This window comes from Arachis hypogaea, chromosome 10 (genome assembly GCF_003086295.3).
Source record: "Arachis hypogaea cultivar Tifrunner chromosome 10, arahy.Tifrunner.gnm2.J5K5, whole genome shotgun sequence".
In the NCBI taxonomy this organism is placed as follows: Eukaryota; Viridiplantae; Streptophyta; class Magnoliopsida; order Fabales; family Fabaceae; genus Arachis; species Arachis hypogaea.
In genome coordinates, this window is record NC_092045.1 from 16,745,948 (window position 1) to 16,812,829 (window position 66,882).

Below are 66,882 nucleotides of genomic sequence, written 5' to 3' on the forward strand. Positions count from 1 at the left end.
TCATTAATGTTAAGGATTGAGGGCTTGCTTAATGAGAAGTTGGTTGAATTTGAGGGAACCTTTAATGGTGGTTAAGGCCAATTTTAGGGGAGGTTATGTCAAATTTTTCCAAATTTACAGGTGAGAGTAATTAGCATAGACCTTAATAAGCTTTAAATATTCTATCTTTAAGGGTTTGTGATTTCCTTGAGGATTGTGATTTTGATTGAGATTCTTATTATAATGTAATGGTTGAGATTAAGAATTTTGGTAAGAATTAATAAATAAATATTTTTATTGACGTGAAAGATTGAAATACAAAGTCATAAATGATTAGATATGGTCGATCAATGTGAATAATAATTGTGATTAAATGAGTGAATTATTATATATGTACATAGACTATGCTTGAGAAAAGAATAGCCGAGAAATGGTGAATTTTTCTTGGATCGGTTGAGGTATTACGACCTTTGAAGTTTAAGATTTCTGTTATTCAGATTAATTTGAAAGAATGAGACTTTGGTTAAATTTAAAAATGTACTAAGGACCTAAAGTAGAATTTGAGTCTTAGGATCAACCTAAGTATTAATTGGGTTAGTTGAGAAAGTTTAGAAGTGAATGATATGTTTTATTATCTGATAACAGAGTATGATGTCTGATTGAGTTTTTAAAGGATATGTGAACCCGATTATGAATTTAAGAATAAATGAGTAAGAAATGTGATTCCTGGCATAGTGTAGACCTAATATATTATTATTGAAAGTAAAGGTCAAAGTATAATTTTAAAAAGAAAAGGTCCAATATATGATTAAAGAAAGTATGTTATTTGAATTGTAATATGATTGTTTAATTAGCAAGGATGTGAGTTTCATCTTGCTTGTGTGATGAGATATAACTATTCTAATTGAGAATTAATTAATGATATGATTACTTGCCTGACAAGGATGGTTGCATTGTCCCACTTGCTCAGTACGTTTTTATTATGTGGAAATGGTGGTTTTGTCCCACTCACCATGAGGATGGTAGCTATGTCCCGCTCACAGATTGTCAATAATGTTAAATGTCCTGTTGATAGAGGGAGTTATGATGAGTTATAACTTATGAAATTGGTTAAGATTGTGATTATGATTGAATATGATTATAATTGTGATATAACAATTGAATTGGTAAAGACGAAAGTTTTGTCCTGCTTGCGTGATTGTGATTGAGATGTGATTATTGATTGGTAAGAACGTAGATTTTGTCCCACTTGTGTGATTGTGATTGAGATGTGATTATTGATTGGCAATGACGTGGATTTTGTCCCACTTGTGTGACTGATGAGACACCTGCACCTGGCAAGAATGGTGGTTTTGTCCCACTTGCTCAGTGTTGTAGTGGACAAGTGAGGTTGAGGATTCCCTCTCTTTTTATATCGGGAAATTGGATAGAAGGTTGATGATTCTCTTCGATTCAATTTTTGATTGTGGTGTGAACGAGTTAGGTTGAGAATTCCATTTCTTGTTGCATCACAGTCTCTCTCTAATTGCAAGGTAGAAATGCACTCTCCTTGGTTTTATATGGCACGACCTCATAGAGAAAGGTGGTAGGGTACTCTTCCTCAATTTATTCTCCCTGGTGATACCTCCATTAAAAAGTTGTAGGGCGCACTCCCTCGATTATATTTCTCCTAGAGATGCACAACAGAGAGATGATGTCTGGGTTAGCTACCGGATGTGTCGGGCCTAGCAATTTAACCGACATATGAGCTCACGTCCAGTAAGACAGGCATGCATCATTGAAGGAGGAAAAATCGTCGGTAAAGAATTTCACAAAAATAATCACGTTGCAAGTATAGATCTAAACCAACAAATTATCCTCAATCAAATTTAATTTGTTTGTCACAATGCAAACCCAATAAAAATAAACCGAAGTATTTAAACCTTGGGTTGTCTCTCAAGGAATCGTAGGAAAGTGTATTTATTATTAGTTATGAGATTGTATCTTTTTGGGTTTTGTAATAAGAAACAAGAAAATAAAATGGCAAGAAAATAAACCAATAGCTAAGAAAACTCCTAGCAAGGAAAGAGAATTAGAAGTCCTATCCTAATTATCATTATCAATTGTGATGGTAATTGCCTTTTGCTTGCACTTAGTTAACCTCTAACAATGAAGGAATGTCAAGTGCGCAAAATCAACTTAGGTTCACAAGTCCTAATCAAAGACTAGATATAGTGAAGTCTAAGCCAATTAGCAAGACTCAATTACCGATCAACAAAAGACTTTTGATAACTCAAGAGTCTCTAAATAATCAATCCAAGTTAAGAACATAAAAGTCTAATTTAAAACCCTCCCAAGCGTTTATCAAACACTTGGAAGGCACAAAATAAAACATAGAAAACTAATAAGGAAAAAATAAATCTAAACAACCAAGTGCAAGGAATCAATAACAACAAATAAAGAAAGAAGCAATAAGCATAAAATACCTCAACTTGCATTAATAGGAACTTGAATCTAACATGAAGAGTACATAAACTAAATTGGGAAAATAAGAAATCAACAAGAGAAGATAAACTGAAATACTAGAACAATAGAATATAAAATAGAAACTAAATTAAAGCAAGATGAAATCTGAAATTGAAAAGAAATAAAACTAAAAACCTAAAATCTAAAACTACCTCTAAACCTAAACATAAAATTATGTGAATGAGAAGTGAATAATGATTGATTGATTCTGCTCCACTTCCAGCCTCTAATCTGTGTTTTTGGGCTTGAAACTGGGCCAAAAATAGCCCAGAAATCGCCATACGTGCAGTACGTGGCTCCGTCACGCGTACGCGTCGCCCATGCATACGCGTGTGCGTCGCCTAACTGTATGGCAGTTGATGAGCGGATAATTTATACGCTTTTTAGCATTGTTTTTAGTATGTTTTAGTTAGTTTTTATTATATTTTTATTAGTTTTAGTTAAAATTCACTTTTCTGGACTTTACTATGAATTTGTGTGTTTTTCTATGATTTTAGGTATTTTCTGGCTGAAATTGAGGGACCTGAGCAAAAATCTGATTCAGAGGCTGAAAAGGACTGCAGATGCTGTTGGATTCTGACCTCCCTGCACTCGAAGTGGATTTTCTGGAGCTACGGAAACCCAATTGGCGCGCTCTCAATTGCGTTGGAAAGTAGACATCCTGGGCTTTCCAGCAATATATAATAGTTTATACTTTTCCCGAGATTTGATAGCCCAAACCAGCAATACATAAGTATCTCTATCCTTATTTTATGTTTTATTCATAAATCATCCATAACCATTTGAATCTTCCTGACTGAGATTTACAAGGTGACCATAGCTTGCTTCATACTAACAATCTCCGTGGGATCGACCCTTACTCGCGTAAGGTTTATTACTTGGACGACCCAGTGCACTTGCTGGTTAGTTGTGCGAAGTTGTGATAAAGAGTTGAGATTGCAATTAAGCGTACCATGTTGATGGCGCCATTGATGATCACAATTTCGTGCACCAGCAGCTATGACAAATTGTATATCATTTTGAAGCCCCGGATGTTAGCTTTCCAACGCAACTGCAACCGCCTCATTCAAACCTCTGTAGCTCAAGTTATGGTCGATTTAGTATGAAGAGGTCAAGGTTGACAGCTTAGCAATTCCATCAATTTCTTGTATTCCTTCTACTTTTGCATGCTTCCTTTCCATCCTCTAAGCCATTCCTGTCCTATAAACCCTGAAATCACTAAACACACATATCAAGGCATCGAATGCTAATAATAGAGGATTAAAATTAGCAAATTTAAGGCCAAAGAAGCATGTTTTCAATCATAGCACAAAATTAGGAAGAAAAATGTAAACATGCGTATTCAATGAATAAGTGTGAGAATAATGAGTAAAATCTACTGAATTAAGCACAATATAAACCGTAAAATAGCGGTTTATCAATTATACTGCATTTGTTTGTATATTGCTTGAAATTGTTTGTCTGTTTTCTTTGCTTGTGTAATTGAAATGTATTGTGATTATTTGCTTGATTATTTTCTTGCTTGTTATTGAGATTGCTGGTTTGGAATTGTAATGAGTGATATTAGTCTTTAAAGAAAGAGATTGACTAGATGGTAAATCTGAAAAGAAATAGAAAGTGAGTACCCCATGATCAGATGTATGAAAAGTGAACAGTGAAGAAATTAAATTAGTTAATTATGAGAAAATAAACGTTTAATGTCTGAATCATATCTTTCTTGTTAGACAAGTCATTAATTTTCAAAATCAAATCTTTTTAAATTGTTTTTCAAATCATATCTTCTCAATTATATCTTTTTAAAACTATATCTTCTTAATCATATCTTTTAATCACATCTTTTTCAAAAGAGTTTTCAATCATATCTTTTTTATTTCTACTTTCAAAAATCTTTTTCAAAAATCACTTTATTTCTTTTCCAACTTTAATTTTGAAAATAATTCTTCAATTTTTCAAAATGTTTTAAAATCTTTTTAATTTATTTTCGAAAATTTCTTCCCCTCTTCTCACATCATTCTATTTATGGACTAACACTCCTCCTCAATGAACAATTCGAATTCTATCCCTCTTGATAAGTTCGAATTCTTCTACCTTTTCCTTCTATTTTTCTTTTCCTCTGACACTTCAAGGAATCTTTATACTGTGACATAGAGGATTCCACATTTTCTTGTTCTCTTCTCTTTCATATGAGCAGGAGTAAAGACAAAAGCATTCTTGTTGAGGCTGACCCTGAACCTGAAACGACCTTGAAGCGAAAGCTAAGAGAAGCTAAAGCACTACTCTCTGTAGAGGACCTAACAGAAATCTTCAAAGAAGAAGAACCCATGGCAGCCGAAAATAACAACAATGCAAGGAAAGTGCTGGGTGACTTTACTGCACCTACTCCCGACTTCTATGGGAGAACAATCTCTTTCCTTCCCATTGGAGCAAACAACTTTGAGCTTAAGCCTCAATTAGTTTCTCTAATGCAATAGAATTGCAAGTTCCATGAACTTCCATTGGAAGATCCTCATCAGTTTTTAGCTGAATTCTTGCAAATCTGTGACACTGTCAAGACTAATGGGGTTGACCCTGAGGTCTATAGACTTATGCTATTCCTTTTTGCTGTAAGAGACAGAGCTAGGATATGGTTGGACTCACAACCTAAAGAAAGCCTGAACTCTTGGGAAAAGCTAGTCAATGCCTTCTTGGCAAAGTTCTTTCCACCTCAAAAATTGAGTAAGCTTAGAATGAAAGTCCAAACCTTCAGACAGAACGAAGGTGAATCCCTCTATGAAGCTTGGAAAAGATACAAACAATTAATCAGAAAGTGTCCTTCTGGCATGCTTTCTGAATGGAGCGTCATAGGTATCTTCTATAATGGTCTGTCTGAACTGTCCAAGATGTCATTGGATAGCTCTGCTGGAGGATCTCTTCATCTGAAGAAGACGCCTACAGAAGCTCAAAAACTCATTGAAATGGTTGCAAATAACCAATTCATGTACACTTCGGAAAGGAATCCTGTGAACAATGGGACGAATCAGAAGAAAGGAGTTCTTGAGATTGATACTCTGAATGCCATATTGGCTCAGAACAAAATATTGACTCAGCAAGTCAATATGATCTCTCAAAGTCTGTCTGGAATGCAAGCTACACCAGGCAGTACTAAGGATGCTTCATCTGAAGTAGAAGCTTATGATCCTGAGAACCTTTCAATGGAAGAGGTGAATTACATGGGAGAACCCTATGGAAACACCTATAATCCTTCATGGAGAAATCATCCAAATCTCTCATGGAAAGATCAACAGAGACCCCAACAAGGTTTCAACAACAATAATGGTGGAAGAAACAGGTTTAGCAATGGCAAGCCTTTTCCATCATCTTCTCAGCAACAGATAGAGAATTCTAAGCAGAGCCACTCTGACTTAGCAACCATGGTCTCTGGTCTAATCAAAACCACTCAAAGTTTTATGACTGAAATATGGTCCTCCATTAGGAATTTGGAGGCACAAGTGGGTCAGCTGAGTAAGAAAGTTACTGAACTCCCTCCTAGTACTCTTCTAAGAAATACAGAAGAGAATCCAAAAGGAGAATGCAAGGCCATTAATATGACCCTCATGGCCGAACTTGGAGAGGAGGAAGAGACAGTGATCGCCACTGAGGAAGACCTCAATGGACGTCCACTGGCCTCCAATGAGTTCCCTAATGAGGAACCATGGGAATCTCAGGCTCATAATGAGACCATAGAGATTCCATTAGATTTACTTCTGCCATTCATGAGCTCTGATGAGTATTCTTCCTCTGAAGAGGATGAAGATGTCACTGAAGAGCAAGTTGCTAAATATCTTGGAGCAATCATGAAGCTAAATGACAAGTTATTTGGTAATGAGACTTGGGATGATGAACCCCCTTTGCTCACCAAAGAACTGGATGACTTGTCTAGGCAGAAATTACCTCAAAAGAGATAAGACCCTGGGAAGTTCTTAGTGCCTTGTACATTAGGCACCATGACCTTTGAGAAGGCTCTGTGTGACCTAGGGTCAAGTATAAACCTCATGCCTCTCTCCGTAATGTAGAAGCTAGGAATCTTTGAGGTACAAGCTGCAAGAATCTCACTAGAGATGGCAGACAATTCAAGAAAACAAGCTTATGGACTTGTAGAGGATGTTCTGGTAAAGGTTGAAGACCATTACATCCCTGCTGATTTCATAGTCCTAGAGACTGGGAAGTGCATGGATGAATCCATCATCCTTGGCAGACCCTTCCTAGCCACAGCAAAGACTGTGATTGATGTTGACAGAGGAAAATTGATCATTCAAGTGAATGAAGAATCCTTCGTGTTTAAGGCTCAAGGATATCCCTCTGTTACCATGGAGAGGAAGCATGAAGAGCTTCTCTCAAAACAGAGTCAAACAGAGCCCCCACAGTTAAACTCTAAGTTTGGTGTTGGGAGGCCACAACCAACTTCTAAGTTTGGTGTTGAACCCCCACATTCAAACTCTAAGTTTGGTGTTGGGAGGTTCCAACATTGCTCTGAGTATCTGTGAGGCTCCATGAGAGCCCATTGTCAAGCTACTAACATTAAAGAAGCGCTTGTTGGGAGGCAACCCAATGCTATATTTATCTATTTTCCTTTGTTATTTTATGTTTTCTGTAGAATGATGATCATGGAAAGTCACAAAATCAATTGAAAAAGCAAAAACAGAATGAAAAACAGAAAGAAAAACAGCACACCCTAGAGGAAAACCTTGCTGGCGTTTAAACGCCAATAAGGGCAGCAAATGGGCGTTTAACACCCAGTCTGGCACCATTCTGGGCGTTTAACGCCAGAAATGGGCACCAGACTAGCGTTAAACACCAGGAAGGGGCAAGAAGTTGGCGTTAAACGCCAGAAATGGGAACCAGCCCGGCGTTTAACGCCAGAATTGGCATAAAGAGCATTTTTGCTCGCCACTTGGTACAGGGATGAATTATCCTTGACACCTCAAGATTTGTGGACCCCACATGATCTCCACCTACCCCACCACTCTCTCTCTTCTCTTCACCCATTCACCAATCACCTCAACACCTCTTCTCCAAAAACCCCTCACCTATCAAATCCCACCATTCTCTTCACCACTCACATCCATCCTTCATAAAACTCCACCTACCTTACCATTCAAATTCAAACCACTTTCCCTCCCAAACCCACCCATACATGACCGAACCCTACCCTTCTCTCCACCCCTATATAAACCCATCTTCACTCCTTCATTTTCACACAACTTACACACTACTTCTCCCCCTTGGCCGAAAAACAAAGCCCCCCTTCATCTCCTCTATTTCTTCTTCTTCTACTCTCTCCTTTCTTCTTTTGCTCGAGGACGAGCAAACCTTCTAAGTTTGGTGTGGTAGAAGCATTGCTTTTTGTTTTTCCATAACCATTTATGGCACCTAAGGCCGGAGAAACCTCTAGAAAGAGGAAAGGGAAGGCAAAAGCTTCCACCTCCGAATCATGGGAGATGGAGAGATTCATCTCAAGGGTGCATCAAGACCACTTCTATGAAGTTGTGGCCAAGAAGAAGGTGATCCCCAAGGTCCCTTTCAAACTCAAAAAGGGTCAACTTTGATCAAAGGTTGGACCAAGTCCTCATAGACATTTGTGAAGAGGGCGCTCAATGGAAGAGAGATTCAAGAGGGAAGCCGGTTCAACTGAGAAGGCATGACCTCAAGCCCGTGGCTAGGGGATGGTTGGAGTTTATCCAACGCTCAATCATTCCCACTAGCAACCGGTCTAAAGTTACTATAGACCAGGCCATCATGATTCATAGCATCATGATTGGAGAGGAAGTAGAAGTTCATGAGGTTATAGCCCAAGAACTTTATAAGGTGGCGGACAAGTCCTCTACCTTGGCAAGGTTAGCCTTTCCTCATCTCATTTGTCACCTCTGTTATTCAGTTGGAATTGACATAGAGGGAGACATCCTCATTGATGAGGACAAGCCCATCACTAAGAAAAGGATGGAGCAAACAAGAGATCCCACTCATGAACATGAGCATGAGGAAACTCTTCATCATGAAATCCCTGAGATACCTCAAGGGATGCACTTTCTTCCACAAAACTATTGGGAGCAAATCAACACCTCCCTAGGAGAATTGAGTTCCAACATGGAAAAACTAAGGGTGGAGCACCAAGAACATTCCATCCTCCTCCATGAAATTAGAGAAGATCAAAGAATCATGAGAGAGGAGCAACAAAGGCAAGGAAGAGACATTGAGGAGCTCAAGCACTCCATAAGATCTTCAAGAGGAAGAACAAGCCGCCATCACTAAGGTGGACCCGTTCTTTAATCTCCTTGTTCTTTATTTTTCTGTTTTTTTTTTCGAATTTTTATGCTTATGTTTATTTATGCTTGTGTCTCATGATCATTAGTGTCTTAGTGTCTATGCCTTAAAGTTATGAATGTCCTATGAATCCATCACCTTTCTTAAATGAAAAATGTTTTTATTACAAAAGAACAAGAGGTACATGATTTCGAATTAATCCTTAAAACTAGCTTAATTATTTTGATGGGTGACAATACTTTTTGTTTTCTGAATGTATGCTTGAACAGTGCATATGTCTTTTGAATTTATTGATTCATGAATGTTAAAAATTGTTGGCTCTTGAAAGAATGATGAAATAGGAGACATGTTACTGAGGATCTGAAAAATCATAAAAATGATTCTTGAAGCAAGAAAAAGCAGTGAATTCAAAAAAAAAGAGAGAAAGAAAAAGAAAGAGAAAGTAGAAAAAGCCAATAGCCCTTTAAACCAAAAGGCAAGGGTAAAAATAAAAAGGATCCAAGGCTTTGAGTATCAGTGGATAGGAGGGCCTACAGGAATAAAATCCTAGCCTAAGCGGCTAAACCAAGCTGTCCCTAACCATGTGCTTGTGGCGTGAAGGTGTCAAGTGAAAACTTGAGACTGAGCGGTTAAAGTCGTGATCCAAAGCAAAAAGAGTGTGCTTAAGAACCCTGGACACCTCTAATTGGGGACTCTAGCAAAGCTGAGTCACAATCTGAAAAGGTTCACCCAGTTATGTGTCTATGGCATAGATGTATCCGGTAGTAATACTGGAAAATAGAGTGCTTTGGGCCACGGCCAAGACTCATAAAGTAGCTGTGTTCAAGAATCAACATACTTAACTAGGAGAATCAATAACACTATCTGAATTCTGAGTTCCTAAAGATGCCAATCATTCTGAACCTCAAAGGATAAAGTGAGATGCCTAAATTGTTCAGAGGCAAAAAGCTACTAGTCCCGCTCATCTAATTGGAGCTAAGTTTCATTGATAATTTGGAGTCTATAGTATATTCTCTTCTTTTTATCCTATTTTATTTTCAGTTGCTTGGGGACAAGCAACAATTTAAGTTTGGTGTTGTGATGAGCGGATAATTTATACGCTTTTTGGCATTGTTTTTAGTATGTTTTTAGTATGTTTTAGTTAGTTTTTATTATATTTTTATTAGTTTTTAGTTAAAATTCACTTTTCTGGACTTTACTATGAGTTTGTGTGTTTTTCTGTGATTTCAGGTATTTTCTGGCTAAAATTGAGGGACCTGAGCAAAAATCTGATTCAGAGGCTGAAAAGGACTGCAGATGCTGTTGGATTCTGACCTCCCTGCACTCGAAGTGAATTTTCTGGAGCTACAGAAGCCCAATTGGCGCGTTCTTAACTGCGTTGAAAAGTAGACATTTTGGGCTTTCCAGCAATATATAATAGTCCATACTTTGCCCGAGATTTGATGGCCCAAACCGGCATTTCAAATCAGCTCAAAACTGCCCGGTGTTAAACGCCGGAACTGGCACAAGAATGGGAGTTAAACGCCCAAACTGGCACAAAAGCTGGCGTTTAACTCCAAGAAAAGTCTCTACACATGAAAGCTTCAATGCTCAGCCCAAGCACACACCAAGTGGGCCCGGAAGTGGATTTTTATGTCATTTACTCATCTTTGTAAACTCTAAGCTACTAGTTCTCTATAAATAGGACATTTTGCTATTGTATTTTCATCTTTGGATCTTTGATCATCTTTAGATCTTTGAATCTTTTGATCATGTTTTGGGGGCTGGCCTCACGGCCATGCCTAGACCTTGTTCTTATGTATTTTCAACGGTGGAGTTTCTACATACCATAGATTAAGGTGTGGAGCTCTGCTGTACCTCGAGTATTAATGCAATTACTATTGTTCTTCTATTCAATTCAGCCTATTCTTGTTCTAAGATATTCATTTGCACTCAAGAACATGATGAATGTGATGATTATGTGACACTCATCATCATTCTCACTTATGAACGAGTGCCTGACAACCACTTCTGTTCTACAAGCGAACAAGGCTTGAATGTTTATCTCTTGGATCCCTTAATCGGAATCTTCGTGGTATAAGCTAGAATTGATGGCGGCATTCAAGAGAATCCGGAAGGTCTAAACCTTGTCTGTGGTATTCTGAGTAGGATTCAAGGATTGAATGACTGTGACGAGCTTCAAACTCCTGAAGGCTGGGCGTTAGTGACAGACGCAAAAGAATCACTGGATTCTATTCCAACCTGATTGAGAACTGAAAGATGATTAGCCGTGCTGTGACAGAGCGCGTTGAACATTTTCACTGAGAGGACGGGACTGTAGCCACTGACAACGGTGATGCCCAACATACAGCTTGCCATGGAAAGGAGTAAGAAAGATTGGACGAAGACAGTAGGAAAGCAGAGAGATAGAAGGGACAAAGCATCTCCATACGCTTATCTGAAATTCTCACCAATGAATTACATAAGTATCTCTATCCTTATTTTATGTTTTATTCATAAATCATCCATAACCATTTGAATCTGCCTGAATGAGATTTACAAGGTGACCATAGCTTGCTTCATACTAACAATCTCCGTGGGATCGAACCTTACTCGCGTAAGGTTTATTACTTGGACGACCCGGTGCACTTGCTGGTTAGTTGTGCGAAGTTGTGATAAAGAGTTGAGATTGCAATTGAGCGTACCATGTTGATGGCGCCATTGATGATCACAATTTCGTGCACCAGCAGCTATGACAAATTGTATATCATTTTGAAGCCCCAGATGTTAGCTTTCCAACGCAACTGCAACCGCCTCATTCGAACCTCTGTAGCTCAAGTTATGGTCAATTTAGTATGAAGAGGTCAAGGTTGACAGCTTAGCAATTCCATCAATTTCTTGTATTCTTTCTACTTTTGCATGCTTCCTTTCCATCCTCTAAGCCATTCCTGTCCTATAAACCCTGAAATCACTTAACACACATATCAAGGCATCAAATGCTAATAATAGAGGATTAAAATTAGCAAATTTAAGGCCAAAGAAGCATGTTTTCAATCATAGCACAAAATTAGGAAGAAAAATGTAAACATGCGAATTCAATGAATAAGTGTGAGAATAATGAGTAAAATCTACTGAATTAAGCACAAGATAAACCGTAAAATAGCGGTTTATCAATTATACTGCATTTGTTTGTATATTGCTTGAAATTGTTTGTCTGTTTTCTTTGCTTGTGTAATTGAAATGTATTGTGATTAGTTACTTGATTATTTTCTTGCTTGTGATTGAGATTGCTGGTTTGGAATTGTAATGAGTGATATTAGTCTTTAAAGAAAGAGATTGACTAGATGGTAAATCTGAAAAGAAATAGAAAGTGAGTACCCCATGATCAGATGTATGAAAAGTGAACAGTGAAGAAATTAAATTAGTTAATTATGAGAAAATAAACGTTTAAAAAGGAAAAGGGTATTGAGGAATGAGTTTTTAGAGAGAAGCAATTGAATTCTAAAAGTTAAGAAGACAAAAAAAATTGCAAGAGAAAGATTCATAAGACAAGCATTGATCAACTGCCGTAAGGCAATTTATGTTTTATATCTTTTTATGACACTTCTAAAAATCCTGTACTATTTTTCAAGAAACGGACGAGGAAACCTCAAGGAGTTAGCGGAGTATTGAGCGTGCTTTATTTGTTTTCTTAGATGCTTCCCTCACTTTTGTTATTGTTATAAATTTTTGTATAGAGGGATAGAAATTATTTGTTATATGTATACTAACATGTATATAAAAGTATACTTGATGTATTTTATTCTTGACAATGGACGTAGCTATTTGAGTTGTAGTAATTATTGAGTACCTTATGATAATTGGAATATGAAATGTATGTTGGTATGTATTAACTTAAAAAAAAATGTCTTTAGCTTTAAGTTCCATTCTTAATGGCTCTTATATATGTAAGTAATACAGGATATACATGTAATACTTTTGTCATTAACGATATCTGGACTTAAATATGATATTCTGATAGTAAGGGTATTATAACATGCATTTTAATATATGTTGATGATATGTTAGTTACTGAAAGTGATGGAAATGAAATTCAACAATTGTTAAATAAATTGCATTCTATTTTATTATTAAAAGATCTTGGTGATTTCAGTTATTTTCCAAGGATTGAAGCTGTTAGACATTCACATAATATCATTACCTTAAATCAAATTAAATACATACATCATTTTCTTTAAAGAGCTGGTACGCAAGTATCTAAACCCCAAAATACTTCTGTGGTATCAACTTCTAGTCTTATACTGTATTAGGGAATTTATTTCAGGATCCTACTTTATTTAGAAGAATTATAGGAGGTTTCAATATGCTACTATTACTAGATCAGGCATTGGTCTTATTCTATAAAAAAAATAAGTGAATTTATGGCCAAATTAAGTAATGAACATTGCTGTGAAGCAAAGAGAATCTTGAGATATCTAGATGACACCTTTGATCAAGCATTGCACCTTCATAAATCAGCTTATTAAAGATGTATTGTTTTTTCAAATTCAAATTGCACTTCGAACTTGGATGATCAAAGGTCTAGATTTGGTTATTGTATTTATTCTAGTTTTAATCTAATCTCCTGGAAGTGCACAAACAAAGCACAATAAGTAGAAACTCTATAGAAGTAGAATTTTGAGCTCTTTCAACTACATTTTTAGAACTAATCTGGCTCTAGAATTTGCTGCTCGAAGTGAAACAATCTTTTAGCATCTCACCAACAATTTTTTGTGATAATATGTTTGCTGTGTTGTTAGCTTATAATCCAATTCTTTATCAAAGAACCAAACATTTTGAATTGAATTTGTATTTTGTTAGGAAAAGAGTTATTCATAATCTAATATCGGTAACTCGTGACCCTCTAGTGAGCAAGTAGTTGATATTATGACAAAATCACTACTAACTATATTCTTTCACAAGTTCAAAAACAAACTCATATTGGACATTAAGCCACCATGAGTTTAATTTGTGGGAGAATATAGAGAATACTGTTGTCATTTGCAAGTATGATAGCAAAAGTTAGTTATAACTGACAAGTAGTTATATTTCCTTTAATAGTTGTTGTGCTTGTTTTATATATATTACTTACTTTACTCAATGTAACTTAATTCAATACTTTACAAATCAAGTTTGTTTTTTCTCTGAGTCAAGATTCTTTCTTTTTCAATTCATTCACAACCATAACACTCATATGTTAGTGTTAGTCAAAGAATTTGATAAGTTGAAGAGTTTACAAATCAAAGTGTGGTTGGTCAAATTTTAGAGGGTGTCAACTCAAAAAGAAGATGTCGATAGAAGGGTTTTCATTTGCCATAGTTTGTCGAAGAACGAAGTTGACGAACAATATGCTAAGATTGATGGTGCAATGCCCAAAGGCGGTTACTTGGTTTTGCATGTGGAGGGAATAGTTATTTTTCATACTCTTTAGAGGTGACATTTTCCAGTATAAAATTGGTCAGATCAACATATAAATTAACAAGGCTCAGAAGAAGCAAAGGGTTGGAATTCATCTTTAGAAAACACTTTCGCACATTCACATCCCAGCGACTTTCTGAGTCTGCTACGAGTTTTTTTTCTGTAGGATTTCTTCCATGTCTTTTTATTCATGTCTTTAAATTTCCTTCCTGTAGTTTACCTTTCCTTTGCAAAGTCATTTCCTTTCCTCTTTAAATTCTGAATTGTCATTTTTATTCTAAAGTCCTTCGATTTTGTTGAAGACAATTGTTTACTTTCCTTTATTTCAAGCACTTATTTTTCTGTAATTTCTTTCTTAATTAAAGAATCTTTATTTGAATTTATATTCTATTTTTTCCTTTTTTTACTTGTTCAAAAGTGAAGTTGTTGGTGCATATAACAATTGATGCTCGCAAAAGAGGAATAAATTTTGCTCCCAAATCATAGATATCGAACCAACTTAGATTTGTGAACACTACATGAAAAACGCTGAGTACCATCGGATTTAGCGTTGGACATTAGCATCGGCTTTACTGACAGATTTATAGACGGTTTTGATGTGAAATTCATTTGGTCAAATTGTTACCGGCAGATTCCCATTTCTGACGATAAATTCGCCGATAATATTCAGAGAGAAAAAAGGGAAAATAGGCACGAAATTTAGCATGGGATTTACCGTCGGAATAATCCGTCGGTAAACTCATTTTAGTGAAATGCTACGTTTTGGTGACCTGCAATGAATTACCATCAGATTTATCTGCCAGTAAATCCGACAGTAATGAGTCCTAAAATTCAAAGCACAAACCATCTTCCACTTTATTTCGAAATTTACTCTCTAACCTCTCTTCTGCTTTTCTCTCTCTAACCGCATCCTCTCCCCGCTGCTCTGTCAATCATGCCGCCTCTTGCCCCTCCTGTCGCCGCTTTTTCTCTCTCTCATTGAAACCAGCCCGTTCCTCCTATCCCCTCTGTCAGCCGCAACTCCATCTTTCTCTTTGTTCGTCTAACGCCATCTACCCCTCCTATCGCCGCCTCCTCTCCCCCTCATTGAAACCAGCCCATTCCTCCTCTAGCTTCTGTCAGCTGCAACTTCTCTATCTCTCTGTTCGTCTACTGCCGCCGCCATCCAGTACCGACGCGACTCCCACTTTCTTTCTTTTCTTTTTCCTCTGTTTGCCTCTCAGATTCCATGGTCCCTCTTTTTCCTAGTTTAAGTTAATTTAGGATTTACTTATATGTTAATTTAGAATTTAGGGTTTGATTATTATATGTTAATTTAGGATTTAGGGTTAAAGTTAATTTAGGATTTAGGATGAAGTTAATTAGGAATTAGGAATTAGTTATATGTTAATTTAGGATTTAGGAAGAAGTGCAAAATGCTTGAATTTTGCAGTAGAAAATTTACCAAGAAAATGTTACAAGCCTTAAGTTGATATAATATAGTTAGCTATATATGCAGTGTTTAATAGTAGCAATAATTAACTCTAAAGCTTGTAAAATTTGTAACTTGAGTCACCTTTTGCTTCTTATTTAATCTCAAGAACTAATTAATCTTGCTAACTAGATAGTTTTATTTTTCTTGAGGTTGGTTTATATAAACATGTTTTTATGTGTATAGTATAATGATATCTACTATTTACTTTTGAAGTACAGGCTTATTTCTTAAATGTTAACTAATTTGGAAATATTTATAATTTGACGTAATTTTTCAATTAGTTTTTTATTATTTAAAATTTTTCAATTGTTAATGATTTAAACTTTTTAATTGAAATCAATAAATTATTGTGTTTGACATAGTAATTATATATGTACAATATTATATATATAGTATGAATTCATGTATGAAAATAAGTTAATATATTCTGCTAGAAATATTGTGAATTTAATTGTGTTTTGACTGATGTTGTGGATTGAGGTTGTTGGATTTATAGAAATACTAAAGGTGGATATATGTCCGATTTTAGGAGAGGTTATGTCAAATTTTTTTTAAATAATCTAAATGTTGAATGATTTGTCTAGTGTATATGTTGATTAGCGTTAATAATATATTCTCTTTGCAAATATTCATTGCCCTCTACACTGACAATCCCATCGACCCATGTGACGTCACAGGGGTCCAGCGGACCAGTAGTTCATCATGGTCCCAAACCCGAACTATGTGCCTCCTTCAACTACGCCCCCTTCAGATCCAGCGACAGAGCCCACAGTGGGTGATTCCTCTAATGTGCCCAGCAAGATGCCTATTCACCACCGCTCATCATCTGGCTGAAGATTTAGTCTGATGGCATGCAAGCGTGAGTACATACTATTTTTATGTTTTTTATCTGCATTCTATATTAAATCTGTTAAGGTTTATGTGTTTCTATATGTTTGTTAATCTTAAATTTTTTTCATTGATAGGTTTGCACCAAACAACAATGCATGTACACAAGAGATATCCGAGGTGATTAAGTCTATGTACGAACATGAAGATTCCTACTGAGACCAGAAAGCGATGATTTCAAAAGTGGGCGGTAACAACCCAGTGTTGTTGAATTAACTGTATTTGAACTGTATTTTATTTCAAGTAACTAATGTTGTTGAATCACTTCATGCAATTGAATTTTTATGGGATACGAAACGTAATTCATGATTAAGAAGATTTACGATCACCGGACAGTAAAACAACTTCAGCAGATGATAAGCAACGTTCGTCAGGAGTGCAACCACCTAACGACCTGGATTCATCCATCTATCAAGAAGGAACTGGAGGCCCATTTTAGAAATGATGAGGGGTTCAAGTGTCGTTGTCTGACGAAACGTCAATAACAGGGCTTCACCAAGGTCGTTGAAGTATATGGGTGGGTCGGCAACCTTCATGAAGACGAAAAGTAAACTAGTAAGTAGTTTGGTAATGTTTGTTAATTGTTACTTGAATTAGTTGTTTGTTGATTTAATACGTGTAGTCTAAGTCATTGGATCCTGAGGTGACACTGGCAGAGACCCTTTATGTATACCCATACCCTGAAGGCCAACAAGGAGAGATTTGCTGACGAGTGGTTTGCGGCCCATTATGTGAGTTTCAATTAATTCTAAGTTTCAAATTTATTTGATTTAAAGTCAATTAACTATTATCCTAATCATAACGTGTGTGACAAAAGAGAATTACATGTAGAGATTGGAGGCCGCGACCAACCAATCTTAGCCGCCTAGTGGGAACGACGAAGCCAGATCGGAGACCTCAGTGGTAGATCCTGATAGGGTTTGGCCGAGACCGACTCTGAATCCCACAAGAATCACCGCTTCAAGTTGGGGTCGTTCTTCGACAGTGGCCACCGCTCCTCTGCTTTGGCGGCTTCCTCTACCTCTGCATCTGCCACCAGCCCTGTTGATCCCCAGGAAGTTGTCGACTTGAGGGGTGAAAGTGCAGAAGCTGACATAGGAGCTTCACCAACAAAAGGAGCAGTCTGAGCAGAGGTACAATGACCTTCTTGCACGCGTGGGAGGAGTCGTTGCCATCAACTCGGACTTGATGGAGAAGCTAAATCATTTGCATAAGCAGATGGAGGTGTACAACGAGCAGATGCGCGCTGGAGGTAGCGGCGTTGCTGGTACCAGCGGCAACACTGCTGGTGGGGCACCGACATCAGTACCTACTCCGCCGCCTCAGCAGGGGGAAGACGATGACGATTATTGGGAAATGTACAGTTTAGGAATTTAATTTTTTTTATGTCTACTTCATTGTATTCTACTTGTATAATATTTTATTATATTCAAACCATTTATTTTTAATAAAATAATTTGTTGATTTCTGATAATTTTGAATTTCTATACTAATTTTTTTAACAAGAGTTTTAATTTGACTACTAATTGTGGCTTAATTGTGCCCAAAAAAAAGCTACTGTAAAATTTACCAACGGACAAATCCGACGGTAAGTTAGCGCCAAAACACGTGATATGGCGCTAAAGTTACCGTCGAAATAATCTGACGGTAATTAGCAGATGAAATAATCTGTCAACTTTGGCGTCGTTTATACCGTCAACTTCAGAACGACGGTAAATCCAACGGTAAACTAATTACTGGTGGATTTATTTGATAAATCCGACGGTATTTAGTGCATTTTTTGTAGTGGAAAAGTCTGCATAACAATTGGTTACCAACAATATCATATACTTAATGCTAGGGGTGTTTGTGGTGCAGTTTGGATCGGTTTTGAGTTAAAAATTTATCTGATCCGAACACTAATTTTACGTGTGGTGTGATTTGGATTGGATTAATCCGATCCAATTCGATCTGATTTCAAGCGGTTTGGATTGGATTTGATATTTTATAAATTAAAAAAAAATAAATATACTTAACAAGTTTTAACATTAAATTTTAAATAACCAACAATGACATAACAAATCTTAACAAAATCTTAAAAAATCAACAATAACATAATAATAGAAATAAAATTGTAAGTTAGTTAAAATAAATAAATAAATCTCATTTTAAACATAAAATATTTATTAAATAATAATAATACATAAATAATATAAAAATATATAACAAACTAAACATATTATAAATAAAATCGTAAATATAATAATAAAATAATAATATTATAACACATTATGTTATTTAGATTGAATTAAATTGATTTTAAGTAGGTTCGAAATTCGATCTTATTTATACAATTTAAAAAAATAAAATCTAATTAAATTTAAATTAATACAATTTGAATTAATTTTTAATTTAAATTAAATTGGATGAATGATTTAATTTAAATATATTTAGATTTAAACACCCTACTTAATGCACATTGGATAGGCGGCTGATGATACACATTTTTCATAAAGTTGGACAGAATATAATATCTGAGTGCTTCCCTTTGTTTTTAAGGTTTGAAAGGAATAATAAACCAAACATGTGAAAGACCAAATCTACCTATATATAGCAAGACAAATATGCACGTAAGTAATAGCATTTAAAATAAGTAATGTGAGATTATGATAAGGCAACGAATCCAGATCATAAGTATGTAAGCAGCGGTCCCAAATTAAATATTGTGAAAGGGAATGATCGAATACAACACTTAAACAAAAACATATAATATATACCAAAAACCGACCAAACTAGATATGATCGGATATTGGAACGACAAATGCTTACTTTATTATCTTTAAGCAATATTCTTTCTATTACATTATTTGTTAATTAAAATAGTAACCGTAGTTGGGTTATTTTATAATTTATTATTCTTAAAATATTAAAATTCTACTCCCGTTAATTGAAGCATATTCCACTCCTTCATTCTTTATTTATCACTTCATCACCTAGATTTGGTCCTTCCAAGCACCGTCGCGTTCGTGACAAGAAGCGCTAACGTCATCGCCATGCCCTCCCACACAACCTCTTTTTTCAGTATAGTATAGCCAGTGCCTCTTTTTAGCGTGAATCACTGCTTACCCACATAATTAATGGTTAATTTGGTTATTAAATTTTTTTATTAAAAAAATACATCTTTATTTAATTACGTGATGGAACATATATTTATATGTAAAATATAATATAATAAAATAAATATATTCAAAGTATTTAAAAGTATAATTAAAATTATGAACATACAAATATAATAATAAAATTTGTATTCCAAACAAATAAACATATTTTTTTATCATACATATATTATTTAAAAAATAAATATATTATTAAAATTAATAACAGAAATTTAAAATAATAAAATTTAACTTTCTTACCGTATTTTTTATAATATTTTTATTTTTTAATTTTTAATTTATTAGTACTTTATTATTTAATTAAAAATTAAACAAATTATTTTTATGAAAAATTATTTTTTGTATTATATTAGAGAAGAGACCAATATAGCAGTTTAAAAAATAAATTGTATAAATATTTAAGAGATAAATATGAAATACATACCTAAAATAAATAAAATAGACAAAATGGGAGTACTGTTGAGAAATGGAGAATTATTTTTGTCTGTTTTATTTATTTTAGGCATGTATTTCATATTTATCTCTTAAATATCTATCTATATAATTTACTTTTTGTATTTAAAAATTTTAATATTATCTATTTTTTATTTAAAAATCATTTTTACATTATTTTTTAGACTGTTATATTGGTCTCTTCTTTAAGATAATACAAAAAATAATTTATCATGAAGATAATTTATTTAATCATTAATTAAATAATAAAGTACGAATAAATTAAAAATTAAAAGAATAAAAATATTATAAAAAATACTTGTAAGAAAGTTAGATTTTATCATTTTAAACTTGTGTTATTAATTTTAACAATTTATTATTTTTTAAAATAATTGATGTACAATAAAAAATATATTTTTTCTGATTTTAATTATACTTTTAAGTACTCTAAATAGAGCTATTATATTATATTTTACATATGAATATATGTTCTATCGTGTAATTAAATAAAGATTTATTTTAATAAAAAAATTTAATAACTAAACTAAACATTACTTAGGTATGTATTTTATATTTATCTCTTAAATATTTATACAATTTATTTTTTAAACTGTTATATTAGTCTCTTCTCTAATATAATATAAAAAATAATTTTTCATAAAAATAATTTGTTTAATTATTAATTAAATAATAAAGTACTAATAAATTAAAAATTAAAAAATAAAAATACTATAAAAAATACGGTAAAAAAGTTGAATTTTATCATTTTAAATTTCTGTTATTAATTTTAATAATATATTTATTTTTAAATAATATATATATGATAAAAAAAATATGTTTATTTTTTTGGAGTACAAATTTTATTATTATATTTATATGTTCATTATTTTAATTATACTTTTAAATACTTTGAATAGATTTATTTTATTATATTATATTTTACATATAAATATATGTTCCATCACGTAATTAAATAAAGATATGTTTTTTTAATAAAAAATTTAATAACCAAATTAACCATTAATTATGTGGGTAAGCAGTGATTCACGCCAAAAAGAGGCACTGGCTATACTATACTGGGAAGAGAGGTTGTGTGAGAGGGCGTGGCAATGACGTTAGCGCTTATTGTCACGAACGCGACAGTGCTTGGAATGACCAAATCTAGATGATGAAGTGATAAATAAAGAATGAAGGAGTGGAATGTGCTTCAATTAACGGGAGTGGAGCTTTGATATTTTAAGAATAATAAATTATAAAATAACCCAACTATGGTTAAGATAAGGACCAATTACAATGTGACACATAATGAAGGGTAACTTACATGTTATTTTAGAGGGGGTTGGGTAGCATTTACCTATATATTATCAATTATAATTGTTAAAAATTTAGTTACTTTTTGTTTTTTTTATTATTTTATTATATGTTCATTTGCATTTTGAATAATATAAAAAATTATATATTACTTTTAACGGTAAATAATAGTAATATTACCAAAGAATTTATAGTCAATTCATGTGATTTAAATATTTAAAATTATTTTTTGTTTTTTAGATTGGATAAAATAAATTTTCAGGTTTGGTACACATACACATTTTTTTAGCATATAAATTGGCTTAAATCTAATAAAAACAACTTTTCGTTTAGATTGCGTATAAACACGTACTTCTCAACTTTTGAATAGTACAAAAATCATTATGACAAATGGTTCTTCTTCCTCAATCAAAAACTAAAACATTCAAAATTCAAACAAAGATCAAAATCTCTAAAAAATCTTTCAAAATCGTCGTGAAAAGTTAAAGAAGTTTTGAAGCTGAATTCAAAAAGAATTATGAGAAAAAGAAATAAGAAGATGAAGAAGAAGAAGCAACAGAAGATGAGAAGGAGCATGAGGAAGAGTTTTAAAATATGCAGAACTTATCAATATAAAAACACCAAAAATTCTTACATAATGCACATAAATATCTTAGTTTTACACCGAAATTTGTTGTAAATACGCAAAAATATTTCCTTTAATGCTGTATTTTTTTTTGTTCTTTTTTTTCTTATTTATTTCTTTCTTTTAGTTGAATGAATGTAAATTCATCCTCTTCCAAATAATTTTGTAGCATTATGTGTTTCTTCTTCTTCTTTGTTTGATTTTTTTATTTTTATTCTTGTCAAATGAGTAAAATAAAAAATTTTTGAGAAGGTAAAACAAGAAGGAAAATATGAATAAGAAAAAAAGAAGAAGAAGATGGTGATGATGATGAAAAGAAGAAGAAGAAGCAACAGAAGATGAGGAGGAGGAAGAGAAAGAGTTTTGAATTATGCAGAACTTATCAGTACAAAAATACCAAAAATTCTTGAATATTACACTGAAATTGGCTATAAATATACAAAAATATTTCCTTTAAATATACATTTTTTTCTTTTTTTTCTTATTTCTTTCTTTTTTTTAGTTCAATAAATGTAAGTTCATCATCTTCCAAGTAATTTTGCAGCATTGTGTATTTTTTTTCTTTGTTTGATTTTTTATTTTTATTTTTGTTAAAAAAGTAAAATAAGAAGAAACTTGAGAAGATAAAATAAGAAGGAAAATATGAATAAGATAAAAAAGAAGAAAAATATGGTGATGATGATGAAAAAAAGAAGAAGAAGAAGCAAAAGATGAAGAGGAGGAAGATGAAGAGTTTTGAATTATGCAGAACTTATCAGTACACATACACAAAAAATTCTAGACAATACACATAAATATCTTAGTTTTATACCAAAATTTGCTGCAAATACTCAAAAATATTTCCTTCAATGCTGCATTTTTTCTTTCTTTTAGTTGAATGAATGTAGGTTCATCATCTTCCAAGTAATTTTGTAACATTATGCGTTTTTTCTTCTTCTTTGTTTGATTTTTTTGTTTTTATTCTTGTTAAGAGAGTAAAATAAGAAGAAACTTGAGAAGATAAAACAAGAAGAAAAAGATGAATAAGGAAAAAAAGATGATGATGATGAAAAAGAAGAAGAAGAAGAAGAAGCAGAAGATGAGAAGGAGGGAGAAGAAGAGTTTTGAATTATATAGAACTTATCAGTACACATACACTGAAAATTCTTAAACAATACACATAAATATCTTTGTTTTATACTGAAATTTATTGCAAATACACAAAAATATTTTCTTTAATGCAGAATTCCTACATTACATTCAATTTAAACCATCAACGATGAACAGCAATTTTTACAAACAAAAAAACATTATTCACCTAAAGAATTATAAACTACTAACAAAAATATTAATTAGAATCGAACCACACCTTAGCCACTTAATTTGATTTAAAACAATAATCCACTTCGCTCTAGTTCAATTGATAATCTGAATTTGAATCATTCATTATCTTCAACAATGAGATAACTGTTCAAAACTGATTTCAGAGCTTGATTTCAAAAACGTAGAGAATGAAAGAAATTACGAAAAATGAAAAAAGAGAACGCAGAGAACGAACAAAGAGAAACGCAGAGAACACAGAGATAGAAGAGAACATAGATCGAAAACGCTGAAAAAATTCAAAAATAGAAACGAAATCCTTTTGAAAAAGAAAGTTATATATTTGCGTGTTGATCAGAAAGTTAGTTAGATAGTGGCGCGTGAGGTTAGGTCATCACCACCATCTACGGCCACTGCCGAGACCACCACCGTCAACACCCCTTCACCGTCGCCGTCAACCCACTTCCAACCACTCCTTCTTCTCCTTCTTCCTCCCTGCTCCTCTCTCCTCACGCCATCAAATGACCCTCTCCCCAGCCATCATCGCGCCGCCGCTGTCCAACCTCCGGTGAGTTTCCCATCCTTCGACGACCACCGTTCCGCCATTCTGCATTTTAGATTTCTTTAAACTTTGTTTTTCTTTCTTCTTCAAATTTTACTTTGGTTATTTTATTATTCTAATTTTAGTTAGTTAATTTAGTTAGAGTTAATTATTTTATTTTAGTGAGTTTTAGGTGGTTAGGATATGTTAGTTTTAGGATTATTAATTTGTATTATATTGGTGAAAGTGTTAAAAATTGACTGAATTGATGGATAATGTTGCTGATTTTGTGTTGAATATACTGAGTTTGTGTGAGTTGATGTTAAAAGACTATTTATTTTGTTGAACAATTGCTGAAATTTGGTTGAAAATCATTGACTTGAAGAAGAGGCCATCAATTGTTACTTAGTTGTGTTGATTGTGCATCTTTGATGTATGTGCTTGCCAAGTATTCGTTTATATGCCTCTATGTCTATTGTCCATTTTAAATTGCATGTTGTAACTACTATGTGATTTAGGATGTTTGATTTTTGCTTAGTATAGTTAATTAAATCTGTTTGTGATATAGGATTGTAATGTATTGGATATTATTTGCTAATTGAGTTTTGTATATGTATGTTATGTGTACTGCCAAGTTGCTTAATTGAAGTGTTTTCCACACTTAGTGTCTAATTTAGATCTAATAATGCACATTATGGTAGATATGGTTGTATTCTAAGACAGTTACTTTCCAGATCATCAAATGTTGGATTTAATGTTGTGGTATTAGTTATAGGAATTACCTAGGTATTGTTATAATTTATTGTTGATTTGTTGTGCTGAATTTCTGTTAATTGGTATGCTATTTGCAAACATAACGACAGGTAAAGGTGTTGTGGATCAGGCTGCTGGTCGTGGTCGTAACCATGGTCGGGGTAGAGGGAGGATTTCTTCCAGTATCTTTGGAACTTCTGGATCCTCTCCCTCTATTCTGACCTCCCTGGTGACACCACAGGTTGTGGGTTTAGTGGACCAGCCGTTCATCATGCTTCCTAACTCCAATTACGTGCCTCCGTCTATGGCAACGACATCGCCTCCTACCACTCAACAGCCCACATCGACGGCGACACCGCCTCCAGCGATAGGATGCCGTGGCCCCGGTGTCCAGCCACGAAAGTAAGGCAGCTGACGTCCTTCCACCACCTCCCATCATATGCATGAGGATTTGGCTTGATGGTGACATTGGGTAAGTATCACTTTGAGTCTCATGTATTTCCTGTTTATGGTTATGACTAAAAGTTCCTGAAAATTGATTCCTATTTAGTGGATTTAGGTTTATTTGGTTGCCTGGTTATTGTTTCCCATTTACTAATTATTGTTATTGTTGAAAGTTCTTGAAAATTGATTCCTGTTCAGTGGATTTAGGTTTAATTGGTTGCCTAGTTATTGTTTTTCGTTTTACTGATTATGGTTATTGCTGAAAGTTCATGAAAATTGATTCGATTTCTATTTAGTGGATTTAGGTTTAGTTGGTTGCCTGATTCTGGAATTGCCATATTGTTTTGTTTGTGGGTTGTTGTTAGGTTTGTGCCAAACAACAACGCGTGTACTCAGGAGATGACCAATGTCATCAAGTTGACGTATGACCACCCCTAACCCAGCTACAAGAAGATCCCTCTTGAGACCAGACAGCGATGGTTTGAGAAATAGGCGATAATTACTTTTCTTTTTCAATTTCAAACCACTTTAGCTAGTTTATATCCTCTATCTTGCTTAACTAATTTTAAAGTTTCTTTGTTGTAGCTGCACTTTATGTGAGACGCTGATCACGATCTGACCATCCGGAAGATATTCGACCATAGAATGGGTCAGCGGCTCCAGCAGATGCTGGATGATGTTCGTCAGGGGCGGGACCACCTGACGGCCTGGCTCTGACCGGAAATAAAGAAGACTCTGTTAGTTCTTTGGGAGACCGATGAGGGATTTAGGCATCAACGTCTCACCAACAGAGCTAACAAGGCATCGGTCAGGTCATCCAAGTATACTGGCGGCTCAACAACCTTCATAAAGACCAAGGGCAGGCTGGTATGTATTGACTTTAATTTTGTTAATAACTTAGTTATATTCTTTTGCATATCATTACTAGGCATCCTAATTATTTTGTATTTCAATGCAACATGTGTAGTCAAAGTCGTTGGATCGCGAGGCGCCATTGGCGAAGACGTTCAACTATACCCTCATGCTGAAGGAGAACAAAGAGAGATTTGTTGATCGGCAGTCTCAAGACCATTATGTGAGTAAACATACATCTGATTATCTTCTTCTATAAGACTTTTAGAGATTAACTATATATTTGTCGTATTAATCACAATAACTTATGTTACACAGGAGTCTTACACATAGAGACTAGAGGTCACGATTCAGCAGTCTCAGCAAAGTGGGGAGGACACCACTGCTGATGGCTCTGCAGCTTCAGTTGTCGATCCCGATGCAATTTGGCGCGAGACCATCTCAGCGCCGTACAAGAATCACGTATACAGGCTGAGGTCGTTCTTCGCTAACAGCATCCACACCTTCACGTTGAGGCCGTCGTCAGGCTTTGCCACCAATTGAGCCGTCGAACCCGAGGAAGGCATGAATTTAAGGCTGCAGATGTAGGAGTTGAATGATTATCGGGAGAGGTATCAGGAGATCCTCACCCATGTGACATCTACGGATGAGCTCAGGCAGGAGTGGAGGGAGTCACTGGAGCAACTTCAGCGTTTGGAGGCTCAAATGGAGGTGTACCAGGCTCAGATGTGCGCCGCCGGCATCGATCCTACTGGTGGCACACAAACATCACCACCTTCTGCGCCTCCGACTTAGGGCCACGGGACCAACGACAACGACGACGACGAGGACTACCTGAATCTGCAGTTATTAATGTTTCGTTTTACTATTTGATTGTATTTATTTGATGTACTTGACTTTTAATTTATTTGAACATTGTATTATTTATTTTAAATAATAAGTTTTCATTATTTATGAATTGAACATTAATTGTGTGAAAAATAAATTTAAATTTAAAATTAAAATTGATTATTTATTTCACTTTTTTTAAAAAAAAATTGACATTACCGTCGGATTTACCGTAGAAATAGTTCGACGATAATAGTACGCGAAACAACATTTTTTGGCACCAACAATATTGTCAAAAAATCCGCCGGTGACCAATTGATTTTCCGAGATGGAAATCTGTCACAGAATCCGACGGTAATTACCGTTGGACAAAAACAATCCGACGGTAAATATTTACCGGTGAGGTTATACCATCTGATTCATTCCAACGGTAAATCTGATGGTACTCAACATTTTTCTTGTAGTATTTTATGCTTCTGGATTTGTTAAATTTATTGTTGATTGTTTGAAAATCTTATTCTGATTTGGCTTGAATTTGGAATATTGGTTGCTGCTAGATTTGTTGATTATCGTTCAAGGTTGCACAAATTCTGCGCAAGTTGCTTTATTTTCTTCATGAATTTTGTTCAGTTTTTTGATAATTTGAATTCAAGCATTGTAAATTAGTTTGAATATGATTCCAAATCGAGTTTGGTGAATAACCATGAAAATTTTGTATAGTGTTCAATAAAAGCACCATTTAATATGAATTTGTATAAAGAGATAGAGAATTAGGTAGAAATTCAGAGAGAATAAGATAGAAATCCCTAAGTATAGAGCCAAAGAGAAAAAAAATAAAGTTTTCTATTACATCATGCATATCTCACATTATTTGGAGGTGGACGTATTTATAGAATTATTGTGGTACGATTACTCTGATACTGTGGAGCTGTTACTTAGTGGGATAATTATGTGATAACTGCTCTAGTGAGTTTGTTTAGAGAGATTTGCGGAGAGATTCCTGTGCCATCTGGGTTGGCACGTAATTATTTGATTGTATAGGATAAGTTCGTTAGGAGAGCACGTACTCTCCACGTACTCCTACATATGTGTATTTAGTTTTAACCAGATTGATTCCGATTTATAATTTTAGTTTTACCTGAGCCGAATTATAGGCAATGGACGGATCAACAGTATTTTTAAATTCTTGGGAACTATGTCGAAAATCCTAAATCTTAGTTCACCATCCAAGCTCCTCCTTGCCAACCAGTTAGCGCTTCAATATTCTCTAATTAAGCTATGGGCTATAGGCCTAATACTAATTCTATCAAATATTTGGAATATGTTTTGCAAATTTAAAATGAATAACGTTCGAAACAAAGAATAATTTTAGTTTTAAAGTTTTTTTCAATCAAATTATTTAGGTGCAATTAATTCGAAAGTCTCATAATTTTACTAAATTTATAAATAATTTTCTATACTTTAAATTTTTATAATTAAGTTTCACATTATATAAAATATTTTTTTTTCAAAAATTTAAGTTAATAAGAGAAAAAAACATAAATGATTATATATATATTGGTTTGCTAAGGATCGAACTTTAGACTTTTTAAATATGGAACTCTAATACTATATTATGATATTATTTTTTCTAACAATTTAAGTTGATAAGAGAAAGTAATTACATCTGTAGCAAAAGCAAACAAAGTATTCCTTGGTATTTTTTTTTAGCCCAATAAACCTAATAAAAAGGAAAAGGAGGTGAATTAAGGTCTTTAACAAGGGGGTTCAGGTTCGAATATAAAAAAGAAGATATGAAACGTCTTTCTACTAATGGCTCATAGAATTTTCAGACAAAATCGAATATGGAAGAAAATGTAAGAACATCTTCTTACTAACGACTCTTAAAATTTTTTAGGTTGGGCACATAAATCAGGAGGATTAGTCAATCATCGAGTACGAGTAAGATTGGGCATATACATCTTGTGAAGAAAAAAAGAGAGTATAATTATGTTGTAAAATTTACTATCTAAATAACATATATAATATTACATTGAAATTAAAAGTAAAATGTTTTTTCATAGACATCAAGCGCATAAACGAAAATGTGTTCCACTACCTTATGATGTGATTGATGAATCTCCAAATTCTCTCAAATAATAAAACTCTTTACTCATACATTACACATACATTATTGTAATTATTAAAAATAATCTCATAATAAAAGAATATACCACATAAATATATATCATAGTCAAATTGATTTATCAAAGCAGATACCGAGTGTCCGGGAGCATATTCCAACCAAAAACATTAATTTACTTTTAAAAGGGGTGACAAAGACATCAAAATCTACGAAAAAAAATGGTTATTAGTTTAAATTTTTCAACCAAAGAAAAATCTCACACAAGTGTGGTAGGATCTCACAATACATAATTCAAATAAATTGTCATTGTCACCTTTACTTTCGTTGTTAGGGGTGGTGCCATTTCCACCACCAACCTAGCAAGTGCACACAATACACAAATCTTTGATGGTACCCTTTGAGGAGAGTTAAAGAGAGAGAAGAAAAGACTTTAATTTTTTTTTTTTGAGACGGAAAAAGACTTTAATTTGAATAATTTATTAAGAGATTAATTTTATTATTTTTATAAAATACAATTATTTTATTCTACGTTTAATTATAATTATTTATTTATTTTTTTTATTATAAAGGACCGTTAGGAGAATTTAATTATTAAAAAAGACCTTTAATATTAAAATTATTAAGAAAGACTAAATCTTTTTATAATATTTAAGAAAACGAATCAAATCTTTTTATAATATTTAAGAAAACGAATCAAATTTTTTTAAAAGGAGATAAATATGTCTTTAATTATTTTTTATTTTTTTATAATCTTTATATTGATAAATTTTATTTCTTTTAAAATTTTAGTAATTTTTATTAATTAATTATTTATTTATTTTATTTTTATGATCTTTACCTAACGAAAAAAAAAGACAAAAAGATCATAAAAGTAATAAATAAATAAATAAATAATAAAAATTACCAAAATTTTAGGAAAAATAAAAATTTTTAATATAAAAATTATAAAAACTAAATAAAAAAATAGTTAAGAATCAATATTTTAATAATTAAATCTTCTTAACAATCTTTTAGAGTAATTCTTTTTAAATTAATTAACTAATTAATCCGAAGTGAATATTCATAAATATCTATATAACATTGTTAATCAAATAGCATATATTAAAGATTATACAAAATAAATAAAAAATAGTTAAAAATATATTTATCTTCTTATAAAAAGATTTAGTTCTTCTTCTTAAATATTATAAAAAGATTTAGTCCTTCTTAATAATTTTGGTATTAAAGGTCCTTTTAATAATTAAGTCTTCTTAACGGTCCTTTAGAGTAATTTTTTCATTTTTTTTTAGACAGAAAAAGACTTTAATTTGAATAATTTATTAAGAGATTAATTTTACTATTTTTATAAAATACAATTATTTTATTCTACGTTTAATTATAATTATTTATTTATTTTTTTATTATACTTTTTCTCTCTTTCTTAATTAGACTAGTAACTTGATTTAAGAGACATGATTGTAATAACAAAAAACAATAAAGTTTTATTTCATTTGGTGAAATTTATTATATTAATTAAATGATGTCATTGAATCTTATCATATATCATGTTTATAGTAAAATTGTTTACGCATAATCTTTTTTAACCACCTTGGATTTGATCTTTTTTGGATTTTGTTCCACTCGCTTTTCTATATTTTAAAATCATGGTAAATAAAAATACTCACACAAACTACTTTTTATGTTTTAATTATTATAATTAAAAATAGATTACTATAGTTAACAATTTGAAGTGAAGTAGAAAAATTAAATATAGATAATAATGTAAAAGTTTTAAATGTATTCCAATTAAATTAAGAGAAATTCTTATATACACACTCCACATTAACCAATTGGTTACTATAAAATAGTTATAAGAGATAGAAAAGATATAATAAAAAATAGAATAAAATACTAAATTGGTCCTTTATATTTGGACATAATTTTATTTTGGTTCTTAAAGTTTAAAGTGTTCTATTTGAATCCAAAAAAATTTCATTTAATTTTAATGTAGTTCTATTGTGAGGTCAAAGTTAAATAATTAACAAAATGTCTTACATGACAGCAGTAAAAGAACAAAATCGATAATCTGGAGAGTAAGTACAAGTTTCAAAGGTACAAAATCAACCGTAAACGATGTATCAATACATTTATTTATCATTCTCTTGAGTTCTATAAAAAATATTTCATTTAAATTATAAGAAAAATAATAAATAAATATATTGATGCATCTACGGTTGATTTTGTGCCTCTGGAGCTTGTACTTGTTCTCCAAATTATCGATTTTATTCTTGTACTGCTATCATGTAGAACATTCTGTTAATTATTTAACTTTGACCTCACGATACAACTACATTGAAGTTAAATGAAATTTTTTTGGATTAAAATATGATATTTTAAACCTTAAGAACTAAAATAGAATTACGCATGTAGGACAAATTAATATTTTACCCTAAAAAATATATAAATAAGTGGTTATAATTATTATACATGTAATAAGGATTTTCTACTTTATAAATTATAACAGATGACATAATTTCTTTAAATTATATTTTGAATGAAATAGAATTAATATTGAATGCATGAGTTGAGTACATGATAGTGTACTGTGTACCCCACCTTTGGGAACCTTCCCTTTTGTTGTGCTTGTCACTAATTTTAAAGCAGTGTGGGGAACCCCAAAACTGCCCTTTACAACTACAACATGAGTTTATTACTTCCTGCTTTGCATTAACCTCATATATATCATTCTTGCCTTTCTCTCTCTCTTTCTCTCTTTCTCTCTCAGACACTCTCTCTTCTTCCCTTCAAACGGTAATGCTTCCTTTTTTTGCTTTGTGCTGTTTTTTTATTCTTCTTTAGCTTTATATGCTTCCTTCTTATGCTCGTTAAAATTTTGGAAGTTCAGGTGATCTTTCCTTTGGCATTTCTCAGTTGCTTATTATTCTGTGTCTCGAATGATCGATCAAGAGAAACTGAACAGGTTGATTTGCATTTCTTTTGTTTTTTGTTTCATTTCTGGTTTTAGATGAACATGTGATTAGTTTTTAGCTATGTGAGTTTGTAATTCCCTTTGTTCTTCACTGGATTATTTCAGTGGAATTTGCATCTGTTCTGAATCAATTTCATAAATGACTATGTGTTATGTCTTTATATTGGAATATTGATCATTGTATTTTGTATGATTTTTAAAAATGGCATTGTTTTTCTTTTTTTGGGTGATTTTTCTTATCACTATTAGGGAGAGAATTTGAATTGAGACTGGGGATGCTGCTGTATGCACCTCCTGAACATTGCTGATAGAGTACCTTATCTACATAATTTGTAGGCAAGAACCACGGATTCGGATGAATGCGTCTATTGCTGTAAACACACAAGGAATTTGGTGATAGTGTGAATTTTGAGGCAAATATACTTGATAAAGAAAGGTTCCTTGCTTATAAAGCTTGAAAGCACCACAAGACCGGGGTGCTTGTTTTGTGTTTGAGGAATTGTGTCTGAGAAATGGAGAAAAGGGGGAATGTTTTGATGCAAAAGTATGAATTTGGCAGGCTATTAGGCCAAGGAAACTTTGCAAAGGTTTACCATGCAAGGGACCTCAAAACCGGTGACAGTGTCGCCATTAAGGTGATCGACAAGGAGAAAATTCTGAAAGTTGGGATGATGGATCAAACCAAGCGAGAGATATCTATTATGAGACTGGTTAAGCACCCCAATGTGTTGCGGCTTTATGAGGTCTTAGCGACCAAAACCAAGATTTACTTCATCATAGAATATGCAAAAGGGGGTGAACTATTCAACAAGGTAGCTAGAGGTAAACTACATGAGGACATGGCAAGGAAGTACTTTCAACAACTGATCAGTGCTGTCGATTTTTGCCACAGAAGGGGTGTTTATCACAGGGATTTGAAGCCGGAAAACTTGCTCTTGGATGATAATGGTGTTCTTAAGGTAGCAGATTTCGGACTGAGTGCACTAGTTGAGTCTCATAGCCAAGCCAACATGCTGCAAACCGTTTGTGGAACGCCTGCGTACGTCGCTCCTGAGGTTATAAGTCGAAAGGGTTATGATGGAGCCAAAGCCGATGTATGGTCTTGTGGAGTGATCTTATATGTTCTCTTGGCTGGTCATTTGCCATTCTATGATTTGAATCTTATGGCACTGTACAGGAAAATTACCAAAGCAGAATACAAATCTCCCAACTGGTTTTCATTTGAAGCGCGCAGACTATTAGCAAGGATCCTTGACCCCAACCCAAAAACAAGGATATCCACTGCAAAAGTTATGGAAAGTTCTTGGTTCAGAAAGGGGCTCAATTTGAGATCAGATCAAAAGCGGAGAGAGGGTCGAGATTCAGCTTCAGCTGATTCAGATAAAGTTCTCGGCCTATGTGACAGTGGAAGTTCTTCTGCAGAGACAAATCAAGCATTGGTTAACTATAACTTAAATGCTTTCGATATAATTTCTCTTTCTGCCGGGCTTGACTTGTCTGGCCTTTTTGCAAGCATTGAGGAACAGGATGGTGTAATGAAATTTACATCCATGAACTCTGCCTCATCAATCATTTCCACGTTGGAGAATATCGCTCAAGTTCTGGGGTTGAAGATAGCTAAGAAGGATGGAGGTCTGTTTAGACTAGAGAGATCCAGGGAAGGTAGGAAAGGGGCACTTTCCATTGATGTCGAAATATTCGAGTTTGCCCCCTCTTTCCATTTGGTTGAAATCAAGAGATCATGTGGTGATACAATAGAATACCAGAAGATATTGAAGGAAGATATAAAACCAGCTTTGAAAGATATTGTCTCAGTTTGGCAAGGTGAGCAGCAACAGCAATAGCAACTATATGTGTTTGTATACTTAAACAAAAGATTCATATGATTTTATACTTTGAATTAATACTTAACTTACCTCTAGCTAAGTGACCGTTGTGACAAAGTTACTATTGTAATTGATTTGTTTATATTTATACCATATATACTATACATGGTCTTGTATGAGAATTAAGAATGTTTGATGAATTCTTAATGCCATTACACCATACCAAGTTATACCAACCTTATTATTACTTGGTTACAGATAAAGTCAATTGTTATACACTGATTGTATTCTATTGGTTGTTTATTAAATCAGTTGTATTTCTGCAAGAAATGTATGAGATGCCGGCTCTTCACTTCTATTAGCATTTTTCACATGGAAATTTAGAATTAGAGGCTCTAATGTTTTGCTGAGGATTGGATTCTTTAACAGTAAACACAGAAAACAAAGAAAAAGGCCATAAGAAGAAACGAACAAAGAAAATTCTTACTGAATCTAATTTGGATGTTTCTGTCATCAAGGTAGCTAATTTACTTGACACATAAAGCTGAGTGTGAAATCTCAGTGTCATCCTTGTCAGTGCTAACCTCTTACCTCTTAACTCAATTCAATGTATACAAACTGAATGTTGAATCAAACTTCTGTTCTTTAAGAAATGAACTAGATATTGGTCCTCCATATTCATTTAATTATCTAGTCTCCTTTAGTTTGCTCATGACCCCATTTTTTTCAACATCAAATTATTTAATGACCTTTTGCATTGATAGAGGGACCTCAGTTAAAATATATGAAAAATATAATTGGCACATGAAATTATGTTGCACAAATTAAAGCTGCCAAACAACTACTGCAAAACTACTAGCATTTCATTACTTGCATATCATTAAGTAGGGACGACTACATGTATGACTGTTATTTATAACGATGATATTTATACATTTTTCTCTGTAAATTCTAAACGAACTTGTGAATCTGAATTAACTCGAAAAATTACCTATTGGGGAGCCAATTAAATTCAAATTACAATCTGATATGAATTTGTGCCAAATACACAGATATTTTTGGTGTAAATATACAATTGGTTATTTAACATATGCCTTGCCATATTAACTACTTTTCTTACTTTCTCTTTTATACTCTAGTTTCCTTAGGGCATGTTCTATTGTGCTTTCACTTTTTGCTGTTTTCAAATTCAAAACAGAAACCGATCACAGCGTAATAGGTACCTTGCATCAGCATATGGTTTTTCATACTTGTAATCCAAGAGATGCATCCATAGAAGGATTCTCCTCCATTTCAACACAAAGTCCATCTTTGACCATTATAGACTCCTTCTTGTAAATGTACCTGCTTGAAGCCCAAAGAAACACCATCAAATTCACACTTGACAACACCAACAGGAATCCATAGTAGTAATCCAAGTGACAATCGTTCAAATTATCACCAATCCAACTCTTACTCTCACCCTTCCCTGTGATCTTATCAACCATAGTCACCAAAAAGCTGTTCAAGAAGTTCCCAACACCAATTCCACTAGTAAAAAAAGTTGTGCCCAGACTCTGCATGTTTTCAGGGGATTGATCATAGAAGAATTCCAATAATCCAACTGCATGAAACACATCAGCTATACCAATAAGAACATATTGTGGCAATAGCCAGAATATGCTCATAGGAACAACATCTTTAGGACCAATTGCATTGTTTTCCTTTATAACATGCATTCTCTTAACTTCCACTGCATAAGCTATTGCAATGGCTATGATGTGCATTGAGAACCCAATTCCAAGTCTCTGGAGCAATGTGATCCCTCTGGGGTTGCCAGTTCTCTGGCGCATGAAGGGGACGAAGAACCGGTCGTACATTGGCACTGAGAGAAGCATGGAGAGTGTGACAAAGCTTCCAAGAGATGCTGCTGGGATTCTGAAATCGGAGCCGAGTTTTCGGTCTAATGTGGTGCCTTGTTTCACAAAGAGGGTGTTGATTTGTGCCCAAATGGTGCTGGGAATCAGTGTTACCAGCCATATAGTGACCATTCCAAATATGAGTTTTGCTCCTTCAACTTGTGTTACTGTTAATGGTGCTCTTGGGGAACCACTAGTACTCTCTTGTCTAATTGCAGCCTTGTCCAAAAACCTTATTGCACACAGAATTGCACACAAATTAAAATGTTATGATCTGATCTTCATGCAAAAATGATTGATTGCAAAAGAAAACTATGCAGTGATTTATCAATGTATCATTTAGTAACCAATATTGCCATAGGCTAAATTATACTTCAAAAGAGTAAGAGGTAGTAGTATTACATATTACACCCACTGATTTGTCATCTGTCAATTTTATAAAATATAGAAATACTAAAATTGTATTTGAATTACGTCCTCAGTTTTAAAAAATAATATAGAAAATACAAAAATATTGTGTCTCTAACCTCGTTTTCACAACCTAATAAGTTTATATGCCTATTATCTCAGATATAGTTACCTAACTTAAATGACTTATACCTAAACTTTAATGAGGTTATTAAATACTTATATTATCGAGTTAATACTAATATTAGTCTATAAAAGATAATTCATTTTTTAAATTGATCTCCTAAAATTTTGTTAATCATATTAGTTCCTAAAAAATATAATCACAAATCAAATTGATGATATGACATATTAATTTACGTACCATAAAATAATTGTTCAATCAATTATAATCATGAACATGTAAACTAATTATTTTTGACACATAGCATTAATATATCATATTATCATGTCACATGACATTTAACATGATACTTTATCATGTATCTAACAAATAAAAAATTTAATTTGACTTACAGGTATAATTTTTAGAAAATAATATAACTAATAAAATATTTTAAAAATTAATTCAAAAAATATGTTATTTTTAAGGGGCGATTTTAAATATTAATTCTCATATTATCTAATATATTGGAAGAGGTAGGTAATTTTATCAGTTTTTAAATGAGTATAAAAAAATTATGTGTGTGTGAATAAGAAGTGTTGTCTACTAATAAGAAAAACTGGGATAACACAAATTTGTGATATTGTCCTTTGGAGTGTAGCATGGATTATACTCCACCCTATGTTGTGTTCACATGCATTACCACTACGTGTGTGTTTTATGCACCTGGAACAGAACTTGACTAATGGGTCGTGTATATGGCGTGTTAGCCATGCAATGTGGTTTTAAGGCATAGTTATTTAAGTGGTCACACACTGTAGTGTCAGTGTGGACACAAATCCAAGTTGCTTCCTCAGAGATTCTGACTACCCATTATTCTTCAAACAAGTATATGCACAAGTTACTATTCATATGGAAAGAGAAGTGATTGATCAATATACATGTTTTCTACTGAATATACGTCATTTATTATTTAGCTGTGAATAAACCATTCTCTTCGTTTTCAAATTTTAATACATTTAAAATTGAAAATATCTAAATACAACAATATTTTACTAATATTACATATTAGCTATTATTTATCTCTGTTTTATGAATTTTTTTAGTAGAATAATAAATTATTAAAAGAATTAATAATATATGGAATTGTAAACATACCAATATTTTAAATGATAGAAAATTAAAGCGAATATATCAGAGAATATAGTGATGACTCATTAATTCATCAATAAAAGGATGTAAGAAGAAAATGTAAAACAGTATTGTATTGTATGTATCTTATGCAAAATGGATTTGTCACCAAACATTACTTTCCCCTCAAATAATGTTTCCCTAGTTATCGACTGAAAAAATGTACTAAATAATAAAAACATCCTTTGACTGCATATGATGCACATGGCCCAGCAAAATCAAAATGGGGGGACACAGAATCTTAGACATTCACCATCTAATTTGTCAAAGATTTTCAATCAAGATCCAATTAATGTGCTTGGATAGATATCCCTTTCCAAGTTGGATGGTTCAGAGTTTTACTGTATACATGTTACCCCACCCATAAGATGTGTAAGGCCACTACCACCACTAATAGCATGAGGTATATATACAGTGCTATATCATCATCATCATGATACAACAGTAAAATCACCTTAAATAAATCCCCTTCCACTAAAATTAGCACTAATTTGTCAACTATGCTTAATTAACTTCTCAACTATCTTAGTTGTTTTTGTCCCTTGTCTAAGTATTAAGGCGTCAACATATTTTTCCCCAAAAATTATTAAAAAAAGAGATTTAAGATTTAAGATTTAAAATAAACAAATAATATTATTAAAAATTGGACGAAATATTGTCTCAATATTATGTATAGTATTCAGTATTATAGATTTAAAAATATTAAATAAATTTTTTCTCACTGTAAAATTAACTATTTATAATTTTAGTTTTTTTTTAAATAAAAAATAAAATAATGTAATTTTGGTTATGAAATTGGTCCTAATATCATCCCACATATATGTGTTAATTAACTATATGTGATATGACTTTTAAAGCCAGTTTTCATATATTTCCAAAACTTTTTAAACCAAAACCATAATCTTTTTGGCAAAATTTAAACCAATAAATTGCTAACTTTAAAAAGATTGAGATTCATACGTAGTTATTTTTGTATTAAATTGATAGATAAAAATTATTGAATGATAATTTAATTAATTATATTAAATTATTTAATTATTTTTTATATTAATTTTATGTGAAAATAACTGTATATTCATTTTCAAATAATACAACTACTGTAATGAAAAAGATGTGATAATATTTAATTTGATCCATTAACTTATACATAAATTTTAATTTAATCTTTTTAATTGTCTTTATTTAGTTGTTAAACTTTGCAAATGAGACTTATATTAGTTTTTAGGATAATTTTTAATACATAAACGTTAATAGAACGGTGACATAGACAGCCAAATGCCATGTTTATTTTTGTTTTGGCATTTAAATAATTCAAAAAATACATCATAAATAATATTTATTGAAATTTTTCTTCTAAAACAAATTATTTGATATTCTTTTTAAGCTATTTGAACACCAAAACAAAAATGGCGTCGTTTTACAAATTTCAAGACATTTGGTTGTCATGACAGCGCTTTATTAATACTTTTGTTTGCAAAGTTTGAGACTAAAAAAACTAATTAAAATTTTACAAACCAAATTGAGTTTAGGGTGTAAATTTAGAGATCAAATTGAGCATTATCTCAGCAGTAGGCATATAAAAGTTATTGTAGTGTTGTGCTAACCTCAAAGTTGGAGTGTGATGAATTTGACGTTTGCCAGTACTAAGATAATATTGAGAGTCATTTTCATAAAGTTGTGAAGGGTGAGTGGGTAATTGAAGGCTCCTGTTCTTAAAAGCAGCAACGGGAACACTCATGATTTCCGTGGCGGGACTGCGGGTCTTGCTAACCTTGTGGCGATACATGGGGGTGCCGGCGTAGAATACGAGGAGCGAAATGAGTAGACCTACCGTAGGAATACCGTAGCCCAATCCCCAGCCTAAGTTGTCTTGAATGTAAACAAGGCCTAGGGTGGCAATTAGGGCGCCAAGGAATGAGGTGAACATCCACCAATTGAAGAAGGAGTCTTTCAGTTCTTTCTCGTTGGGATTGAAGTCGTCGAATTGGTCGGCGCCGAAGGTGGAGATGTTGGGCTTGGTGCCGCCGGCGCCGATTGCCATTGTGTAGAGTGCTGTGTAGAAGAATGTAATTTGGGTTGAGGAGGCCTTGCTGCATATCCCATTGCTGCATGATGGCTTCAACCTCTTCAGGGACACACCTATGCTCAGCATACTCATTCCCTGTCATTTTTTACCCACAACTGCGTCACCTTTTTACTCATCATGCTTATTTTGCCATTCTTTTATATTTTTAAATTATTTGTTCAATCTAAAATTTCATTTTCATCGTAATTTTTTTTATAAGATTTTCATAATAATTTTAGTAACTATCATGCATGCGTATTTCCTAAACTATTTTTTCATCTAAAATTTAATTTCATCGTAATTTTTTTATAACATGGGCACTTGGACACATGATTACAGGCGCGCACGCACAGATAACATTTAAAAATATAAAAAATATCACTCTCCTTTTTTACAAAATTTTTAAATAACAACTCTTTCTCTCTATTTATAAATGTATACTTTTTCTTTCTTGTAATATTAAAGTAATATATATTTTAGTTTATTTGACTAAAATACTTGTTAATAATCATCATAATTATATATAAATTAGAGATATATTAAATATTTGATAGTTAATAATAGAGAAAGTATAAGAAGCTAATAGAAATTTTGTATAATGTGTACAATAGAGGTTTAGGAAGTATTAGAGATATAACCATTAGTGTTATATTTTTCTATCAGATTAAACTTTTTGAATGAGTGGTTTCATGACATGGTATTAGAACTCTAGATTCAAAAAGTATCCTTGGTGATTTCTAAAATCAGGTTAAGCTTGGACCAAAGATTTAGGCCATTGTACATATTGTACACTTAGACCATTAAATTAAATATATATAAAAATTAATGTGATAAAATATTAAAAATAAATAAATTAAAATAATATTTTATTATTATTATTATTATTATTATTATTATTATTATTATAAACTAAGTTATTATTACTAATTTATATATATAATTATAATTATCATTGAAATGTATTATGATCAAATAAACTAAATTATATATTATTTTAATTTTATAATATATATATATATATATATATATATATATATATATCCAAAAGAAAGAAAAATATTATTTAAACATGCTACAGAAGAAGATAGAGAAGGTAATTTTCTCTTCAAAATAAAATTAAGGTGGGAAAACTTTAAAAATAAGGAATATGAAGCCTCAAGCATGCAGCTTATTATAAGCTCAACCCACAAATCACATACGCCTACTCCCAACTTTGTCACAAATCTTATTATAAAATTTTATCTTTATTTAAAAGAAGAAAAAAGTTAAATCAAATTTTATATTTCTATCACATAAATATTTTTATATATATCACGTCATAAATCAGTTTTAAGTTACCACAAAACTTAGGTAAAACGAAGGTATCATTCTAACAACGATTTATATGTAATGGTCCATGCATGGCTACATGTATGTGTTAGAACTTCAAGCCATTTTTAGTTCTTAGTAATCCTCAGTGTTAGTTGTTAAAGAATTGTGTACCTTTAATTGAAAAACAAAAAGGACAAATAAAAGGACAAAAATGAGTAAGAAAATATCTATATATCCTTTTATTACTATCAATTGCATGATAGTAACAAAAATTAGTTTTTTCTTTTCTTATTAAAAATATTATTTTATCAGTTCTTTTATAAGCTGCCAAAAGGATTAGCATTTTCTTGAATTTCGATTATTTTATCTTTGAATATTCAAAAGAGATGTCGTACATATTATATAATTTAAGAATCTCCTTAATTAATTCTTGTATCCCACTTTTTAACCCCTTTCTTTTCCTTCATAAAACTATATCTTTAAAAAATAAAATAGCATTAAAAATGAAAATGGGGGAATCAATTTGTCAAGGTTGAGATGAGGCAATAATAACTTCATAATGCATGGTGGGGCTATATGTGAATATATATTAAATAATAGCCAATTAGCTGTGACAGTTGATAAATCATGCATATATAAACCGTTGCAAATGGGAAGATTTTTTATTCATTTAAGGAATAAATCTTTTTTCCCCCCTTCTCCATTCTATTTATCTGCTTTTTGTTTATTTAAAACTCATTGGCAAGATCTCCAGTCATAAATTTACAAAGGAAGAAAAAGTTCTAATTTATTATAGAGTCCACACGGCCACTGGCGATATGAATTAAAAGGCCAAATAGAAATCTATCTATTTTTATTTAGTGATTAGTGAAGACTGATAATAAGTGAAAAAAAAAAAAAAAAACCTGTTGTATTCACTTCATAAATTTGGATCCACTTAACCTTTTCTTCCATCAACTTATGTCTTTTTCATTTAGTTGAATATTTATATAATGAATCCAATAGACATTTTTTGTTGGGTGCAATAATGGAATTGTTTGGTATTTCGTTGGGAGTAGGTAACATGAAATATAGTCCAAACAATCAACTCTACATCGATTTGTTAGATAATAATAATAATAATAATAATAATAATAATAATAATAATAATAATAATAATAATAATAATAATAATAATAAATGTAGACACGATTAGCCACGAAAAATAGAAAACAAATCCTTAATTACTTCAATATTAAACACTTGCACAATAAAATATGCTGTGTATTGGTGGATACCGCATATAGTTGTATTAATTCATGTCTCAACATTCAATAATGAAAAAGTGTAAAAGATTAATTTATAATGTTTAAAGATAAGGGTATATCGAAATGACTTACGAGGACATAAATGAGAGAAGAAATTGTGAAAGTCCAGAAGCGACCCAGGTAAGAATCAGCGATGTATGCGCCAAGAATTGGTGTTATCCAAACAGATCCTGACCAGTTATTCACACTGATCACTGATGAAACTGTGTCTTCATGGAGCTCTCTTGTAAGGTAGTTAACCAAGTTTGAAGCTACTCCGTAGAACGCCATTCTTTCAAATGCTTCATACCCTGAAATAATTCGTTCTCATCAAACAACTCAAATTATTTCATCAACTTGTATATAATTATCAACTTAATGTATCTAGACATATTTATGTTTAAATGCATTGAACTACTATATGAATATATCAAATTTTTGAAACATATATAAAGATGTTTTATTTGAAAATTATTGATAAACATTGTTAGTATTTTATTATTTCCCTGACTCCACAGGAGATTACTATATGGGATTGTGGAGGTGAGCCTTGAGAGTATTTTAAATGTTTATAAAATAAATAATGGGTTTAGGTTACAGGGAACATAACCTATATATATATATATATATATATATATATAAAAGAGTTTAATTTTATCAGCACCTTAATTATACTTCAATCAGAACAACCCAGACCTGCTTTGTTTTTCTTTTATTTTTTTTAATGAAAATAATAATTTAAATGGAAAACAAACTGCTGCTTCACTATTATTAATTAACCATAGTAATGTTATTAGGGGCTTACTAATTCCCTGACCATTTTCTGTGGAGAACAAATGTTGAAGGTTTGAAGAAGAAGAAGGTGAAGATTAGTGAACATTGCAGATCTAATAAAAAGAAAGCCTAAAATAGGAGTATATGTTGATAATATTGTTCTCACCAACAAGAAAGGCGCAGGCTTTCCATTTTCCAGTTCTAGATGGAACTGCAGGTTGACCGCGGAAGTCAACAGTGCCATCTTGTGTATAATCTGCATCTGCTTTCGCTTCCATTAGACCTTAATTGCTATATAGATAATAATTAACGAATAATAATTGATAGAGATCGAGAAGAGAAGAGAATATGGTAAGACAGAACTTAGTGGTGGTAGCTATATATATACAGCGTAAAAACTATACACTTATTATCATGTGTTAAATTTAAGGGATATAACAGTCTTTTTACTAAGCAGATGATACCCCACGCCAAAAAATAAATCAAAATCATGTCTGCAAAAAAAACTTTATGACATGAATATATTAACAACTAAGTAAGTAGTTAATATTTTCACTAAGTTCTTGTACCAGCCATTCTTCGATAAGTTCAAAGCCAAATTTAGAGTTTACTCAAGTTTTTTAGGCCAAATTTCGAATTCACTCAAGTTTTCTCTTCAGTTTGAGAAAAAGATGTAAAGAAAAAATATATACTAAATTAGGTTTTAAAATGAGTTAATATATCAATAACTTGTATTTTAAGCTCTCAGATTGAACCAATTCTATTAAGCTTTTGGTTTTCTATATTTTGGTGAGAGAATAAAACAATTATATTTTGAGAAGTTAGTTAAGTCTAGTCATAATTGATTAAAGTAGTAGATATGAATAGAAGGTTATGTAAGAGACTAATTAATAACACAATTTTTAAAATTCATTCACTCAATCCAAATAAAATTCTCTCTTATTTCTAATTCTCCGCTTGTCATGCATTATTTTTTCGTACACAAATTAAGTTTTGTTACTCTTTCTTGCATTCTCAATTTTTTTAGCATGGTATCAGAACTTTGTTTATCGAAAGGATTATAGTTTGATCCTTATTTGACTTCAAAAGAAAAAAAATTTAGCATAAGGCAAATTAAAAAAAAAAAGTTTATACAAAAATTTAAACAAACTTAAAAGAGGTTCTTACTTATAAAAGAACTAGAAAAAAGAATATTGCTAAAACACAATCAAAGAATGAAAACTGTGTATAGTAGAGAAATAGAATTTTGAGAGAAAGAGTAGTGACTTATAGCAGAAGTAATTGAACAAATATATTATTGACTTAGTAGTATTGTACATCCCTTATACTGTTGAGTAGCAACAATAATACATAAGCTCACTCTAACTCAACTCTTCAAGTAAAGATTTATCAAGAAAAGCATCTTTAACTAATTAGCACTAACAAACTAATTAAAATTCAGTTAGAACTAGCCATTAATGTTAATCTTTTTCAAGCAATTTTGCTCTCCTTCCTTAATAATTTGAAGGACATGTTAGAAATATAATTATTTATGTATCTCTTTTTATCAGTTTAAACTTTTAAAATGAGTAGTTTCATAATATGGAGTACTAAGAATTTATTTTATCAGGGATGCTAAAATGAGACAAATTACGGTCATAGAGACAAAATCATTTCTCATAGCTTATGAAAAAATCTAAGATTCAAGAAATCAGATATATATCTCAATTCCTATTGTAAATCTGACTCAAAGCTCTAGCTCCTACTCTCAAAATTTTCAAAGAGGCATGGTTTCTTGAAGAGGCAGAGGTGGCAGATCATTCAAAGGAGGAAGATTTGGTCCTAGTTCTACAAGAATTCTTGTGGAGCAATTCTGTTTTGAAAAGTTAGTTAAGTCTAGTCATAGTTGATTAGAGTAGTAGATATAAATAAAAATTGTGTATGATACTAACACATTCTCTGAAATTTATTCACGCAATACAAATCAAAGTCTCTCTTCTTTCCAATTCCAAGCTTGTCATTCTTCTCTTATATATACACGAGTTCAGTCTGTTCTTAGAACTCTTTTTTGTATTCTCAATTTCTCTACCAGTATAGTTTTAGAATTTCAAAAATTTATTAAGGCTAAATTTGCATTGTATAATAAAAGACAATCCAAATATGGAAAAGTATAGGTAAACAATGAAAATATTAAACAATGTAAACAATAGATATATCGGATGTTCATTTTACTAGTGTACGGATGGTTATTTTAATATTAAAATTTAGAGGATTAATTTAGAGGTGTGGTGTGTTTTAATTTGATTGGTGGTTGTTCATATTGTTCAACAAAATCATTATCCCCCTAGCATTCTCCTCCAAATATATATCTCACACCATAAATTTGTATTTTAACATTTTAGAGACACACAAAATACATGATTATTTGTATGCAACTATATCTTTTTTAAAGGGTAAAGTACTAAATTGGTCCCTTATGGTTGGACGTAATTCTGTTTTAGTTCTTAAGGTTTAAAGTGTCATATTTGAATTCAAAAAAGTTTTATTTAGCATCAATTTAGTCACACAGTGAGGTCAAACTTAAATAATTAACGGAATGTCCTATATAACAACAGTACAAGAATAAAATTGATAATCTGGAGAACAAGTACAAGCTCTAGAGGCACAAAATCCACCATTGATACATTAATACATTTATTTATTATTTTTCTTATAATATAAATAAAATATTTTCTATAGAACTAAAGAGAATGATAAATAAACGTATTGATGCATCAACGGTTGATTTTGTGCCTCTGGAGCTTGTACTTGTTCTCTAGATTATCGATTTTGTTCTTGTACTGTTGTTATGTAGGACATTCCGTTAATTATTTAATTTTGACCTCATTGTGGGATTAAATTTATGCTAAATGAAACTTTTTTTTTATTCAAATAGGACACTTTAAATCTTAAGGATTAAAACAAAATTATGCCCAAACATAAGAGACCAATTTAGTACTTTATCCTTTTTTAAATGTGTATTATAAAAAAACAATATACCTATATTACTGTAATAGACACAAACATAAATAAAAAATAAAATATTATTTTAATTCTTAATATTTTTATTAAAAATAAATTTTAAAACGCTTATTTTATTTTATTTTATTTTGTATTCAAAATTAAAAAAAATAGTCCAAAAATATCTTTTTACTCTCACTATAATTACCACTATAACAATTATAATTACGACTATTGTCCGATCCCTACAACAAATACAACCTAATTAAAGTACTTTACCCTAAAACAAATACAATCTAACTTCCTTTCGGAGGTCGGGGAAAAGATTTGGTTTTGTTTGAGAACTTTCTATTTCTTTTAAGGAAAAAGAAGAAGAATATATCCAAAAGAGTTGGAGCCTCTCTAGATATAAAATGGATAATTATTAACGAACTAGGAATGATATAATAGGATGCATATTACATAATATAATAGTCAATTTCCTTTTAATAATAGAGATCGAGTACCTCATCAAGATTTTATAGCAAGCCTAGCTACTATAGTTGTAAGTCACCTTCATATCATTATTGGCAACTTCATTAACCAATTAAACATATCCTAATATGGTTCGAAAATCTTCAGCCACAACTTCTTGCCTATAGATATGTGGACCTCTCTCCCACTTTGTAGAGTAGATTGGGGTTCGAAGTTTCCACTAAAATAAATTGAACGAGTAAATTAAACAACACATGCATGACAATTTTGTGGCCACATCATATCCATGACCATATGTATGTGCACCGTCCCTTACTTAGCTTAGTACACAGAATACCGAATATGAATAGTAACATACAGGAGAGGGTACCAATTTGCACCAACCCGCTCACTCTCTCACTGCCTTATCGAAACATAGGGATAACGTGCAACATCACTATCTCTGGTGATGGTGAATTCAAGGAGGAAAAAAAAAAACATTTTCTTAATTTAGTTAGTAAAAATTTATTGTTTTTAAATTGTGTTTGCATTGTGGTTGTTGAAATAGTTGTATTGCACCGTTAAAGAAAATAATAATAATAATAATAATAATAATAATAATAATAATAATAATAATAATAATAATAATAATAATAATAATAATAATAATTGATGTAACCATTATAACTTGATTAAAATTTTATAATTTGGCTAGAAACATTATAGTCCGGTTACTAAAATATCAAAACATATAGCAACATTTTAAAACTTATTATTCCTCATTTAAATGATATGCTTGGAAATGTAACCAAGGACATCTCATTCCAAATATAAAAGGAAACTAAGAAAATCGTTTAAACACATTGCACTTTACAAGCCTATTATTTTACTCACTAACTTGAGGCAGGTACTCACTCCCTTGTTCTCCTACTGGCGAAGTATAACTCATCTCGACAGAAAGCTCCTAGTTATTCACCAGCAGACAAGTAATACAGCGGCCAATCTTCACAAGAACAATTGGCACCCATTATGGGCCAAGAAATAAAATTCCAAAACTTCCAGATCTGTTCATGGCTGACCAACCTCCTCCCACACCATCCAAACTTCTTTGGATGGTAACAAAGCTACAGCAAGTTAATCAGTGCATGACAGAAGAAAACAAAAGAATGGCGAATCAGATAGCCGAGCTAACCAATGCTCGGATTGAAAATAACAATTATCACAATGAACAAACAGATGACGAGGAAGAAAATTCTGATCCAACGCATGTCTCTGAAACTCAACAACCAGAGGGAGATCAATAAAACGATGAAGACAACGTATTGGACAGCGCAGCTGGACCGCTCACGGTAGATGTCATGAATTTCAAACTGTCTAGGAACTTCGCATTACCAATAACACTAACTCCTTATGATGGCATGGGTGATCCGAAAAAATACGTCAAAAAATTCTGCTCTATGATGATAGTAAACGGTGCCTCTGATCCTATCTTATGTCGTTGCTTTTCTACTTTTTTAGATGGTCCTGCACTTGAATAGTTTTCTTCTTTACCTGCAGATTCTATTTCACGCTTTCAGGAGCTTGCCAAGCTATTTAAAAATCAGTTTGCTGCATCTTCCATATATTTACACGACTCTGATTATCTAAACACTATTAAGCAATGACAACATGAAAGACTAAGGGAGTACGTTACTCGCTTCACCAAAGTAGCAATAAGCATTCCAAACCTCCACTCCAAGGTTGCGAGAACCGGACCGGTCATTGAACCGGTCAAGTAACTGGTTCAATGGTTCAATGGTCCAACCGAAGTCAAACCGTGGTCGAACCGGTTTAATTAAATATACAGTAAAATTATAAAAAAAATTCAATATATAATCAAAAATTGAATATAGCATTCAAAAATTAAACAGGTTTTCAACTAAATAAAGACACTACTCATTAATAATCATAATCATCATTAAGTATTCCATTGTTCCCATCATAAAGATAATCCATATTACAAAATTTGATGTAACATTCAAAAATCCGGAATTACAGAATCCATAATCTAAAATATTCTATATAGCATTTAAAATAAAAAATAAAAACTGAAAAGCAGATTTTGAGTGGACATCAAATTGCAAAAGAGCCTTTTGTACTTTTTGTAACAAACAAACCACACAAGCAATTAGCATCCATTGAAAATAAGATCATTTGTTCCTAGCAAAGTTTTGTTACAGGGTTTGGACCAACAATGGGCTTGAACAATTGAACACACATTTATCTTCAATTGAAAACAAGATCATTCATTCATAACAAGATCATCCATTGAAAACTCCTCTTCCAATATCAAATCAGAGATAAATCCAGTTGAAGAGCACAAATATCTCAATTGCATATTGACACATTTATTCCCAGCAAAGTACCATCAACAACTCAGAATTAGAAGAATTAGAAAAAATCAGGAACCAACAACTCAAAAATCAGAATCAGTATAACAAAACAAAGCTCATAAATAAGAATCAATCTAACAAGCCAAGTTTTTTTAAGTTTAACTAATTTCACTTGGCAACAAGCCAACAACTAGTAAATTAACTCAGAATTAGAAAAAATAATACAAAAATAACTCAAAAAATTACCAATAATCAACAATAATTAACCAGAGATCAGAACAAAACAACAACAATAATCCAGCTCTGTTAACAACAATGAACAGCGAAAAAATTAACTCAGAAAATAACTAATTAACCCATAATTAACAATTACCATCAAAATCAACAAAATTATTTTAAAAATTTAACTTAAAAAAAATTATCAAAAACCAAACAAATTAACAAGAATAATTAACTCAAAAGTATATATTAATCATAATTAATTTCAGAAAAAAAAGGACTGAAGAAGCACCGGAGGAGTGCTCACTAGAGAAGACAAGACAGCCGAGCAACAGAGACGTCCGAGAGGAGGTGATGGCCGAGCAGTTAAACGGAGGTGACGGCGAGAAGGACAAGCGAGCAGAGACGTTCGCGTTTCGCGTGAGACAAAGTGAGATCAAAGAAGGAGAGAGAGCGAGCTTGAAGAGATAGAAGCCAAGCAGAGACGTCCGGGACGGCGACGAGAACAAGGCCAACGATGGCACCTTCTGTCGCTGCCGACGACGACGATCACAAAGGCGGGCTTCACGACGAGCACAGAGATGGTGAGGAGGAGAAGAGTAGCGGCGGTTGGTGGTGCTTCGCGACGAGCACAGAGAAGGGGAGGAAGAAGAGAGTGGCGGCGTCTAGGGGCTCACGGTGGCTAGTGGGTTTCACGACGAGCAGGCGGGATGGGGGCTGACGATGGCGACAGTGTTTGCTCTGCTAGGGTTAGGGAGTGAGGGAATTGGGACTGGGAGTGAGGGAATTGGAAAGAAGGGAATTGGATCTGGTGGGTTACTGTGGGTGTTAGTATAGTTAGCCTTTCTTTTCTTTTTATTTTATTTTATAAGAGACAAAACGACGCTATTTTGCTCTTTTACTTTCAAACCAAAAACCGCTAAAAAACTGGACGGTTCTCCCGGTTCACCGGTTAACTGTCGGTTCGACCAATTTTTTAACCGATTTTTTGCCAAAAAGTTTCTGACCTTATCCGGACCGGTTAAGTGACCGGTTTCCGGTTAATCCGGTTGAACTGGCCGGTCCGGTTCGATTTTTAGAACCATGCTCCACCCAGATGTCCACCTACATGCTATAAAGAGTGGACTCCATCCAGGAAAATTCCAAGAGGCCATCACTATAGCCAAACCCAGAACCTTGGCTGAGTTTCGCAAGAAAGCCAAGGGTCAAATGGAGATTGAAGAGCTATGCCAAGCTCGGAAACCCGCAAAAAATCAAACCAATAAGGATGACGACAAAGCGCAGGATAACAAGAAACATTTTCGGTTAACACTGTGTTACGACTCTTATACCCAATTCAACACCAAAAGGGAGGAAATAATCAAAGAAATATCGAATGCAAAACTAATTAAACCTCCCCGGAAGGTCAGAAGCTACCAAAATCTAAAGAATGTGGCCAAGTTAAAGTATTGTGCCTTTCACCAAAAACATGGACATACTACAAATAAGTGTGTCGTAGCCAAGGTCCTACTAGAGTGACTAGCTCCGCAAGAATATTTAGACAAATACATCAGTAGTCACATTCAAAAGCGTACACCACATTCAACCGACCAACTTTCTGCACAGCAATCTTCTCGCGACAAGCAACTCATGCCCAACCCCATCAACCCCGATGTATCATTAATTGTATATCTGGGGGCTTTGCTAGTGGTGGAACTACAAGCTCGGCTTGAAAGCATAGCTGTCGAGCTATGCTCGCCATTGAAGGTGCCCTCAACAATCCACAACCTCTGCCCATCTTCCCAAAGATGACGTTTCAACTGTCTGACTTCCATTCAAATGAGATCAACTTAGATGACCTAGTCGTTATCTCTATTCAACTGGGGGATCTAATAGTCCGCAAAGTGCTATTAGATCCCAGGAGTAGTGCCGATGTCCTTTTCTACTCCACATTCCAAAAACTGAAGTTGAGCGATAACACAATGCAACCATCTGTTGAAGATTTAGTAGAGTTCTCAGCTGAACGAGTACCTGTCTTGGGATCTGTGTGGTAACAGTCCACACTTAGTGAGAATCTTCTAACAAAAATTCTAGATATTCAATACCTTGTGGTTGATTGTTTTACCCTTATAACTTAATCCTTGGTCGACCTTTCCTGAACAAGTTTGGTGCTATAGTGTAAACAATTCATTTCTGTGTTAACTTTTATGTGCAGGACAAACCTTATTGCAACAATTCACAGTGATCACCGTGAAGCTCGGCATTGCTATAATATCAGTCTAAAATTGCCTGTGGCCAACCGAGCTATAGGTGCGCAAATAAACATTGTCCATAACTCACTTGAGCTTCCATCATTAGCCGAATTAGACCCAAGAGCCGAGCTTTAAGACCAACCCACACCAATGGAAGATTTTAAAAAAAATCTCTTTAACTAACGATCCGAACAAGTTCACTTTTATAGGTTCAGCTCTGCAGAAGGACGAGAAAAAGAAGCTCAGTCGGTTTCTTCAACAAAATGCCGACCTATTTGCTTGAACTCCTGCCGACATGCCTGTCATCGACCTTTCTATAATATCTCATAAGCTGGCAATAAACTCATCAAGCCGTCCTATAGCATAGAAAAAACACAACCTCAGCATCGAAAAACGAGAAGCATCCCTAGAGGAAACTAAAAAGCTCATTGATGCCAGTTTTATTTGAGAAATCAGGTTCACAATATGGTTAGCTAATGTTGTCATGGTAGAGAAATATAGTGGTAATAAATGGTGCATGTGCATCGACTTCACTGATTTAAATAAAGCATGTCCCAAAGATGCATATCCCTTACCATCTACTGATGCTTTAATTGATAATTCATCTGGCTTTGCACTTTAAGTTTTATGGATGCATATTTTAGTCATAACAAGATCTTGATGCATCCTTCAGATCAAGAAAAAATTGCCTTCATAACCAAATATGGTAATTTTTGCTAAAAAGTTATGCCTTTTGGTCTTAAGAATGCAGTGGCTACTTATTAGCGACTTATGGATAAGATGTTCGTCAAACAAATTGATCAAAACATGGAGGTTTATGTTGATGACATGGTAGCAAAAACTAAGATCAGCAAGTCTCACACAGACAACCTTGTGGAGATTTTCACACAAGTCAGACAATACATCATGCGACTAAAACCCGAAAAATGTGCCTTTGGTGTCCAAGGAGGTAAATTCCTCGAGTTTTTACTTACAAGCCAAGGTATAGAGGCCAATCCTGACAAATGTCGAGCTATTCTAGAAATGTAAAGTCCTTGAACAATAAAGGAGATCCAACGATTGACAAGGAGACTTGCTGTCTTATCAAGATTCTTACCTTGTCTAGCTTCTAAGTCTTTTTGCTTCTTTAAATCACTCAAAAAAAAAATAACTTTAAGTGGGATGATGATTGTGAAACTGGTTTTTCAAACCTCAAAACTATCCTCTCAAAACCTCTGATTTTGGAAAAACCTGAAATAGGAGAGGAACTTTATCTTTATTTATCTATTACTAACTGGGTTGTTAGTTCTATTCTTCTAACAGAAAGGAACAAGGTGAAAAAGCCTATTTATTTTGTTAACAAATCTCTACAAAATGCCAAACTTTGTTATCCCGAGATAGAAAAGCTCGCCTTGGCACGAATATTCTCAGCTAGGCGCCTTCGACCTTATTTCTAAAGTCATATCATCAATGTTCGAATCGAGCAACCACTACGAGTAGTGCTCACAAAACCAGAATTAGCTGGACGACTAATAAAATGGTATATTGAGCTGTCCAAGTTTGATATTAGATATCAATTCTGAAGATCCATCAAATTGCAATACCTCGCAGATTTTGTTGCCGAGTTTACTACTCCCAACTCCGATGATATGCCAACAGAATGGATGCTTTATGTAGATGGTGCCTCTAGTTCCCAAGGGTCAGGAGCTGGAATTCTCCTTGAAGATGGTAAAGGAATTATTTTGGAACACTCTTTATGCTTTTCCTTCAAGGCCAGCAATAAGCAGGCCAAATATAAAGCACTTATTGCTGGTTTGAGGTTAGCAATATAATTAAATATTTCTCACATAAAGGTATATTGTGACTCTTTATTAGTAGTGTAACAGGTAAATCAATCTTTTCAAGTCAAAGATCCACTTCTAACAAAATATTTAAATATTGTAAAATCACTTATACCTTCTTTCTCAAAATTTGAAATTCATTATATTTCAAGGGAACAAAATCACCGAGTTGACATTCTGTCCAAGCTTGCTAGTACACAATCACACACTTCAACTCTTCTACAAACCACTCTGGTTACACCAAGCATCAATTTTATTAATATTTGCAACATTAACCAAAGTGATGATTGGTGATGGCCTTATATCCATTATTTGAAAACTAGAAATATTTTGTCTAAAATCAGTAATTTGAAATAATTTCGATGACAAATGTAAGACCCAAAGCTTTTGAAAAGTCTTATTATGATCAAGCCTCAAATCATATGGTTATTTATAGCCTTAATTTCAGAAATTATTTTATTAAAGATAATTAAGGCAAGTTTTGATTTATTGGATTTGAGATAAGTTATGATTATTATCCAATTTCACAAATTATGGATTATTTTCTATATTCAGAGTATAAAGTTGGTAGTTGTGAAATAATAAGGATTTCTATATGATTTGGATTAAATAATTAATATTTTAAATATTAAAATTGCTACTTTGGAAAATAAAGGATTTAATTATATTATTTCTAATTATTTTGATTTGGGCATTTTATGGAAAATAATTTGTGAAGTATATAATTAGTGTTGGATTTAATTTGGGTTTCAACTACTATATTGTCCACAATTTTATCAGAAATTACCATAATGCCCCTAACCCTAGCTTTTGAAAATAAAACCCTAAGTCTTCCCCAAACCTAGCCGCCGCAGCCCATTCCCCCAAATGAGGCAGCAGCCTCGTCCTCCCTCAGCCTAGCAACACACTCGAGCTGCAGCAGAAGCCTCCAACCCCTTTCTCCCCCTAAAACGTAAACACACACCCACAGAGGAAAGTGCGTCGGCCAGGAGGGTTGCTGTCGCCGCCAACCGGTCACGGTCGATGCCATCACTGGCGTCGTTGCCAGCCGTGCCACCCGAGGAAGCGATCGGGCAGAAAGGGGGAAACAAGGGAAGGGACCGCGGAGAAGAGGAAGAGAGGGAGAAGGACTTGGCGCCGCCGCTGTTTCTGTGTTCCCCGATGGCGCTGCTGCACACGAGCCGGAGAAGCTCATCCCTGTTGAACCACCGCCACCACCACAAGGGTTTTTGTCGCCGTCACTTGCGCCACCGTCGGCAAGCACGAAGAGAGAGGGAGCACGACAGGGGAAGCCATTGCCGCCTGTCACCGTCGCGTGTCTCTGCTGCGTCACCACCGTGCCGTTGCCGCTCCTGGTTGCTGCTGATGAAATCGCTCCCGCCGCCGCTGTTACTAGGGCTGTCGTTGTCCTCACCAGCTTCCGAGAGGAAGTCACGATGGCGCTCTGCTTCTGTTTCTCTTGCCCGTCGAGAGAGGAGCTCATGGGTGGGGTAAACGCCTCTGCTGTGTTTCTCGATCACTAGTGATGGAGCTCGCATCGCCGTCAGCCATGGCCGCTGTGCCTCTGATTGCCGAGAAACGCCACCGCTGCCGCTGCCGGGAACCGCCACTGGAATCGGTGTCGTTTGGTAAGCTTTAACTTGTCTTCAGTTTCCTTCTCCATTAAAGTTCATATTTACCATGAGAATTGTGATGCGGCTGTGTGCTAGGAGTTGCTGCAAGTTGCCGCTGCTGGAATCACTACCAGGGCTGCCGCTTCATGGTTCAGTCACTTCTTATTTGCGAGTTGATGTGGTTACTGCAAAAGTGAGCAAAACTGTGGTTCAAGCTGCCGGTGATTTCGAGATGAGGCGGAAAGGACTCTGTGAGACGTTTGGGTTATGGTTTTGCGTGTTGAGGTAGGGGCGCTTTCCAAAAACTATGCTTTATGTATTGGAATTATTACATATGGATACTGTTGTGAGAAAATGTGTATTTGGTGATTGTATCGGCCTTATGTATAATTTGATTGTATCGAATGATTATGAATGTTTGTTTGGCTGAATTGTTGTGCGGCTTTATGAAATATAATCTTTGGAAGTTGATTCTTTAAAGATTTGAAATGAGTTTAATCTGTTGAGGATTGGTTTGAATTGAGTCAATTATTTGGATGATGTGAAAGATAGAACACTCTTGAAATTCAGCCTGGTTTACTTTAATTGACTTGGTTTTGGACAAATGATTTGTTATTGAGCCATTTCCTTAAAGCTTTGGAAATGAGTTAAAACAGTTAATATTGAGTTGATTTTTGAAATGGTTTCCCTGAGATATGCCACTGAGGCGACTGTTGGATTTAGCTTGCTTTTGAATTAATTTCTGGTTTTGAGATGTTGAAAAGGAATGAGAAACGGTTTAGTTGGGACCCGAACCGGGTGGCAAAAGTCCAAGTTTTAGGGGAGGTGCTACCGAAATTTCTACAAAATCCTAGTCTTGTTTGAAAAGTCATTTAAAAAGGGTTGGATTTGAGAAATTGTATTATTTGATTTATTAAGAGAATATTTATGTTTTCAAGCTTAATTTATTTAATGAGCTTTATGCGTTGAGTTCGGCTTATTTAGAAATGAACTATTTTTACCGTTTGAATCACTAAAGGAAAGAATGATGCTCTAATATTGATTTCAATATAAAAAGGACATTTTAGTGATTTTAAAGGAATCTAGACTTTTGATTGAGTAATTAAGTTTGAGGCAATTTGGAAGAGTTAGAAAAATGGGTTCCAAAAAGAAACTTGAAAGTGGTTTGATTCAAATAAACTGGTTCCATTTCAAATGAGTTAATTTTTGGACCGGGTTGGAACTTGTGATTTGGTATGGCCGGTTTTACAGTAAATTCAGTTTTATTTACTTGAACCGAGAATCTATGATTTTAAGAGTTTCAATGAATTTTAAGAAATTGATATAGGTTGACCTTCCCTAAAAACTTGGGACTCTGCCGAGAAACTTTTGTTATAAAATCCCATTGTTGGATGGGTGATTTTGAATGCTTTGAAATAAATCCTTAACTTGCCATGGTTTTGGAAGTTTTGGAAAGAGAATGCCGAGAGTGGCTTTGTTTTAAAAAGGGAACTTACTTCGAGTAAATTTGGCTTATGAGCCTGAGATGATTTGAAAATGAGATCTTCAAAGCCAAGGCTGAAAAGAGTTGAAACTTGATTTCAAGGTGAGATGATTTAAGAAAAAGTGATTTATGGCTTAAATGCCGATTTTATGAATTGATGATGTTGAATGTGGAAGTGCTGTTTTGTTGTGAGCCGGAATGGCTGTGTATGATTATAAATATTGGTTGGTTCTGGATTGAACCGTGAGCCGGAATGGCTGTGTATGATATGAATATTGGCTGGTTCTGGACTGAACCGTGAGCCGGATGGCTGATATGGATGTTGATCCATGGATGAGAATTAATGCATGTATATGCTGAATTATTAATAATTGTGATTTGCACTTCCACTATCTGAGATACGAGTTTCCCTGGGTAGTAGCAGTGGCTAGCCACCACGTGCTCCAGGTTGAGACTTGATACTCTGTTGACCCTATGTCGTAAGTGTGGCCGGGCACTGTGAAAGTCCCGGATGAGCTCGCCCCCGTAAATATTCACCAGTGAGGGTGATGGATATGGATCATGTTTATGATCAAGTTTATGATGAGTATAACTCGAGTTGGGGATGCGCGACAGAGGGACAGTCTAATGGTTAGCTACCAAGACTTGTCAGGTTGGCTCTATAACCGATAGATGATATCATCAGCCACTAGGGACAGGCATGCATCATATGCATCTATGTGAAATTGTTTGGGTGTGCATATTGTATTTGGTTTGCCTTTATGATTAACTGCTAATTGTTCTACTTGCAATAATTGTTTGTTTGTGCTTGCATCTTCTTATTTGTGTTTGCTACTAGGATTCTGTTGGACTGTGGTGATTGGTTGATGGTTGGATTGTTTGGGCCTAAAGCCGTGGTTGGAATGAGATGAACCGATGGTTGATTTCGGTTTGTATTTTTGGTTTGGAATAAGATATGAAAAGCTATTTTGTTTTAACATAGATAAACCGCCTTGAAAGGCTTTTGAGTTTTTGAGAATTGAATGGTTCCTCTTTCAGAAAAGATTTCCGACTTTACTTTTATTGTAAACTGTTGTTTTTGAAAAGAGGCATAGGACGGTTATTAATCACTGGTACGATTTATCTTCATGTATCCTATTACAGTAATTCCTAAAAACCCTCTACTGAGAACCCTTTCGAGGATGATGTTCTCACCCCTTACATTTTTCCCCTTTCAGGATATGGACGCAGAAGTTACGAAGAATTTATTTAGTTATTGTTGTGATGCTTTGTATGGCCTTAGTTATTATTTATTGTACCCTCGCCTTTATCTTGATATATTCTACAAGAGGGATAGGAATTGTATTTGTTAATGTTTGTAATATTACTTATATATATGTATGTATATATATATGGATGTATCTTTTAAGAGTTTTTGTAAGTTGTATGGTATCTATGGATGTACTTTGTCGAACAAAAGTATTCTTGGGAGCGGTTTTGCGGTTTAAAGTTTTTAAACAGGCTCATATTTTAGTATTAAATAGTATAAGTGTCGTCGTAATATCCGAGCTATCATAGTTGCGCAGCCGGAAGCATGAGCTTTGGTAGTTAGGGTGTTACAACAAACCTCATTCTTTACATTGTTAAATGATAACTTGTATAGACGAGGATATACCGTTCACTCTTGAAATGTCTAAACAGGTCAGAGGCAGATCTCGCCCTAGCTGAGGCTTATGAAGGAATATGCAGCACGCATGCAGGAGTACGGAGTCTATCTTCCAAAATTCTCCGTGCTGGCTTCTTCTGGCCGAGCTTACAGAGAGATTGTCATCAAAAGGTAAAATCTTGCACAAATTGTCAGAAACATGCTCCAATAATACATGTCCCAGCCGAGCTATTACATAACTCTGAAGTAAGTTGGCCATTTTATCAATGAGGAATTGATATTCTCGGTCTGTTGGGAATAAGTAGTATGACCACAATCCAATCAATCACGTGTCAAATAATTTGTTATTGTTATTATATTAAAATGTTAATATAATAACGTCCTTGATTAAATTTAGAGATTTATCATTGTGATAATGATTATAATATTGAGAGATAAATCTTTTATAATTTAATTTAAATTGTTCTTGGTCATAGGATTATTAAAAAGGACATTAATAATCCGGAAAGATCAATATATATATATATATATATATATATATATATATATATATATATATATATATATATATATAATGGTCTTCATTGGATGAAGATTAATAGATCTCATTTATTAAATTATATATATGGATGGTGCATATAGAGATATGACCATTGAATTGACTCACTTTGAGAATTCCTAATGGTTATAATTACCGTATATTTGTCAATAGGATATTCTCAAGATGAACATAGTAATAGAGTTTCCTTTGACCTGCGTCTGTCATAGTAATTAACAATGTATTTATTATACTTTGATTCTAGACACCTAATACCCTAGGGTGCCAGTTGAATGGATATTGGGTATGATTTAAATACTTGTAGAATTAATGATTAGTCAATAAGGAATCTGTCAACTCTCGGTAAAGAGTTTGAACTCTATGATTATAATGACTAAGATGAATAAAACCTTGGCCAAGGGAATTCAATGAATGAAGAAATGAGTTTCTTAGGTCATTCACAGTTCATTATAATAATGGTAACATGTTAGAGTTTGACAATTAAACCATACTCTAAGGGTTAACCAAGAGCTGAAAAGATAGAAGGAATTATACTTTGTTCTTCTAAGGTTCTTAGTGAAAATATATTACTTCATACTATCGGGTCATTGAGGAGTGTTGCTAGACGCCATCTTTGATTAGTAAATTTAGTATGACTAATTTACTACCCGCTTAGTATTGAACCTATGGGGTCACACACTAACGAGTGTTCTAATCTTTGCTGTAGAATTATTTAATTATTATTTTGATTTGATCAAATAAATAATTATATTAATTCAAATGAAATATTATTATTTTTTTGCTAGTACCAAGAATATAATAATAGTATGATAATTGAGAATATTAAATGAGATCTAAGAATAATTAGTTATTCTATTTCTAAATTTGAATTCTAAATTTCTTATCAATCCATACAGAGCCAAAACAACTGGCCAAATACAGAACCAAAATCATCACAAGATCGAGCACCTACAAAAGAGCACCTATATCAGATAACTAAAAATTGTAATTTACCTTATACATGTACTAAAGCCGTACCTATAAATATTGATCAATAGCAACATCCCCAACCTCATTAACTAAGGTTACTTCGGATGATGACTAAAACGTCTCATCAGCAACAAACATGAAAGAGAAATTATTATCCCAAATTGAGGACCCATCACCTCCATTGGCAAAACCATGCAACTTTTCTTGATTACTCACGATAGTAGTCAGCTCCTCCAGTGAAATCTCTTTTCCTTTTTCCAATAAGTCATCAGAAACATCCACATCAATAAGATCGGTCTTCTTCTTTTTAAATACTATTGACAAACCCCAATTTGACGGTTTGTTTTGTATTGAATTTAGAGCATTTTGATAACCTTTTGTCATATTTAGCCTAGGAATTAGCATGGTTTTGTTATCTCTCACATATTTGTGCTTAAGTGTAAAAACATGCTTTTTAAGCCTTATTTTGATGAATTCTAGTTTCTCTTTGATTCCACAAGATGCCTTGATGTGTTTGCTAGTAATTCCAGGATTGGAATAGGCTAGGCATGGATCAAAGGAAGCAAGGAAGGAAGCATGCAAGTGGAGATAAGCATAAAAAGTCAAAGAAGCAAAGTCAGCCATGCACGCGTACGCGCACAAGGCGCTCGCGCGCACATTGCGAAATTGGCCAAGGACGCGCACGCGTACCATGCGCGCACGCGTCGGTGATCGCACATGACTCCATTAATGCAACACGTGCCTGGCGATTTTGGAAGGCTTTAGCAACCAACTTTGGCGCCAAAATGCATATAAGAGCCAAGGATTGGAGGGGATTGACACACATTCACTCCCATAGACTCATTTTACATCTTAGGTAGATATTTTTTAGTTAGTTACATTTGTAGAGAGAGAAACTCCAACTTCTCTCTAGGATTCATCTTCATTTTTCTCAATTCTCAACCATTCCTTGGTGAGATCCATTGCAACTCTCAATTTACTTTGTTCATGTTGTAGATCCTCTTCTCTAATCTCAATTAGTGTTTGTAATTGTTCAATTCTCATAGATCTTAGGTTTAACTTTGTTGTTTTGGATTCTATTAATTCATTGAAGATCTCATTTTCATTGTTGTTCATTGTTGATTCTTGTTGATTTCTTGTGTTGAAGTACTTTGCTTCTAAATTTCTTCTCAATTTTACTATGTCTTTCATTCTCGCTCTCCAAGTGTTCGAGAAAATGCCAACTTTAGATATGGAGTAGTATCCCCTCACTTGGCCTAGTAGTTGAGTCATTGGAGACACTTGAATAATGGATGTCAATTGTTGATTAAGAATTGAGAATTGCTAATTGACTTGGAGTGCACTAAAGCTAGACTTCCCTAGGGTAAGACTAGGACTTGTGACTCAAGTTAGTTACTTTTACTTGACTTCCCTCTATAATAAGGGGTTAACTAAGTAAAGCAACACTCCTTTGTCATCACAATTGAAGGAAGCTATAGTGATGGAACTTCCAATGTTCAACCTTGGCCAAGGCTTTTAATATTGATTGATTGTTGTTTTCTTTTATTAGCACTTTTATGCCACACTCTTCAAGCCACAAAAGACCACTTAACCAATAACATGCATCTTTGTAGCATTCCTAGGGAAGAACGACTCGGGACTAATACTCTCGGTTATAGATTGTAGAATTACTTTGATAATGGATTCTGCGTCGGTTTAGACTATACTACGATTGATTACTTGATAATTTCTATACCGGCAAAAATTCATTCGTCAAAATGGCGCCGTTGCCGGGGAATGCGCATGAGTGCCATGTTTTTGGTTAATGTAAATATGTGAATATTGTGAATATGTTTGTCTTTTGTTTGTTTGTTAGCCTTTGTTAGTTTTAGAACTCTATTAGTTTTGTTCTTATTAGCCACTATGAATTCTCGTCCTTGTGGTTTTGGATATGACTATGACTATTTTGCAGGCGATGAAAACTTGAATGATGGCTCACATTATGGGATAGATGAATTCTCAGGAAGGGAGCCATATCCATATGAGCAATCATCATGGCAACCTTCCCCTTCAAGTTACTATGATGGTAGTCCTTCCTATAATGCATATCGTTCCTATGGATATGATGACTCTTGTCATGGTTATACCTCTCAACCACCACCATTCTATGCACCATATTCTCAACCCACATCTTATTTCCACCAATTGCCTACATATGATCCAAATCTATATTCCCCCTATGCATACCCTTGTGACGATTATGAACAAGCAACCTTTGAATCACCACCACTCCAACATTTTTACCCTCCAACCCAAGTCCCCATAAATGATGCACTTGGTATCATTCTTCAAGAGCAAGAAGAGCTCCAAACCACCTTCACTAGTTTCACCTCTACCCTCCAAGAATTTACGTCTCGTATAATTCCACCCTCTACCAATAACTGAAATGACTCCCCACTTCAAAGCTTTGATGAATCTTCTTTCCAACCATATTATGATTCTCCCTCACAAACCTCCATGGAAGCATATCAAGGTCCATTAATCCAAGAGCAATATGATCCTACTTATGTTAGTAAATCGGAACAAGAATTAAGGGATCGTTTCAAGGAAGAAATGGATCGACTTCAAGCGACCATCCGTCAAAAGATAGATTCCTGGGATTCATATCACAAGCGAAATGAGTTCACGGATGATTGTGAGAAAGTAACCAAAGAGGGAGGTATGAAGGAGACTTTAGAGTCTCAAGTGGAGCACAAGGAAATGGAGTGTGTGTTGCAACAAGCGGAGGAAATGAAGATTGTTGAAGATAAAGAAGTGGAAGAAGACCCAGAGGAGGTTGAACAAGAAGGAAGTTCCATCAACAAAGATAACTCTACATCAAGCGACAATGGTGATCTTGTTGAAACTTCCTCGATCAAATGTGAAACCAATGTTGAGGAGGGTGCGCAACCTCCAACACATAACTTGATCAATGATAAAGGTTTGGAGGAAGTTATCAAACAAGAAGAATTTAAAAAGACTTATCAAAAGATGAAAATCATCATGGAGGAGCCAAAGGAAGTGGAACCTACAATGTCAAGATCATTGAATATCTTCCTTGCTAAGTCGCCGTCCCAATCACAAATTGAGTGGGTAATCATCTCATCCTTTAATTTTCTTGGCCCACATCAATATGCATTGTTAGAAACGGACGGTCAACTTAGAACTCTTTGTGGGCTAGAGAGTAAGAACGAATTAGATGTTGGTGGACAATGTGAATCAAGGTGCATAAAGGATGGGAAATCAAACTTTGAGTTTCAAAGGTTGAGTGAAGCCAAATTCAATGGGTTTAAGATGATGAGTACGAGTTACAAGGAGAACTCAATAAGTTTGTCACCCTATTGGAAGCATGAAGATCAAGAAGAGAAAGGGTTGACAAACAAAGTATGGGACCCCGAAACATACATAGACCACTATCAACTTAGAGGCCTTGTTACTTGCTTAGGCCCCCTTGAAGGCCTTGTACGTTTAAATTGGGATCCCGGAGGCTATTGGAAGAGCAAACACTGGTGGGGATTCGAAGAAGAGTTTAAGCATAAGCCACCCTAGCAAGGACTCCACCAAATGTCCAACTTAAGGACTTTAACTAAAAGTGCTAGGTGGGAGACACCCCACCATGGTAAACTCTTTCCACTCCCTTCTAATTTTGTTTAATAAATGATTTGAGTTACCATTGTAGGTAGTTTTTCATTTTATAATTAGCTTGTTGTGTACATTAGTTGCTAGCATATTAACATGTATGTTGTGCTTAGTAGAAACAGAATAAATCTCAAAACTAACTTGCATTTTAGAAAGTGTGTGGTTTTTGACTAAATAAGGAGTTGTAGGCACCATGGGGAGGCTTTGGGCAATTTAGAGGTTTTAGGTATTTTCTTGTTCAAAAAAAAAAAAAAAGAAGAGAAGGGGGTGGACGCGTGCGCACAAAGTACGCGCACGCGCCCCTGTGCGGATTCAGCATCGACCACATATCCGAGAGTTGGGCCTCTCTTGGGCAAACATTGCGCCCTAAGCCCAACCTAACCCACGTGGACGCGCACTACCTGCGTGCGCGCCGACTATTAGAACATGGAAGTTCACGCGGACGCGCACAGGCCGCGTCCGCGCCGATTTGCTGCTGCAAATTGTTGAGCCAACCCCCAGAGAGTTGGGCCAGCTTTGAGCCATTCTTAAGCCCCTGGCCCAACTCGACTCGCGCGGATGCGCACACGCCGCGTGCACGCCCGTATGCCAGAAATTGAACACAACGCGGACACGTACATGCCGCGTGCGCGCCGGTCTGGTAGCGCGACTTCCAGGCCAATCTCCAGAGAGTTAGGCCTGAGTTGGGCCAACTCTAAGCCCCTAGCCCAACTCCATGCATGCGTGCGCGCAGCGGACGCGGGCGCGTCCTTTTCCATTTTGCTCATCCACGCTTCAGCGCGTTGTACGCACACGCGTAGGTCCCAAGTTTCCTCAAGGGACGCGGACGCGCATGATGCGCGCGCGCGTCGATTCAAAAATTGGGATAACCCTAGCACGCGAAACACACTGCGCAGTCGCGCACCCCCATTCCCTTCTCACCATTCCCTTCGTCTTCTCCCTCAACCTCCATAACCGCCGCGGCAGCAGCGACAGCCACCACCGCCGGTCAATCTCCTTTCTTCTTCTCTCTCTCTCTTTCATCACCACTCACTCTCATCCTCTCTCTCACTTGCCCACTCCGCCTCTAACTCTCCTCCTCTTCCTTCTGCCGCTGACAGCCACCACTGCCGCCGTCCCACCATCGCTACCAGCAGTAACCCTCGGCACCCCTCCCCTCTCTTTTCTTCGCACACAATCTCGCCGGCGTTCTTCCACTCATCCCTCCGAACGCCACCGCAACCATCCACTCTTTCCGGCCACCGTCCACGGCGGCGCAGCTACTGGCCCTACTGCTCCCATTTTCCATTCCATTATTAGTTCCCCTGCTCCCAGGTTCCTGCTCCATTTCTGTTTGTTTTTCTGTTTTTTTTTTCCTTTTAATTGCTCATTCTTATTAGCTATTGTAATTGCATGTTAGTTCGTTTCAATTCAATTTTTGCATGTTAGGTTAGATAGAAATAACTGCGGTTAGGTAGTTAAGGCTGGATAGAGGATTCTAGGCCTGATAATTGCTCCGTATGTGCATATTTGCTGCTTGCTTCCTTGGGTACTGTATGTTGGTTTTGGGTTGTTATTTCATGCGATATGTGTTGCTAAGTATTATCTGTTTGCTGCTGTGCATAATTGATGTTGTTCCCTGTGCTAATTGTGCTAATTTGCTATCCGGGAACGTCCAATTTTAAGCCGGAATGCTGCCCGATTTTCAAGGAAATTAGTTTCATTTTTGATCTTTATTTCAGTTTTGGGCAAATTCCCATTTCCTTTTGACTTCCCGGATTTGCACAATCATTGTGAACATGAACCACAACTTCTCTTTTAATTGCGCATAAATATCATCATATCACCGACCTACTTTTCTTACTCACCAGTTTCTTTAACCATCTAACTTCCACTCGCCTTTCACCCTCTTTAACAGTTCTTTTACAATATGATGATAATATTGCCTTTTGAATGGGAGTGTTGCCTTTAATGTAAGATTGCATTTTTTGGTTCACCTTTCCACTTTTGCATATTATTTGCAACATCATGATTGTTTTTTTGCCAATTGTATCCTGAACATGTCTTCTTTATTACATGCTAAATGTTTTATATATTCTATCATATTTTTCAGGATGTCGGATAAAGGCAAAGCCATAGCCACTGCTTCTAAGAAGAGAAAACACTCTACCCCCTCTATTCCCTCCACCTACAAGCATTATGCCAAGAATCCGTTAAGTGATGAAGAAAAAGAGAATCAGCAGTTGCCTTCTACCAATCCGGACAAATTCCCCAATCTCTACTGTGAGCTTCGGTTTTCTAGATATCGAACAACAAAGCTGAATATTGAGAAGAAGTTGCTCCTACCTAATGATGTGAGACGATCCATTACCGGTCGGATCCTTGAGTTAGGTATCGATTTTGTTGACCGGGATTTGGGGGATATAAATATATCTTGGGTGAAGGAATTCTACTGCAACTTCTTCCGTCCGACTCTGGATTCGGTTCAGGTGCGGGGTAGAGAGATTATGATCACCGAGACTGCCATTGAAGAGGCATTACATTGCCGACACATTCCGGATGACCTGTGTGCCCATCAGCAGGCTGAGATAGCCATCCATACCATGAATTTTGACTATGAGGCGCTTCGGCGCGTGATTGGGATACCGGATGCTGCATGGGTTATGGATGCGGGCAACACTAAGCCTAAGGGGATGTTGTTTACTCATTTGACTAGGGAGGTCAGGACTTGGCAGATGATCTTCGCCCACTACGTCCTGCCTACCACCCACTTCTCTGAGATCCCCATGGAGATGCTCCTACTGATTGGATGCGTCATGGAGGGGAAGGATGTCTCTTTCCCTAGACTTATCAGACAGTGCATGTGGCGGGCGCATATTCGTGGCCTACTTCCATTTCCTACCTTGGTCACGAGTATGGCGGCCCTAGCTGATGTCCCGTGGCTAGATGATGATGTGCGACCACCGCCCCCTGATGCAGATGACAGGGAGATTACTATTCCCTGGGGTGGTTGGGTGCATGAGAGACCACCTGCTAGACGCCGCTCTCGGGCTAGAGCTGTCGTGGGGACACCTTCACCAGCAGCCCCTACAGCTGCCCCATCATCCTCTACAACCACAACCCCCTCATCATCTACAGACCCTCCAGCAGCCCCTGAGCCGACCTATCTCCTGGTCCAGCGTCTTTTCCGTTTTTTAGAGCGCGAGCGATGCCACGTCAGACGTCGTTTAGATCGGATGGACCAGGCACTCATTTCTCTGGGTGCTGAGCTACCTCCGCTCCCCGATTCTCCAGCCTTCGATGAGCAGGATCATCAGGAGGAGGTTGCGGAGGCACCAGTTCAGCAGGATGCCCCTGACACTACAGAGCCACCACAGACTCATGAGGAGCCGGTCCCACAGCCACAGCCAGAGCCTATCGTTGTACCTCCCACTGATCCTCCGGTTTAGCATCGAGGACGATGCTTGATTTTAAGTGTGGGGAGGGCACCGGTAGCATTATTTGGGAACCGGTGAACTTTTCGGCCTAGTTATCTTATTTTGCACATCTTTGTATATATTTTGATGCATTTCTAGTTTGCTTTGGATACTTTTATTGCTTATTTTGGATTTTAGATATTTTGATGCTTTTGGATATTTTTAGATGTTTTTGATGATAGATTCCGTACTTTTAGTTGGATTTTTCTTTATACATTTTTGTCTATCTTTATTTTTAGTTGTGGTTGTGATTAGAAATCATACTTTGAATTGCAAAATACTTAGTCACCCTTTTTGCATAAGAAATTGATTTTAAGTAAAAGAAAATGGTGAACTAAGAAAATCTTTGAATTTTCCAATCACAACAATGCTTAGTCAAACATTGAAATTTTCCAAGGAATTTTTAAATATAGGGCATTAACCCAATTGATTGAAAGAAAATTCTTGAAACTTGCTTGAATTTCATACTTTGTGAAGCATGTATTGAACTAAGAACACAAGCCTGTGAGACTTGAGCCTATTGATGTGGTTACATTTTATAGCCACTTATTTTCCATTCTTGTGTGAATTTGCTCTCTTTCTATGATTGTGACCCTTGATTTGCTTGATTCTATATATCCATTTATTTCTTGTATTTATGCATTTATATG

General features: G+C 34.4%; 2 protein-coding genes, 1 long non-coding RNA gene and 1 other non-coding gene across 6 annotated transcripts; 2 read left to right on the forward strand and 2 right to left on the reverse strand.

Annotated features, from left to right (window-relative positions):
• Positions 1 to 5,201: 5,201 nt before the first annotated feature.
• On the reverse strand, positions 5,202 to 5,305 carry LOC112718877 (small nucleolar RNA R71). The gene has a single exon (XR_003161203.1). It is a non-coding gene; the product is annotated as a small nucleolar RNA R71 (small nucleolar RNA).
• Positions 5,306 to 31,546: 26,241 nt separating this feature from the next.
• On the forward strand, positions 31,547 to 34,071 carry LOC112715275 (CBL-interacting protein kinase 2). Of its 3 annotated transcripts, none has more exons than XM_025767023.3 (3): positions 31,547 to 31,737; positions 31,832 to 31,906; positions 32,252 to 34,071. In XM_025767023.3, the coding sequence occupies exon 3, from the start codon at positions 32,428 to 32,430 to the stop codon at positions 33,757 to 33,759; it is 1,332 nt and encodes a 443-aa protein (XP_025622808.1). In that variant the 5' UTR covers positions 31,547 to 31,737; positions 31,832 to 31,906; positions 32,252 to 32,427; the 3' UTR covers positions 33,760 to 34,071. The 3 variants fall into 3 exon arrangements, with proteins under 3 accessions (XP_025622808.1, XP_025622810.1, XP_025622809.1); XM_025767024.3 differs by having other exon boundaries at positions 31,603 to 31,737; positions 32,165 to 34,071; XM_025767025.3 differs by lacking the exon at positions 31,832 to 31,906 and having other exon boundaries at positions 31,589 to 31,737.
• A 512-nt stretch (positions 34,072 to 34,583) lies between these two features.
• LOC112715274 (protein NRT1/ PTR FAMILY 5.1) lies at positions 34,584 to 43,213 on the reverse strand. Its single transcript, XM_025767022.2, has 4 exons — positions 42,944 to 43,213; positions 42,097 to 42,314; positions 38,946 to 39,502; positions 34,584 to 35,871 (listed from the first exon to the last, which is right to left on the reverse strand). The coding sequence occupies exons 1-4, from the start codon at positions 43,053 to 43,055 to the stop codon at positions 34,986 to 34,988; spliced, it is 1,773 nt and encodes a 590-aa protein (XP_025622807.1). The 5' UTR covers positions 43,056 to 43,213; the 3' UTR covers positions 34,584 to 34,985.
• A 10,485-nt stretch (positions 43,214 to 53,698) lies between these two features.
• Positions 53,699 to 57,405, forward strand: LOC140175818 (uncharacterized). The gene is made up of 3 exons (XR_011866487.1): positions 53,699 to 54,479; positions 54,561 to 54,749; positions 57,165 to 57,405. It is a non-coding gene; the product is annotated as an uncharacterized lncRNA (long non-coding RNA).
• The last annotated feature ends 9,477 nt before the right edge of the window (positions 57,406 to 66,882 follow it).

Bases quoted from the DNA above. Each gene is read 5' to 3' on its own strand.
- LOC112715275 (XM_025767023.3), top strand. From the start codon at position 32,428: ATGGAGAAAAGGGGGAATGTTTTGATGCAAAAGTATGAATTTGGCAGG.
- LOC112715274 (XM_025767022.2), bottom strand. From the start codon at position 43,055: ATGGAAGCGAAAGCAGATGCAGATTATACACAAGATGGCACTGTTGAC. The intron at 39,503-42,096 runs GTAAGTCATTTC...AAAAAATGACAG, and splicing joins CTTCTCTCATTTATGTCCTC to GGAATGAGTATGCTGAGCAT. The intron at 35,872-38,945 runs GTTAGCACAACA...GTGTGCAATAAG, and splicing joins CATCACACTCCAACTTTGAG to GTTTTTGGACAAGGCTGCAA.